General features: G+C 36.8%; 7 protein-coding genes and 1 non-coding gene across 14 annotated transcripts; 4 read left to right on the top strand and 4 right to left on the bottom strand.

Moving 5' to 3' along the window:
• The first annotated feature begins 655 nt into the window (after nt 1-655).
• On the top strand, nt 656-2,933 carry LOC149392214 (uncharacterized). Its single transcript, XM_089621381.1, has 5 exons — nt 656-861; nt 989-1,108; nt 1,193-1,279; nt 1,385-1,518; nt 2,485-2,933. Exons 1-5 carry the CDS (start codon nt 724-726, stop codon nt 2,591-2,593), a joined length of 588 nt encoding a protein of 195 aa, XP_089477507.1. The 5' UTR covers nt 656-723; the 3' UTR covers nt 2,594-2,933.
• Nucleotides 2,934-3,729: 796 nt separating this feature from the next.
• Nucleotides 3,730-5,402, top strand: LOC149392213 (xanthotoxin 5-hydroxylase CYP82C4-like). Its single transcript, XM_089620100.1, has 2 exons — nt 3,730-4,683; nt 4,773-5,402. The coding sequence occupies exons 1-2, from the start codon at nt 3,730-3,732 to the stop codon at nt 5,400-5,402; spliced, it is 1,584 nt and encodes a 527-aa protein (XP_089476226.1).
• Nucleotides 5,403-14,887: 9,485 nt separating this feature from the next.
• Nucleotides 14,888-18,273, bottom strand: ATS (Homeodomain-like superfamily protein). The gene is made up of 6 exons (XM_089618704.1): nt 17,322-18,273; nt 17,133-17,209; nt 16,743-16,779; nt 16,346-16,484; nt 15,411-15,498; nt 14,888-15,295 (listed from the first exon to the last, which is right to left on the bottom strand). The coding sequence occupies exons 1-6, from the start codon at nt 17,764-17,766 to the stop codon at nt 15,128-15,130; spliced, it is 954 nt and encodes a 317-aa protein (XP_089474830.1). The 5' UTR covers nt 17,767-18,273; the 3' UTR covers nt 14,888-15,127.
• A 13,631-nt stretch (nt 18,274-31,904) lies between these two features.
• On the top strand, nt 31,905-31,977 carry TRNAR-ACG (transfer RNA arginine (anticodon ACG)). The gene has a single exon. It is a non-coding gene; the product is annotated as a tRNA-Arg (tRNA).
• Nucleotides 31,978-35,456: 3,479 nt separating this feature from the next.
• Nucleotides 35,457-37,700, top strand: LOC149392210 (seven transmembrane domain protein). The gene is made up of 7 exons (XM_089620509.1): nt 35,457-35,717; nt 35,893-35,962; nt 36,046-36,105; nt 36,635-36,749; nt 36,856-36,971; nt 37,064-37,188; nt 37,338-37,700. The coding sequence occupies exons 1-7, from the start codon at nt 35,641-35,643 to the stop codon at nt 37,459-37,461; spliced, it is 687 nt and encodes a 228-aa protein (XP_089476635.1). The 5' UTR covers nt 35,457-35,640; the 3' UTR covers nt 37,462-37,700.
• A 99-nt stretch (nt 37,701-37,799) lies between these two features.
• Nucleotides 37,800-40,367, bottom strand: LOC149392209 (B3 domain-containing protein REM16-like). 2 transcript variants are annotated; one of them, XM_089620507.1, is made up of 5 exons: nt 40,291-40,367; nt 40,037-40,179; nt 39,212-39,794; nt 38,600-38,829; nt 37,800-38,495 (listed from the first exon to the last, which is right to left on the bottom strand). In XM_089620507.1, the coding sequence occupies exons 2-5, from the start codon at nt 40,145-40,147 to the stop codon at nt 38,100-38,102; spliced, it is 1,320 nt and encodes a 439-aa protein (XP_089476633.1). In that variant the 5' UTR covers nt 40,148-40,179; nt 40,291-40,367; the 3' UTR covers nt 37,800-38,099. The 2 variants fall into 2 exon arrangements, with proteins under 2 accessions (XP_089476633.1, XP_089476634.1); XM_089620508.1 differs by having other exon boundaries at nt 38,600-38,823; nt 40,037-40,367.
• Nucleotides 40,368-45,896: 5,529 nt separating this feature from the next.
• On the bottom strand, nt 45,897-49,763 carry LOC149392208 (B3 domain-containing protein Os01g0723500-like). Of its 5 annotated transcripts, none has more exons than XM_089620504.1 (6): nt 49,485-49,763; nt 48,434-48,920; nt 48,003-48,178; nt 47,407-47,887; nt 46,861-47,027; nt 45,897-46,715 (listed from the first exon to the last, which is right to left on the bottom strand). In XM_089620504.1, exons 1-6 carry the CDS (start codon nt 49,548-49,550, stop codon nt 46,386-46,388), a joined length of 1,707 nt encoding a protein of 568 aa, XP_089476630.1. In that variant the 5' UTR covers nt 49,551-49,763; the 3' UTR covers nt 45,897-46,385. The 5 variants fall into 5 exon arrangements, with proteins under 5 accessions (XP_089476630.1, XP_089476628.1, XP_089476631.1 ...); XM_089620502.1 differs by having other exon boundaries at nt 48,003-48,184; nt 49,485-49,762; XM_089620505.1 differs by having other exon boundaries at nt 47,587-47,887; nt 48,003-48,184; nt 49,485-49,761.
• Nucleotides 49,764-53,402: 3,639 nt separating this feature from the next.
• On the bottom strand, nt 53,403-57,538 carry LOC149392207 (uncharacterized). Of its 2 annotated transcripts, XM_089619422.1 has the most exons (3): nt 57,184-57,538; nt 56,895-56,997; nt 53,403-56,748 (listed from the first exon to the last, which is right to left on the bottom strand). In XM_089619422.1, the coding sequence occupies exon 3, from the start codon at nt 56,486-56,488 to the stop codon at nt 53,795-53,797; it is 2,694 nt and encodes an 897-aa protein (XP_089475548.1). In that variant the 5' UTR covers nt 56,489-56,748; nt 56,895-56,997; nt 57,184-57,538; the 3' UTR covers nt 53,403-53,794. The 2 variants fall into 2 exon arrangements, with proteins under 2 accessions (XP_089475548.1, XP_089475547.1); XM_089619421.1 differs by having other exon boundaries at nt 56,895-57,538.
• Nucleotides 57,539-62,094: the final 4,556 nt, after the last annotated feature.

Raw genomic sequence — 62,094 nt, 5'->3', positions numbered from 1 at the left:
ATATTTTCAATAATTGGATTGTTTTATCTAAAAAAAATAGAAAACATTATTTCTAGCGACTAATTGAAGTATGTGTTACTTTGTTCAAGTCTTCGGGTAAAATAACAGAAAACATTTCTACTAGTGGCTGCACAATACGTAGTTGGGATATATACAAAAATATTACACTAATGACTTCACGATAGAGACTAAGGAACACATTTTGTTAGGGCCAGTTTCTCCTTGATATTTCACGAAGTTAGTAACGTGCGCTCTTGCCTTCAAAAAAAAAAAAAAAAAAAGTAACGTGCGCTCTTTTCAAATTTAATTCTCCAAACACCTTTATAACTGTTGTTATTTTATAAATACCAATTTTGAAGTATATTTATTATTTACAATTTTGTTCGACTTATTGTTTACTATTTGCAATTTTATTTAACCTTTTTTTGTTTTGCAGTTTCATCTTCTTATCTTAGGGAAAAGGAAAAATCACTTGAAAACTGAAAAATCTTGTATTTTCCTTAAAAAAAAAAAAAAAGTATATACAGAAAGTTCTAAAATACAAGGTATTTTTGGAATAAAAATAGGTGTATGTGTAATTGGGTTTCATTTCCGATCCATTACAAGGTAATAAAAATAATTTTAATAACAAAAAAGACGGGGGTTTATGAGTAATTATAGAAACGTTAAGAAAACGCCCACTAAACCCTAAACGACATTCAAACAGAGTTCTCCGATTCAACAATGGCGAGACTCTTTTTCAATCGCTCTGCCCAGGAGCTGATTCGAAGGACTTTTCACGGCGGTGATGGATTGAACTCCAAGACCTCGCTGTTGGGCTCTTTCTCCAACACTGCTTATCGATCTTCCGGATCACCATTTGTATGTGTTCCCAAACCTATATACACTGCCTAGGTCGTTTTCTTTTGGTATATATTTTTAGTCGGCAATCCATAGTCTGTATTGTTCTTAATTTCAATTCCTTAGAATCTGCGTGTTTTCCCTTCAGACACCTCTTCCGAGAGTGGAAAATCCTTTCTCCGTGAGGACCTTTATAACGCCTTCTGAATCCGAAGCGCCTCGGGTCAAGTTCAAGAGGCTCGATAAAACTGCCCGGCACATAATGCAGGCAAATTCTCGCTTACTGGTTTCTGGATTGAGAAATGTTTTGATGTATTCGGTGTTGTTTGACTCTTCAAATTTGGATGGACAGATTCTAGATAAGGAGGCCGTGGAGGAAGTGAAAGCACAGAGACAAATGCCCGAAATAAAGCCTGGCTATATCGTCCAACTAAAAGTGGTATGTGCATTTCAAATAAGCATTACAAAGGAATGAAGCTTCTTCTAGTTCATGTTTTTTTTTTATAACAAATTTGTGTAACTGTCTTGCTGTGATTATGAATAGGAAGTACCGGAGAACAAGAGGCGTGTTTCAACATTGAAAGGCATTGTGATAGCGAGACGTAATGCGGGATTGAATTCGACTTTTAGAATTAGGAGGTTGGTCGCTGGGGTTGGGGTTGAATCCCTCTTTCCATTGTAAGTGCTTATACAATCTCCTTTTGTTCTTTTATAAACAAAGCACGCATCTTTTTTTTTTTGGGCATTATGTTTTGATTTGATTCTCAAAGTAGGAACGAGTTAGTAGTGTTTTGCACCTTTACTTTTGTTTTTGCGTTTATTGCCCCTTCTAGTAAAAGAAATAATCTTTTAGACTTTAACCAGTTAGTATGTGAAGACCAGGGCGAGACTCGAAAAGAAAGGTTAGAAGTGACTTAGAAGGGCTTAAGCCTACTCTTATCTATTGTAAATTGCGGTAAATAATTTCACTGCTTGTCTAGTTCTCCAAAAAGACGTAATCGAGGGATTCTTGCTTTTTACGTTCTTCAAGATTTTTCCCGATCAAAGACAATAGTAAGTAACCAATGTAGCTTGTTGTGGGCCTTGAGCCTAGATGTGTCACGGAACTGTGCTCTGTTCTCTCTGAAGGCCCTCTCTGTTGTAATAGAGTGACTTGATGTGCCTGGCCTTTATTCTAGACTTAGAATATACTTGTGAACCTCGAGAAGAATGAGCATGGAACTTTCTGACGGCTTTTAGACCAAGATCACTGGTTTACGAGGAGAATTGTTTGAGTGTTTGTCCTCAATGCATACATGGTAGTCGAAATGAAAGGAGATGACGAGTTAGTTCCGTGTGATTGTAAAAGGTCCTGCATAATTGTAGAGAATAGAAGTTCCGAAACTGTCAAAAAAAAATTAACGTTGCTTGTTAAATGGGCTAAAATTAGTGTTGATGGAGGGAGATTGAGTTTCTTGATAATGTAAATAGTGCTCTCAATCACTTTTAAAAGAATTTGTAGTAAAAAAAAAGAAAACGAATAAAGAGAGGACACAACATAATACATGACTAATCTTCAGTGATGAGATTTTTTGATGTTTGAGTACTTGTAGTAGGTGATTCCTATAGGTTGGGGTACATTATTTTTTGTGTTGAATTTGACAGATATTCTCCAAATATTAAGGAGATAAAGGTGCTTGACAAGAAGAAAGTGAGAAGAGCAAAGCTTTACTATCTGAGGGAGAAAATGAATGCTTTGAGGAAGCAAAAATAGCATCTTAATATTCTCGGTCAAGTGGTGGAACTCCTCGCATTGCTTTTGTCGTATGATTCTTATCATTTTCTTTTCTTGTCGATCTGAGATGTGTTCAGATAGGTGTGGGTGGTGCGAGAGTGTGGACTTTGTAGTTGCAAGCCTAACTGATTTTTCTGTTTATCTATCGAAAGACCATGGAATGTATTATGATTCACAGATAGGTCATATATAGTTCAGATTTTAGTTATATTTGGTCAGATAATCCTACAATAAGCCATTCATCAAGTGATGAGTAGAAGTAGACTTTGAATTTATTTTTATGTTCTATATCCTCAAATCTTTGCATAGACTTTCACCATGCTTATGAGTTGTCGTGTTGTTGATTTGAGGGAAGAATTGTAATCTCTGTCCCATTTTTGTTAGGAATACTGTGTATTTATATTATCATAATCAAATGATGGAATTTTTAGAAGAGAAACTTGAATGAGTAAACACCATATTATTGTTAGTTAAAGATTCGAACAGTCAATTGTTTGGCTCACATCGTTCAAATTTTATGCAGTCACTAGTAGAAACGTTTTCTGTTGTTTTACCCGAAGACTTGAACAATTCAAATGTCAAAGTATCACATACTTCAATTTTTAGTAAGACTCTTACTCTATACCGTGTAGTCACTAGTAGAAGTGTTTTCCTTTAATGAATACGATTATTTGGAATAAATATATTGACTGTTCAATTGACGTATAAATTCTTTCACTGAATTGTTAAATCATTGGCGGATAGTTCTTAACACTGCACTAGATATTTCCAGTTTATTGTACTTTAGACTTGCTGGAATAAAATAAAATAACAACACTACTAAAGTTGACTTACCAGAATAAAGAAAGCCAATGAAAAAGAGAAGCGCATAGCATGCAAATGAAGTATATATATGTACCACCAACCGTGGAATGAAACACAAGTCATGCATCTTGCCATCACATACATACACACACAAGCATGTTCTCCAATACTACATGCTCTTGATCTTTCAATAAATTGAGAATGACTTCGTTTATAACTGTATAAATACAGTCTCACATTCAAACTTGGAAGAAACACAATAAATACTCCTAGTCAACAAAATAATATATCCAGCTTGGTGGTTGACCGAGATGGAGATTTCTTCCATGGCAATAGCAATCTCGTTTCTCCTCGTCCTATACTATGCATTGGTGGTTGGAAAGAAGAAGAAGACTGGGAAGGGGATACAATGGGCACCGGAGCCGGCGGGGGCGTGGCCGGTGATAGGGCACCTCCACCTGGTGAGCGGCAAAGACCAGCTTCTGTATCGGACGCTGGGAAAGATGGCTGAGTCGTACGGAGCGGTGTTCAACATGCGGTTGGGTAGCCAGCGAGCCATCGTGGTCAACAGCTGGGAGGTGGCAAAGGAGTGCTTCACCATCAACGACATGGCCCTGGCGTCCCGACCCACCACCGTGGCAGCCAAGCTCATGGGCTACAACTACGCCGTCTTCGGGTTTGCCCCTTACACTCCCTTCTGGCGCGACATGCGCAAACTCGCCACCCTCGAGCTCCTCTCCAACCGCCGCCTCGACCTCCTCAAGCATGTCCGCATCTCCGAGATCGACGCCGGAATTCGTGACCTCCACCGCGCCTCCTCGGTCTCCGGCTCTGGCGCCGTCGTCAACCTCAGCAAGTGCCTCGAGGAGATGACCCTCAACATGGTCACCAGGCTCGTCGCCGGAAGGCGCTTCTTTGGCTCTGCCGAGCTCGACGACGACGTCACCAGACGAGGCAAGCTCGCCATCTCCGAGTTCTTCCGCCTCATCGGCATGTTCGTCGTCTCCGACGCCTTCCCCTTCCTCGGATGGCTCGACTGGCAGGGCCACGAGAAGGCCATGAAGAAGACCGCCAAGGAGCTCGACGGAATACTTGTCGCCTGGCTCGAGCAGCACCGCCGCACGAGATCTTTAGATTCTAATAATAAGCAGAGAAAAGACGACGACGACAAAGATTTCATCGACGTCATGTTGTCGCTTCAGGAGAAAGGAAGCCTTTCCAACTTTCAATACGACGAGGACACCAGCATCAAGTCCACATGCCTGGTACGTACGCTATATATACATATATTCATTCTTAAAGTATTATTCTAAAGTATTGTTCGTAGCATTAATAATGAATTCTACGCGCACAGGCTCTCATCTTGGGAGGAAGTGACACGATCGCAGGCACAATGACATGGGTGATCTCTTTGCTCTTAAACAACCCCGAGACGATGAAGAGGGTCCAAGAAGAGTTAGATGCCCAAGTAGGCAAAGATCGATTAGTGGAAGACTCAGATGTGAGAAACCTGGTGTACCTTCAAGCAGTGGTTAAAGAGACGCTCCGTCTCTATCCGGCGGGCCCGCTCCTTGGGCCCAGGGAGGCCCAAGAGGATTGCACTGTGGCCGGCTACCACGTGCCAGCTGGCACACGCCTGGTGGTCAACGTGTGGAAGATCCAACGGGACCCGAGGGTGTGGTCGGACGCGGAGGCATTCCAACCCGAGAGGTTCCTCAGCACGCACGCGCACGTAGAGGCGAGAGGGCAGTTCGAGCTCATGCCTTTTGGATTTGGACGACGCTCGTGCCCAGGCTCGTCCCTCGCTCTCCAGGTCCTGCACTTAGGCCTGGCCCGTCTCTTTCAGGCCTTCCACATCGCCAACCCATCCGATCGGCACATCGACATGACTAAGAGCCCTGGATTGACTCTTCCCAAAGCCACTCCTCTGCACCTTCGTCTCACCCCTCGCCTTTCCCCAAACCTTTACTCGGCCGCCGCCTGAATATGGTCAAATTATAATAATATTAATAACGTCTCGCTCCGCGTGCGCTAGGGACTCCATCGTCGTGAGCTTATGATGTTTGCGAGTTTCACAGTTTTACATTTTATATCTAAATTGATTGGAAAATATCAATTTGGATAACTCTGCTCCTTGTGCTCTCTACGGTCTTCTCCGTTAAGGAATGTTTAAATATTAATACTATTTGAATGAGCTCTTATGTTACATATGCAATTTCATGAGTTCATCGGAGTTTGAAATTTCATAGCATTGTCTTCAAAGTTCGATCAAATAGACTTATTCTTTATTATCGTTGTTGAAATTCTGTTTAGTCAGAGACAAGATGTCGCACACAATGTAAAGTCAATGTATGCATCAATCTGTTCTGATGCAAGAATTGATAAATGAAAGACGTTGCGAAAATATAAATGACACAAAGAATGGTAACTCAGTTCGGTGTAACGTCACCTATTCTAGGGAGGCTCTCAGCTCAGTGGAAATGAAATTCAGTATCTCAATATGTAGTCAATAGTACAATAATGGACTTATATGAACAACACCAATCTCAATGTCATTTTCCTGTTACTACCCGTGAATTCCAAATCAGGATCCCCTGAATTTGAGACCTCTCTCAATTCCACTCTTCAAACACTCTCTCGATGTTTGGATACCTTCGATATCAACGCTCGTGAAACCTTTAATCACGAAATCACAAAACTCAACAACTCTCTAACACTCAGATCTCTGGAATGTGAGGATCACACCACACGCATCAAACAAATAGCTTCTCAGTCCGCCAGTCGTGCACGTCTAAGAACCCTAAAAGTTTGATGAACACGTCAAGAATACTAAAGGTGAAGCGCTTGGTTTTTATAATAGTCAACAACTCTGAAAGTCAATCTAGGGTGTCCTTACCCATACACGCGTGAAGAACCAATCTAGAAAGTCTTCCACGAAACATTCTGGCGAAATAAGAAACTTTCCAGAAATACAGTTTTGCCACAGTGGTCAAGATGTCTCAACATATCCTAGAGCATGTTATCCGACATCTTACCAATCCCTTTAATGTTGGAGGGCTTGCCAAAAACACGAAACCCAAATCAAAGTCCAAGTAAATGAAAAACGGAAAACCTAATGCGGAAAGGGGAATCCGCGTCTGTGTGCAAAGCTCTTCGACACGCTCCTTTGTGTTGTTGCAACTATGATCCATCATCTGGCCGGTTGTCTCTATTAAAGTGGTATAATCTCACATTAATTATGTTTGTAAATGAAAATGTGGGTTATATATCGGTTGAATCTCTCCACTTAACATCAATTGGTTTTAATATTAAATTTAACATGGTATCAAGGCCTTGTTCATTTACACAATTTGAATTTAGCCCGACCCACGCGAAGCGTGAGAAGGATTGTTACTCGGTCTGGTCACGATACGCGTGGAATGGAGTCTTGAAGTTGGATAATCACACATTGGATGTGTGTGTGAATGGACATATGTTTATATATCGGTTGAATTTCTGCACTTGGCATCAATTGGTTTTAAGATGTAATTTAACAGACCCTACCCAAGAGCCAACAACTGTATGCTTCATTCAAAAGGTGGAAATCATGAATGGCCGGTTGATGGTTTTTCGACAACCATGGAAGAAGTAAATTCATGGTTGTCGGCCTATTTTGATCGTTTTTTCGAAGACTATTCTTTAATATTCTTTTGAGAAAATTTCAAATTAGCTTTGATTGGATTATTCCGACGAAGATGTTTCCAATTAGGTTTCAAAATCCATTTTGTGTTGTCGATATGGCTTGTTTTGTTTAGTGACTTAACATATTCATATTATTAGTGAATACATTTATATTATCTTAGACATTGTTTTGTTTTAAAAGTATCTTCATATTGGAATTATTATATAATATTAATTTATTTTATTTTATTTTTTTGTTGATGAGAAGTATATTTTTGACGTTGATGTCTCTTTTTTTTTTTTCCTTGAGCATGAATTATGTCTTTTTTTCTTTTCTTATTTTCTTGAGCATGAACATATTTGTACCCCCTTTTTTTTTAATAGATAGTTTAAAACAAAAAATATGTTCACATCTGTTTCAGTAACTAAAAACAAGTGGTATTCCCAAATTCAATCAAAACCCAAAAATCTACATTTTATTAGTGCGTGAAAGATAGATAATATTTTCTTACAAAAATACGCTCAACTCTTTCTTCCACTATTTTCATCTCTCTCTCTCTCTCTCTCTCTCTCTCTCTCTCTCTCTCTCTCTCATTGGTGTAGGGTTCATAGTAGGGGTGTAATCGGGTCAAGTTAGTCGGTTTTTTCTTGTGCTATCAACCGAACCGTTATAACTAATTTTTAATTTTAAAACTCAAACCAACCCGATTGAAACGTAAAACCAAACCAAACCAACCCAAAAATAATCGGGTTGGTTTGGGTTGGTTTTTTCGGACTATAATTCTCGACAAATGACTTTATAACTTGGATGAAAATCATGTCTGTATATTATATTTAATACGTTATATCAAATAAAATCAAAATTTTACTTGTAAGTTTAAATATTAAAATAAAAAATTACGCCATATTTCTAATTACTAAATCTTCATGTATTCGCAAATAATAAAGTATAATACTTAATATTTTTTATTATTATTAAAAATTGATATTTTTTAACAATAGTACATATAATATACTTGCAATCTTAGAAAAAAAATTAAATGATTAATACCATCGGGTTGGTTTGGTTCAACTCAATCTCACAACTATAAAATAACCAAACCAACCCGAAACAATTACGATTTGGGTTGGTTACAACCCAAACTTCATCGGATTTTAATAGGACGGTTTATAAAAGAGTGCGATTTGATTTTGATGATCGGGTTGTTCGGTTTAGCGGTTTTCATGAACACTCCTAGTTCATAGTTCGGCTTTGTTCATATTTTCCTCCCCCCTTCTCTTCAATTTTCGGAGGTGATTTTCGTATTTATTGATACTCTCTAAATTTTTTATTGAAACAGAAGTTTTTTTTTTAATTGTGCATATTTAATAGTCGGCAATAATATTGAATAAATTTATTATTTTTTCTTTTTGAATTGCGTATAATTAATATCTGTTAATTATTGTTAACAATTTTTTTTTTTTCTGAATTGGACTGCGCAGTTATACTTATTTCAGCAATGTGAATTCCAAGAAATGTAATATTCGAGAAGGGCTTTTACGTTTTCAATTTTTAGTCATGTATAGTATCGTATATATTGCATATTGCATTTAGTCATTGTTTGTGTATTTATGATTCATTATTTACGCTGAATAAATGGACTTTTGGGTTATATTTAGATGATAATAATCATTATGAACTACTATGAGCATGTTATATATATATATATATATATATATATATATATATATATATGTATACAATAAATCATTATAAAAAATGAGTGTTGCAAATTAGTATAAATCACTATAAAAAAAAAGCGTAAAAAACTAGTTATTCTAAAACATAGTTGTTATAAACTACTATTATTCATTTGAAACAACAACAAAAATTATTAACCATTATAAACAGATACGTGGAAAGACAAAAATATAAAAATTTAAGTCAAATATTAATTAAGTAAAAAAGAAACTTCCATTAATTTTTTTTTAAGTTTAAAATTGGTCAAATGGCATTATTACCCATTTTAGTTGGTTAATAATTTGAGCAGCGCATAATTTCTAATTATTAACCAAACTAATGGGTATTTAGTTATAGTGACTTAAAAGTAATTGATTCGAAAAATAAGTAAAGTTATTTAAAACTAAGCAAATATATATATAAAAAAAATATTACAAAAATATACGTAGTATTAGCAGGTTTCAATATAGTTTTATATTGCGATCACAATGGTAAGGTTCTTAAACAGTGTTAATATTTTTATTGATAAGTTAAAGCAAAATTAACAATGTAAATATTTTTCTATAATCTTCAAGATTAATTTAATACGAATATTAAGATAGATATAAAGGAGTAGAGAAAACAAACCGGAGTACTTCTTTTTATACCACAAAATACATGCTACTCCAATGATGAAGAATACGAAACTTTTCAAGGCAGTGCATGAAATTCATGAGTTGTCAGGCCTTCTGAGGTGTGCTGGTCTGCTTCAAAATTATAATAATAACTATACAGACATTCAGTACTAGCACGTATTTTTTGAACTCAAAGACAACGAGTAATCATAATAGTCCAGGGTCTGCAAGAATATCATAGCCACTCGTGTCCTTATTCAATTGAAATTACTTTGATGTCAACAATATCTCTTTCAAGATCGGGCACGGGATAATAACACACACACACACACCACTGCCTATATGAAAGTAAATTACGATTGATACAAAATTAGGGGCAACAAATATTATATGCACTTAGAGGAGGTTAACAGCCATGATTATAAGTGCGGGCGTTCGATAGTACAGAACTTCTCCTCCATCCGAATCGGAATTCTAGTCCTTATATAGATCTGTTCCATTCTGAAATAGTATCGAACTATCGGTCAAATCGGAATAGAACATTTTATTTTAATTATTTCCGGCACTATTCACTTAATAAAGATAAAATAAAAAAATTATAAGTTAAAATATGTTCTATTTTGGTTATAAAAAAAATTATGAATGGTATCGTAATGGTACCAAAAATTTCAGTTATGTGAACAGTCGCGGAATAAAATTTTTGGTTTCATGAATAGTCTGGTAATAGAATTTTCGGTTTTGTGAATGGTTCTGGAACGGACAAAATTTCCGGTTTGTTCCATTCCAATAACTCAGATTTAGACATACATGATAATAATTAAAACTTAGAAAAAGAAAAATTGTTTGTGTCGAATTCTGGCCATAAATATGCGAAAAAATTAGAAGATTAAGATCCTTTGTATGTCAAAACACTTAGGCATCTCAGTCAATATATAACACAAGTCCAAAGGAATAATAAAGTTGTTAGAGGTTTTGGAGATCAAAGATATGCTTTAGAAGGCAAAAGTGCTTCAATTTACTTGAACCAATCCTTTTAAAAGAGTTGGCGAGGCGGTCGTGATCGTTCTAATGGATTGAAGGGTACAATAACTAGGGGTGAAATCGGTTCGGTTTTGGACCAATTTGAAAACCGAAACCAAATTTTCGGTTTTGAAAATTTTGAACCAATGACCAACCGAATTGGTCCAAAACCGAAAATCGGTTAACCAGTTCTGTAAAATCGATAACCATTTTTATAACCTTTTTAAAACTGGTTAACCAGATCTGAAACCGGTTAACCAAAAAAATCGGTTAATCAATTTCAGAATTGGATGAACAGATTTTGAATTTCATTTTTTCTACCTGTTTTGCAGTTTAAATCTCTTCAAAATAGAAAAATTCGGTTATCCGGTTCAAATCGATTATCCGATTTTAAAACTGATTATCCGTTTTATAAAAAAAATCGGTTTGATAACCGATAACCGAATTTTTGGATACTCAAAACCGTAACTGATCCAGTTTCATAAACCGGATCGGTTAACCGAACCGAATTTTCGGTTTGATGATGTGGCACCGAATTTCTGTTCCGGATCCGTTCGATTATCGGTTTAACCAATTTTCGGTCAATTTTTGTACACCCCTAACAATAACCACGGAGTTAATGCACATGCGCCTAATCCTTGATTCCTTATTAACTAATAATGGGTTTTCAATGACAAGGTGTTTCCAATAATCAATGTCTTGTAGATCGACCTGGGACGACAAGAACATATTGACCCATTTAAACTTTTCATCAAGTCCTCAAAGTGGACAAGGACTCGTGTTTGAAATATCACGCGGTATACTGCAGTATCCCGCTTTGCGCACACATGCGGCAGTGGTATGAATAGATCCTACGGGATGCTTCAAAAACCGCACAACTACCGTAAAATCTTAAATTTATCACTAAAAATATATGTTAAATTGTAAATTTACCAAAAATACTAATATAATTTATTATTATATTATTTTACTCATAAATCTTTTTATATTCATCATACTTAGAATGTTTTTTTATTAATTAGTAATAAATAATATCATTAAATGATGACATACAAATATAATATATTAGATATATTATTTATTCATATTAATTTATTTGTTGTTCAAATACTCTGTGGGATATCCGGTTTCTGACGATATATCCTCATGAGAACAGTATACCATGCGACATTGATACCCCCAAAATAAGTCAAATACTAGGGTATACCGTGACACGGGACAGGATGTAATATGCGGTATTTCAAAGTTTAGACAAGAGCCTTGAGGCACTTGTTAAGTTGTGATGCGGTTCGTCCTACTGTTACCGTTACCATACTGGCACTTCAATTTTTTAGGTAAACCGCTTACCGGAGGGGAAATCGATGGGTATTCAGACAAAAAAAAAAAAAAAAAAAAAAAAAAAAAAAAAAAAAAAACGGTACCGGAAGGAAACCGCTTACTGTAGAGGAAACCGACAAAAATGTAGGAAATCGAGTGGTATTCAGACAAATATTTTGCAAAAATAAACATATTTTTCATAGTTCAAACTTCATAGTTCATACAACGAATACATTATATCAATTCATCATCACAAATCATAATATACATCATCAAATCATCATATTCAACTTAAGAACATCATTAAACATCGTAAGCATCATATTCATCTCAAGAACATCATAATCATCATCAAATCACCATCTACAACATAAAAAAAACTCATATTTGGATTAAAAATCAACATTTTAATTCGGATTAAACCTAAAAATACATAGAAAACCATATAAAACAACCAATAAACTCATATTCATTGCTCAAACCCTTGAAATCATGGATTAAAGTAAAAAATGATAAAAAAAAATAGAAATAAAAAATCCCAAAATTTGAGAAACCACCGAAACTTACCACCCAAAAATCAAGGAAAGTTGACAAAAAAAAGCTTGCGACGAACGAAAACCCCCGTAAAGCACCGGAAAGTACCAGAAACCACCGAAAAGCACAGGTAAATTGGAACGAAAATAGTAAATATCGAACCGGTACCGGTACTCTCCGGTAAGGCGGTTTCCGGTTGGTTTCCCCGAAAAATCAATCATTAGTTAAAAAAGAAGTGAGGTAAATATTTTGGTTAACGACAAGGGCACATAAGAAAAAGAAGTTATAAAACATGGACCAAACTATAAAATAAATTAATTATATAAAATAAATAATCATTTAAAAATAATATTTGAAAGGGGCTACACTATAGCCCTTCTTAAGCCTTAAGGGACTCCATCAGTGCAAAGAGTATATGCATCCATATCTCTTGTTCTTCTCCATTTTATTAATCTCAATTTTTAATTAAGTCTAACATTTTTTTAATGGCAATATTGTCTACTAAGAATTTCTTCAAAAAACCGAGTATTTTCAAAACTGTAAAAATCTGTACTACTTTTTATAATTGTTCATCTTCTTTTGATTTTTTCAACGTTTTCGTATATAAAATGAAAGTACGTAGGCAGAATTTATTCGCTACAGCTTTTTTAAACTTTCCGGTTCCGATTAATTTCTTTGTTTTCCTGTTTGATAGTGTAATTGCATTTTCGTACATAGAATACCAAGTCAAATATATGGTGCCGATTTTCCTCCTCCGATATCATTATATAACAGATCAAATATTTCCAGCCAAGAAATAAATAAAACAGATCAAATACAATATTGCGACGCGCAGTACATCAAGAAAAATTTCGCTTCAATAAAATGTTAGACTCCAGGATATTATGCGCAGTAAATCGCGCGTGGAGTAAAAATTTGAGTTTTTCCATAATAAGTCATAAAAAGTATTATTACAAAACGGATTATACAACTAAAGTGTCATTTGAAATATATATCTTACTGTCTAAAATCTATGTCGGATATTTTACACATTTCTATGTGTGTTCAAGATTTTGGCAACACATAAAAATTAGTTTCTCTAGGAGCCAAAGAAAAAGAGGTCCATTAAAACTTCACCACCAATTCAAACTTGTAGATACATGATACTGAAGAAAAACAGGTCCACCAAAATCTTCCCGAGACTTTCTAACTCTAAAAAATTGTTTTCCGCTCTTCCAAAAATACAAAAATTATTATCTGCCAGATATACACCCAGCCCATACACTATACAAGGAAAATAAATCACACGCTTTAGAAAGCAAGAACACATGTCGTTGTTTCACAAAAAATAACTCCAAATAAATTTTACATGTTCATCATGAAAGCGTTGTATGTTAAATTTTATGTTAAATTTTTGGTGGCATGATTTCAGTTTGATAAAACATTGTAAGTTGTTCAAAACTTTCTACAACAAGTTGTTTAAGACATTCGGATCTCTTAAGTCACACATGTCTTTTCCGTGTGAATCGAAATAAAGATATTCTGCTTTTAGTTTCGAGATTTTAGACAGATATATGATCAGATATTTTACTAGTTGACTTGATTCGCGAAAGATTATGTAGTAACTTGAATGAAACTCTCCTAAGATTTTTGTTGAGCTTAGCAAATTTTTTAGTCACACATGGTCAACTTATTCTTAAACTTGTCATTCTACTCTGGAGATCTTCGTCAACAGGTTCAAGAAAAAATTTCAGTTGATGTGCTTTATTTGTACAGATTGTTTAGTAATGTGTGTTTGCGTATTCACTTATCAAATCTTAGAGAGGGTGTGAAAAATATAGAAATTTCTATTAAAGGAGAACTTAGATTTCAATTCATCGAAGAATTGGAAGAGACTGCAAACTTGAGTCCTTTGCCACTGATTGATTGCTAGTCAATTTCTTTTCACTACCAGGCTTGTTCCTTCCTACAAAATAGGGGTTTTGTCACTGGATTGCGTTACTAATTCTCTGTGTTATTTATTATTTTCTACTTGTTGATTGCTTGCGTAAAGTATCTTGCATAATTAGTTGTTTAATAGTTCCAATCAATAACTGAAAAATCATCTCATTACACGTACACTGATAATGATTTCAATGTACATATATTTACAAATCTATGTCAAATTCGACTTGGAGTACTGGAGTAAAAGAAAACCTTCAATATGTGCGTTGATTTGGATCTAAAATATGTTCATAGTACAAAAGTCCCTATTGTTACACGTCTTTTGTCATGAGGTTCCATTCTCAAGCATTAGTTAGTTCACATTCGCTCCGTTCGATGTTAATTTAGTTCAATATATAATTCTTTTCTTTCACTCTCACACTATTACAAATTTCATTTTTTTGTACAAAAGGGTATCCGGTGCAACATGTCGCACATAAATGGACATTGAGTTCGACATGTCGTATAGCAAATCTTGATATGGGCCTATATTCGTTATAAACTTCATTTTCCAAACTCTGATTAACATACGGTTTTAGAAACTGGACTTTCTATAACAATTTTATGTTGCTCTAGAATCTATTTTTTATGATAATAAGAATTACTATTTCAATGAGATATTTGAATAACTCTTCAACCGATTACAAACAAAATGAGAGCAACTACTATTACGGAAACATGTAAATAGAACAAGAGGTATTTCATATATTTCGCTTTCTCTATAATACGACGTTAAATTTTTATTACAAAAAAAAATTAATAAAAAAAAAACAGCAAAACTTAAATCAAGGAATACAAATGCGTGTGCATTAACTTGATATATTTTACTTCTCAAACATCGATCTTGCCGACAATCAAACCGCTATATTGGATCTTCTCAATTCAACATTTTAGGAGAGAAAGTTCATTTTTGGATGAATCATGATGAGAGTAGTCCTTTTGCCAGCTCGGCCTTCCAAGGGTGAACTCTAAGTCGAGGCAAAGACTCGACGACGAAGACAAGGACAACAACGAGCTTGATTCCAGAAATCCTTCGTTTTCTTTTTCTATCTGCGAGATTAACCAACAGACATATTTATATATTAATGAATGAATGTATATATATATATATATATATATATATATATATAATATACACATAAGGAGTATGAATGAATGTATTTACCTTGGTACCATTTGCTTGAAATAATTTAGAAATTGTTGACCCATTTCTCCTTTCAATCGCGTCTAGTGACGATGTCCATAATAAACCTCTGCACAGAAACAGTTTCTTTATTTATTTAATAATTAGAAATCAAACTAAATCCAAAACCTAAATGAGAACAAATAAGAGAGAACGAAGGATAATAATAAATAAATAAATATTTTTGCTTGAGATCATTGCAGATATTGATCATAACGTGTTTAATAGTAACATACCAAATTACGGTATACATTTATGAATAACGCTGATTATTTATATCTCACCCATTACAAAATTAAATACTTTTGTAGTATCGTATTTAAATATCTCATAATAAGTTAATGCTGGATAAGCTACACGTAAGTCACATATACATTAAAGTCAACAAATCCAGCTAACAATTAACAAACCAAAATAAAACAAATCATTAAAAAATTAATAAAACGGCCATATGGCCAACACTATACCTTGCACATTTGCAAGCAAAAATTAAATACAGTACATCAGAGATTGGACCCGCATTGAGAGTTGGAGTAAAGCTATTTAGGAATACTTTTGAGCAGTGTTTACGTGTCTTTATATACTCAATATGGGAAACCATATAAAAAGGACAAGGATTGTTAGAGAAATTAATATTCATACCGTTCGGTATCTCTAACATATAAACCTCGCCATAATACTACACACTATAAACCTAAGCCTAGTCCAACTAATCATCAATACAGAAAAGTGAGAATTTAATACTTTTAATGTCGACACATAAATTTACTCTGTAGCTCTCCTCTCACGTCCAACTCCAGCATCAATTGTATAGTACATTTGGAAAATAAAAATAAAAACTATTACAATTCATTTTTTTCGTCAAATTTTTGGACGTTTAGTTAACTACTATTCATGTTGAAAAAAAATGCACTTACTCGTTGGATTTGGGTAATAATATTGGCTGGGATTGAGATTTCTCAGAAGAAAACACAACCCCATCTTCATGATCACGATCATCGTTGTCTATATTAATCCCCGGCCTTAGGTTCAAGCACTTATCCATTTGTCCTTGACCTGAGATGCATAAATTATTCATTTCAGAAACCCACAAAATAATTCACAGCATGGACTACTTAAGTCAGTCCAATCTCATTCATTTTTTTGTTTTAATTGGGAAAATCGCTACATGTACACAGTGCGAAATGATATTGTTTCTGTCCTATATTTAAGCAAAGAGAATAATGGGACGAGATAGTAAAAAAATGATTATATATATATATATATATATACACTAAATGAAACAATAGTACTTCGTAAGGAAAATCCAATTACCTGACGCTTTGTCAGTGCTCTTCACTGTTCTATACATCTGCGTAACAACCAAAACGAAGAAGAAGAACAAATATTATTCAGAAATAAATAAAGAACAATGAAAATAATAATAAGATGCCCTTTTTGTCCTTTCCTTTTGTTTTCCACCAGCATCACAAATTCACAAACGAATCGCAGCAATATTACAAATATAAAAATACGAAGAAACATCGTTGAAAGGAAACAGACGAGAGGAAAAATAACAAACAATGCCGGGTTTTATTCTCTCACAAAATATATTTCATCAACGTTCCAAAATCCAAAATAAATAAATAAAATTAACAAAACCATAAAAACAAAAGCCCATCAGAGAGCTAACAAGGATTGATCAATCGGCACAGTAAACCCCACCTGTAAGTGACTTTTCACGTGAGCTAGGGTTAGATCTTTCACATTCATCAGCTCCAACACTGATTTAGGCGTCGCTCCTGAATATATATAAACATGACGTCATCAATTAGCGACGCGAAATCAAAGCTGATATATCTCCACACACACACACGCAAAAAAAAAAAAAAAAAAAAAAAGATTTTTTAGTACTCTCATGGCCGCCGAGAAGCTGAACGGCGTGAATGAAATGAGCGTGGAGCGTGGTGGTCCATCTCATCCTCGGCGCTCTCACGCTTCTCCTGACCGTCGATCTCGCGCTTCGCTTGAAATCCCGGCCATACATCTGAGGTTGGTGGTGGTGAAGAGCGATCTGGTGTGGCCGATCTTTCACCTCGAACCCTAGGCTCAGGTTTGTCTTATGAGTAGTACTACTTCCGGCTTTGATCTCCAACAAGTGGTTGTTATTATAGAACCCGTTTTCGTGGCTCAAATCGCTTCCGGCGCTGCTACCGGAATCGGCGGTGGAGCTTCTCGAGAGGCCATAGTCAAGAACCGCTTCACCTAAAGGCGGGCTGATTTGCAAAGATAGGTCTGGAAAAGAGTATGGTGTGTTGTTTCTCGTCATCGCAGCGTTTTGGTTCATTGGGAAGTACATGACGATATATATGTGTTAGGTCTAATGGAAGGATAAAAAAGGAGTCAATATATAGAAGTTTGTGAAATGGATTCTCCCTCTCTCTCTCTCACTAACTTTCTCTCAGCTGTGTGTTCTGATTAGATCATAAGTGGCTTATGATTAATTGCATTGGTGCTGAGTAAAGGGTATTAATAATAGGCAATATATCTATGAATGGCTTCTATATTAGTAGATCCGTCTAGGGGTTGAATCGAAGGATTCAAAGAAAAAACAAACTAATTAAACAGATATGGTTGGAGGGTTGTATTTTTAATATAATTTTTATTTATTTATGTATAATCAAAGAGAGAAATGATAGTCAGAGGCAGCGTTGAGGAGAGTAACCGGAAAAAGGAGAGAGTGAGAGATTTTTCTTACTTTTGGGAAGAAGGTTTGAAAGAAAAGTAAGCGAAAAGGGAAAGTTAGTGTGTACTATATATATATATATATTTAAGAGGTTGCAGAGAACTCAGACCCCTTTTCAATTTCCACGCACACACACAGGAAATGACTAACGAGAGAGAGAGAGAGAGAGAGAGAGAGAGAGAGAGAGAGAGAGAGAGAGTTTTCCCTTATCTAAATGGTTAGAGTAAAAAAAAGGAGGGTTGTTAGTCAAGGGTATAATGGAGGTTTCTACAAGAGAAGGGAATGGTTGGAATTCGAGAAAACAAAAGTGGCACTGTTCCATGGAATAATATTGGAATTGGGATTGAGAGATTTTTGAGTCTCTCTCTATATATATATACATATATATATATATACACATATATTTTCCTCAAATCAAATTCCCATTTTGTTTACGCTGTGATGGATTGTGACAAATTTAAATTCTCCTACACAATTCTTTTATTTAGTTGTTATTCTGAATAACATTTAAGCTTTCAATCCTCTCTGAATAGGAATATTCTCATTTTATTTCAAGGATTGAGTGGCAGGCCAAAATATCCCTCTTCAAACCTGCCTTACTGGTCTCTTTCCTTGCAGACGTGGCACACCTCAGTTTCCATTATCAAAAAAACATATATTTTGAGCAATATTAATATTTATTTCCCATACACATACATCTTTATTTTCAAACCTAAAAAGATTCGAGAATTTTTAAAAATGAGTATATCAAAATTTTAAAATAAAATAAAATAAATAAATAATCAAAATGAGTATAAAACGAGGCATAAAAATCATATGAGAGGGATATAAACTCATACTTTGCGGTTTTAGAAATTGAGCACTACCTTGATCCTCAATTATTATTATAATTTCTTTGGTACCACCAAATCCAATACACATTGTATATAATATTCTTTTCACAAAGACTTTTTTTACCCGTGTCATCGGTAAAAACACATCAATTTCTAACCAAATACTCTATATCTAATAAATAAACAAGCTATGCGCTTTAATTAAACGCTAATTTGACTGCATCACATGTCTCAAAACGGTAAAATGTCGATTGCTTTTTTATATTCCTATCGAGATGAACCTATATAAATATGTAGCCTCTCATCTTATTTGAACACACGATGAAGAATTTATCTTAATATATAAATATAGTGCAGACAAAGCGCTCGATTGGGCATATTGCCAATTACAATTGAGCTGTACCGAATCAATTAAAATCTAAATTAGATACTTAATTGTATCTTATAATTTGTTAATGTATTGGTCTCGTGAGAAATATATGTGCGTGTGTGGAGGAAGTGTCAGTGTGGCTGGGGTGTCCGGCGACACCAGGGTCGTCGTTTCACATGCTTCCCTCTCTCCACATACATAAATATATATATATATATATATATATATATATATATATATATATATATATATAAATCTATATACATGTATATTTTTATTCATGAGGAGCGCTTATTATTTTTTTTCACTCTAGTCAACCCACCACTTAAGAGTTGTCTGGCAACTATCATTTGAAAGGAGATTATCACTACTAGAATATCCACCAATATGTAATGACTCTGCAATACAAACATACATACATACTTTTTATTTTATTTTTTGCCTTTACCATGTGCATATAGCACTACAACATTTGAAATTTCTTATTTACCTATTTTGAATATGATTTTATATTATTCATCTAGAGTAATATAATAGATTGTACCACTGAAAATGTTAACATTGTTATTTAGTTAATATTTTAAATAAAATCACCGAATCTGATGTGTCAAAGTTAAAATCTGTTATATTTTGGATATTTATATAGTGTTAATAGCTACTTTGTAAAATTAATAAAATATTAATTGTTTATCAAATTTATGTTTGTAGGTGACTAGTTAGTTAGAGAACTCATTCTTGTTTATCAGAGTATGCTCTAATACATGGTGTCTAAATTATTTTAATAGCTGGATTGAATATGTAGGATTTATAAGTCTCAGGAAACCATCAAGAATACAATTATTGATCAAATTTTGATCTAATTCAATCATCTAAGAATAATTTAAATGCTTAAATGGTATATTTAAAATTTCTATATTAAAACAGGTATTTTTGTTCTTTCCCTTTCTATTTTATTCCATTCTAAATGTTCCAATTACTTATTATAAATACCTATTATGTTATAATATTTTTAAAACCTATGAACTGAAGAAAGTTACATAGCAAATTGACTAATTCCTCTCCTGATTTTTGTGATGTCTAATTAAGACATAATAATATGAATATCATCGAAGGACACGACATGATAAAAGTTTTCTAAAATGTACATACTAATCACAATACAACTAGAAGCTGAAAAGTGAAGCTAGCCAGCTGATTGAAAAGATTTGTTAGTCAAGAGAAAAAGTTCTTAGTTAATCAAGCCATTTTATTAATGATACTTTTTGCTAGTTAAAAAATAAATAAACTGTTGATGAGATCGAAAAAGCATACCACGATTAAAATAGTATTTTCTACAAGGTGGAGTCAACCTGAAAATGACACAAAATATAGTATAACCGGCGCGTGAGAGCGCGTGGTTGGTCAATCACGCTAGTAAAACATGAGTGTAAATTTCAAAGGCTAATACAATGGCATTGTGTAATGTGAAATAGTAGGGTCGTCCCCAATATTCCCTCTCCGTGTCCAAATATTCTAAAACCCCTAATCCCTATCCGTGGAGCCCCACGCGCATCGTCACCACATTCCTCGTCCCTCTCACGTGACAGTATTTTTGGACGTGACTTGGTCTTATAAATTAATCCAATTCCGAACCCCATGCTCATAATATTTAAATCTACATTATTCAAACATTGTGATCACAGAAAGAAACAACAAGATGACTAGAATAATCATTTCATTAATTTCTTAATAGATTTCGAAGCCCCGGTCAGCGCCTGATGCGCTCTAGATTCTCCGGGAAATGAGAGCTTTTTGTATTCTTTCAAACATATTTGTTGGGATTTTTTTTTAATTTTATTTGATTCTTTAGGTGTTTGGATTATTGAATCCTAAGCTTGCAGAAGGGAAATATGCGGTCAACATGTCTCTCTATGGCTCACTTGTAATGGCGTCAAATGCTTTAGCTATATTCCATATTCCATGTGTTTGTCTTAATTATAACACCACTTCCTACTCCTCATTTATATATTGAAATAATATTTTAGTACTGCACTTTATAATATCATTTGTCAATTTGATATAAAGATAATGTATTTCTTGATCAAAGGATCTTTTATATTATTTTTATCATTCCTTAATTTCAAATGTTCACCTCCCCCCTGAGAATATTACATACATACCTTATTCGATCTAGTTGTTGTTTCTCCTCTTGATTATGATTATATGGCGAAAAAGGAAAAGACATAATATATTTATATAACTTATATCATTTCATTTGATTCCCCGGACGGTTCATTAATCAATAACAATAAATTTAAGACAGGTATATATATATATATATATATATATATATATATATATATATATATATATATATATATATCGCATAGTAATCGTTTTTTTAAGATTTTAAATAAATATCATTTAAAGTGAATGTATGTTATGAAAAATTTAACCTTGTTGAATCAAAATAGACACTAATTAAAATAAGTAGATATTACTCGGGAAAAAAAAAGCAGATCGATATCGATCTTAATTAATGAGCTCATAAATTTAATCAAACATTAACATGGGAAAAGTTAACAAAATAGGGTAACAAAAGAATACAACATTGATATTCAAAACTGTCAAAATTTTAATGTATTTCGTTGTTTTTGTATATAAACATATTTTAAAGCCTTTTAGTGCATTTCGGGTGGTTCGACTCAAGGCCGGACCAAGCGGCCGCGCCCGAGCCGGGTCTGTAGAAACTCGAAAGTCACGAGTTCCCTCCCCTAGCTCAAGAAAGTTCTTCGTTCGTCGTTGAGACCTGAGAGTAAAAAAGAAGAATAAAATAAGCTTAGAGGGACGCAGAGGTGGTGCCTCTAGCCCGCGCTCCCATGCTCAACATTAATCTGATTGCTATGAATGAGGTGTGGGCGTCGTTATTCGTAGAAAAGTTTGAGAGAATCGAGCTCGATCAGTGTGAAATAAGGTGCGGAGGGACCTCGGCAGCATTTCAACCCTCTGAAATCGAGTGATTGTGTTGAGATAGAATTGTGTACTTGGCCCCTCTGAGGAGGAGTATTTTTAGTGTCTGAGAGGCTGTGGAAAAGCCCATCGGCGCATGGCAAGGCGCACGCGGAAAGCCTTAGCGCACTCGCGCGTAAAGGCTTGCGCGCGCGCCTTACATAGGTAGGCGCGCGGAAGGATTTTGGAGGGCACGCTCTTCCTTGCGCGGCACGCACGGCCTGCTTTGTGCGTGGCTGCGGCGCGTGCAAGCGTGAGCTCGACTTTGACCCGTTTCGGATGGACTTTCGACTCTTGTAGGCCCGAATCAGGCTTTTTTGTGAGCCTCATTTGAGCTTTGACATGGAATTATTTGAAAGTCATAAAAAATTTAATAATTTCGAAAACGATCGATAACAAGAACATTATTTATAAAAAGTCAAGGTACAATTTTTTGTTTTTTTTACCAATAATTATTAAATTCTAAGAAAAAATCGTATGCATATATATTTTGTTTGTTTCTAACCAAATGAAAATAAATTATTCGTCCAGAAAAAAAAATGTGCAATACCCTATATGCTAGAATTTTTTTGCTTCTAAATGAATTTCATTGGGCATATTACAAAGTTAGTGGTTATTCTGAGATCGGTCGGGAAATAAGCTACATGCTTTTCTGTTCCTATACTATGAAGATCTTCCTTTGGTGCGAGGCCAAATATTGAGTCGTCTTGTGAGGAGGTCATGATTATGGCTCAGGCGTATGTGTGGAGTGACGTTTGGTGAGTGAAAACTTCCGACTCCATCCGCCCCAACTTGTGTTTTTTTTTTTTTTGAGAATTGCACGAAGCTTTCAATAAAAAACGGGTAGAATACCCATCGATACAGACGAATAACATCTTAGACACGACACAGACTTAGATCGGAATGAATCTAACACTAAGTACAGGTGTTCGCTCATATTGTGCGTACTTCCAACAGAAGGAAGAATAAAGAACACACTCAAAATCGAGCACACATTTGGCTCTTTTGATAAACCCATAATGGTTGATGGAAAGATCCAAATGACCGCGGTCCGATGATCATGAAGAAGATGACTCTTCAACCTGCATAGACACGAATCTAACAGGAGATCCACACTGGGATGGTGAAGGACGGCTATTCCGCCTCCAAGAAAACAAAGCAAACATAATACCAAAACCAAGTCTTAAACAACAGTAAAAAACAACCAGAAAACAAATGGAAACTTCGGTATCTCGTGCCGACTCGCTCAGAACCACCGACCCCAAAAGCATTCCCCGGTGGGTGAGCACGAGTCTGTCCCGCAACTCCGAGAGAGAACCCGACCGACCACCGCCTGAGACCGCGACCGCCCGAGCGCTCCTCGACGCGCGACCACTGAAGCCCACCCAGAACAGAGAACACGGCGCTTCCGAGTCTGAGACCGCGAACGGATCTGAGACACCACCGGATCTGAGTCACCACTGCGCGCGAACGGCGCTGGCGCAACGCCCTCTCCTCCCGGATCTGAGTCGTGACCGACCTGAGACCGCGACCGACCGCGACCACCGCCTGACCGATCTGACCCCGCGACCATCGCCTGAGACCGACATGAGACCGTGACCACCGCCTGAGACCGCGACCGACCTGAGACCGACCTGAGCCCGCGACCACCGCCTGCCGACGAAGCGGAGGAGAAGAGCAAACAGAGCTCGCCTTGGATCTTGGAAGCGCTCAACCTGGAGCTCGACGAAGCGGCCGACGAAGCGAAGTCGCACAAAACCGAAGAAGCACGTCACCGGAGAAAACCAGACTCGCGAAGAATCGCGACCTCGCCTTCCCCCCCGGGTCGGAGTCGAGAGACCGGCGTCCGAATCCCGAGGGGGGCGGCGGAGAAAAGGGCTTAGGGTTTTCTCGAGAGAGAAAGGTTCTGTAGAGAGAGAAAAGGGCTTTGTTGTATGCCCCAACTTGTGTTTAGCATCATTAAGTTTATACAACATAAATAAGCCAACTATTAGGCATATATATGTGAAATTTTACTTTTGACATTAATTTTGAATGGCTATTTTATTATAACACATTTTTTATAAATATATATATATATATATATATATATATTTGGTAGAATCCATTGTATTTTGTAATTTATAAACAAGGGCTAATAGTTTTTTTCACCATATAACATTGGTAATAAATCCATTTAATGAATTGATCAAACAAAATTAGGGCACCCCATATCTATTTATAGATCATTCAAATCCATGTTATAGGTGCTTTTGGGAGTTGTAATTTAGGGTTAATGCTTAAAACAGGCAAAAAAAATGGAAAATCCATTAATTTTAATTAAAAATTGCTAAGATGTAATAAATCATGGGGGTTTAGGTAGACCAAACAGCACTAATGGTGGAAGCCTATGTATCAGAATTACTTGTAACACATATATACACGTTCAGAAACATTTATACAAAAAATTTATATAAAAAATAAATAAATAAATAAACAAAAACGTAATTATAAACTATATTGTGCATCGATATCAACACATATAGTACGTGACTATTCATCAGAAGAATATTAGTTTCTTCGTGGTGATTCGCGAGATTAGCATACAGCCAGACGAGCATGTGTTGAGTTTGCTTTGAGATTTGAGCAATATCAACATCTCTCTCTCTCTCTCTCTCTCTCTCTCTCTCTCTCTCTCTCTCTCTCTCTCTCTCTCTCTATATATATATATATATATATATATATATATATATATCCTTTGAGTATCAGTGAAACGACAAATTAAAAAGAAAGGAAGGAATCACCGAAATCAACGCCGTTTAGGCTGACGAGCTAGCTCCACGACATTACATCATTTAGAATTAAGAAATAAAATATTATAAAGATTAATATTAAAATCACCCAAAAAAAAAATCACATAATTACATACGGATTCGAATTCAATTATTTTGTACGTCGCATACATTTATGTGCGTGTACTAATTTTTGGTGTGTTCGGTAAAAATGAATTTTCCCGATGGCTTTTTGAGTTACACAATGCAATATTATTTAAGTTTTATTTTTGGGTTAGTGTAATAAACTGTGTAACAATAAAAACTTATCTCAACCCAACAAAGAAGAGAAATCTGAGGGCTGGCAATTGGGCGATAAGTCATTCTCATCTCATATCCAATTATAAAGATAATGATGAGTTAATGATAGCAGCAGCAAAAGGCGGTCAAAACTCACTGCCTGATCTGCAGTTCCAATGTGTATTAGTTCAGTTTGAATCTGCTCTCTATGCATGAGAACTTTGTCATTTGTGAATTAATAATCCTTGTGTGCTAATCAATAAATTCAAAAACTGCCGTTTCTTTTTAATTGTTTTTTCTGCGCAGCACAATTTGGATCGACACAGTTCAGTTTGAAAGCAACTTTATACCTACTAAAACTGGTACGTCCAGAGATTTGCATATCCCTAAGCGGGTGAGAGGTCCGACATGGGTGAAAATGAACTGCGAGTCAATTTACCTTGGGAAAAAGGAAGGATTTACTGTGTAGGGACAGTGAATTGAATTCATCATTTATTTATTCATTTGATATTAGGTTAATTGAATTAAGACAAAATCTCAAGCTTTGAAAATTGGAACTCTAGATATATTATTTTAGAATATCTGATTTGATTTATGGGTGGTAGCTAGTATCTTTCTTTTCTGTAAACCTCATTCTCTCCTGTTATCCATGCAATTGCACTGTAGCATTGGTGATTGATTTGCCCATAATAGCATAACCAAAATAATAATAGTATGTATATAATATATATATATATATATATACAGTTTGCAAAAAAAAAATAGTATATATAAAATTTTGATTGAGGATTACTCATTGGATTATTTCAAACAGTTCCTTCTTAGCATATCTCTTTAAAATGATGGCAATAAGAAGAAATCTCGTTATCCCTAACCTCGAAAAACCGATTTTCTACAGACATTCGTTCAAGGCTGCTAACATTCCAATGCTTTTGCGATGATGTTCATCTCTCGCGAGCATCGTGTAGTACAACACGGTGTCCAAAGAATGATAGTATCTAAAGGTCCTTTCATGACAAAAATGAATGAGAACCGTCGAGCTCTTAATAAAAAGAGCATATGCTATTGAACATAACCGAGAATATCGAATAAGTTGATAGTCTCGTAAGACTAGGTAGTCAAAGAAAAATAGAACGTAGCCACGAGCCAATTTAAGCAGAAACATGAACTCATAAGTTTCTATTAAGTAATGATTAACCCATGAACCAAAAAATTCAACTACTGTAAAAAAAACGACAACACAGAAAAAATAAATGGACGCTCACAAGAAAATTTACTAGATATCACATTTATATATAATCACCAACTCTAAAACCAGGCCGATATGTTCTTCTTGTTGTAGATGTCTATTATGATATTAATAATGTTCAACAAACATGAATAGTGTCAAACTCATAAAACTTGTGTGATTCAATTGAAAGATTGGTAATTTAATCCTGAATTCTATTTTTTTTTTTCTAAATTTGCTTTAAATATTTATTTGAATATTATTGATTTTTATCAAATGGATGTGGAAATCAACAATGTTTTAGTCATAATATACGGGAAAAATGCACGTTTTTATTGCAAAATGTGGCGTGGAGTGGACGACAGTCAAAAGCAGTCGAACAAATTTGTACGACGGTTTATTATCACCTTCTGCAATATATCGACTCCGTTGGAGCTGGAATAATGAACGAAATTAATTAGTGACAACTGACAAACATTTATTGGGTGAGTTAAGATGTCACGTCTCATGTTAGGGTTTAAGTGGACCCGCATAACAGTGTTCCTGCCCTCTCAATTAGGAAATTTCAGAGAGCCAACCTAATCGCGTACCCAAATATGGTCCAATCTTATAGTTTATGACTATTGATTATTCAATGCTTGGCATTTAAATCCTTCCAAGCCTCTCCATATTACTGCTAATTAAACAAATAATTAAATTACTATTATTATCTTTCCAATGTAAAAGAAGAAAGTAGTACTTATTTTTATTTTATTTTTTCCCTGGAGAATTAGCAATAGTGGAAATTGTTTTTTTACAAATCAGTTTTTATTTTTATTCTAAACTGTTTGGGAAACTCTAAATATTCCCGTGACACTGTCTGTCTATCATTTTTCCATAGTTGCTCATCTGGACCACATTTAAAATAATATACACTTTTATGATTGCTCCAAATGCTTGCATATATTTCTCGTCATTTTCTTCTTTTGACATTATTTCCAACACTTGTAGGAAGAATTCTCACTCATTTATACTGCAAATTCTCCGGAATCTAGTAAAAAAAAATAGTAAAACAACCTTAAAGTGTCAATATAAAAATAAAAGTTCTATTTTAAATGTAAACAGTAAAAAAAATGTTTGTGCTCTTACACAACTTATTTCTCACAAAGGCATATATTGAAGAGAATATATATATATATATACATATATATATATATATATATATATATAGTTATTGGCAATAAAAATACTAAATGTTTTCTATTTGTTGCAGTTTAATACTCATTCTTTAAAAAAAATTGCGAAAAAAATATTCAATGTCTTCTATTTGTTGCAGTCTTTAAAAATTGCGAGAAAAATATTCAATGTTAAAATATATTTCCACCGTTATTACTTGTCTATTAAAATAGGTAGAAAGACACATATAAGCCCTCTAGATAAACAAAATACAAAAAATAAACATCATATTTTTATAATATTTAAAAATTAAAAAAATTGCTCATTCTCTATCATTGGCCTAAATTCTCTACCCCCTCTAACACATTTTCATTTATTTTAATATTAATTTTAATACTGAAAAGAGTTTGAATATTCTTTGTTTTTAAATAAATTACAAATATTTTAAACTAACAATAAATAAAGAGCTAGAAATACTTTATTTAATTTTTAAATTTAAAACTATATATTTTTTACAACACTAAAAGAATTAAAAATTTATAATAAATAAAATTCTATTAACATGAAGTTTGCCCAAAAAAATCGTATATATAAATATACATGCTCATGGTGAAAAAGGAGAGGAAATGAGAGAAAATAGAATTTTTATTTTTTATTTTTTAACATAATAAAAAAATTAAGTTTTTTTTTTTAATTTTGTTCAATTAAATGACTTACATGTGTCTTTCTATCTATTTTAACGGACAAGTAGTAACAGTGGAAGGATATTGTAACATTGAGTATTTTTCCCGCAACTTTTAAAGAATGAGTATTAAACTGCAACAAATCGAAAATATTGAGTATTTTTGCTGCAAATAACTTATATATATATATATATATATATATATATATATATATATATATATACACACATGTATGTGTTATGCCGTCATTTTCACAACATCAAAATGACACCTCGAGAGCAAAAAAAAACATATCAAGCCACATACAAGGCTCAAGCCCACGAACAAAGTGCTCAGGGTAAACCTCGTGTCAACTTTGAAAGAAACTTGCGAGCAAAAACTATTACAATCCAAGTTTCACTTTCAACCTGACGCTTGCCTTCAATCGAGTTTCGCCTTCAACCTGGCGCTTGCCTTCAACCCGAATTTCGCCTTCAACCAGAAACTTGTCTTCAATCTGATGATTGCCTTCAACTCGAGTTTCGCCTTCGAACTTACTCTTGCCTTCAACCCGAGTTTTGCCTTCAACCTTTCGTTTGCTTTCAACTCGAGTTTCGCCTTCAATCCGAGTCTTGCCTTCAACCCGAGTCTTGCCTTCAAATCGAGTTTCGTCTTCAAACTGACTCTTGCCTTCAACCCGAGTTTTTCCTTCAACCTGACGCTTGCCTACCACATGAGTTTCGCCTTCAACCTGACTCATGCCTTTAACTCAACTTTCGCATTCAACCCGAGTTTTTCATTCAAATCATTTTAGCCACCAAATGAGATTTGCCGCCAACCCATTTTAGCCACTAAACATCCATTTCCGCCAACCCATTTTGGCCACAACATAAGCTTTGCCTTCAACTCATTAAGCTCATTGAATGAGCCTTGCCGTCAACCTCATTTGGCCACAAAAGAAGCCTTGCTGTCAACCCATTTTGGCCACTAAACAAGTTTTTCCTCCAACTCATTTTGGCCCAATAAACAAGCTTTGCATCCAACTCATTTTGGCCACAAAATGAGCCATGCCGCCAACCTGATGTTGCCTCCAGCCTGATGGCACCACCAACCCGATGATGTTGCCAACTCAAGTGTGCCGCCAACCCACCAAACTCCCATATCATGATCATATATTGGTCCACGTGTCTCTAAGACACAAGTAAACCTCCTCATAAGCCTCAAGTGCATTATAAATATCTCTCTGAACTCACACTTAAGGTAAGTCTCTCTTGACTTGAAAAACCTTTGTCTCTCTCTCACTTAGAAAACTCTCACTAGAGAAATATTTCTTCTATTTACCCTCTAAAGACGAGATGAGACCCCCTCCCCCCAAATCCATTGCGACTAATATTGAGCGTCGGAGCGGCGTCAAGGAAAAACCCTATTTGCCTCTAGCTCATGTTTCTTGATTCTCATGTGAAGAACGCGAAGAACACGACGAACATGAAGAATGTTTTGTTGGGAAAAGTCACCTGAAACAATGCGGAATATTATTTTCCCTAACCTTTTTTTGCACACTTAAATCCAATACAGCAAACCAATCAAGCCAAACACAAAGTAAAATAAATCATCAACAACAATCAAGACAACCAATTTTAGCGTGAAAAATCCTCAAGATGAGAGTAAATAACCTTCTACTAACAATATAATGGGTACACCAATGTCATCTCTACCACATAGAGGTTCATCATCAACAACAATATCATCATCAACGTCAAGATGGCATAAAAGAGGAACAATCTCACCAAGGGGTGGAATACTCAAATCGTGTATCTAGAGAGTAAATCCGGAAGATCAAACACCACTAGGAACGATGAGCACGATGCAAGGAATCTCCACTCCAAATTCGAGCCAAAATGAACGCCGTTTGACTACCAAGCCTCTTGCAAATTACCCAAACCCTAACTTTCTTCTTCTTTGTCTTCTCTCTCTTTTCTCGCCTCTTTTTCTTTTGTTTGTCGATGGTCTGTCTAAAATCACTGACTTCCTTGAGCGATATATCACCAAATACGCACAAGCCCCAAAACGTGCATTTCACCTTATGCTTCCCTTTTATTTTCTTTTGATTCATATGGGCTTAAAGCCTTTATTTTGTCAAGCCCATGAATGTGCCTGAACCCAATACGTGAAAAACAAGAAAAACACGATCGAACTTTTGAAGAAGTGACGAGGAACCGAAAACCTCTTTTCGGCGAGACAAGGATGACGAGAATAGAAGACTTCACCACACACTACGTACGTGCAATCTTAGGGTCCGGCCCTAAATCGAATCACTGACGGTTTTAAGTGCCAACTCAAAAATGCGGTTAACAATATATATATATATATATAATAATTTTATAACCCAAACTATACATCTCAGCTCCAACCTTTGTACTTACTAAATAAGAGACAAATGCTATCATTATTATGGATTGATCTTGGAAATAGCTATTCTAGTGTTGGAAGGACTTATACTCCTAATGATAATATATTTCAAAAACTACTTATTTTATATATTGTACAAAAATTACCCTTGATATGGAGTTGCATAAAAAAATTGTTGAGGTTTCAAGCTTGGCTATATATTAGCAAAAATTAATTGGTTGATTATATCTCGGACTCGAAATTGTTCTGGAAGGTTTTTAAGATTTTGCACAACAAGATCTCCTACTATTGAAAGTTAAATTTTTCTCTTTGATTTACAGTTTATTTTAGCTTTAAAATATTTGAATTTGAAGTTATAAAATATCTATTTCTGACTAATTTATTTTATTTTAAAATTATTTCAGTGTTTTGATGTATTTAGCTTTCGAATAGGATTCATAAATAAGATTAATTGGAAAATTGCATATATATATATATATATATATATATATATATATATATATATATATATATATATATATATATATATATAGCTACAATGGCGGAGCCACATAGAGATCAAGGTGGGCCAATGTCCCATGAACTTTTGAAAATTACAAATTTTATCCTAAATTTTTTATATATTTTTAGCATAAATTTATATGATTTTTTCAAATTTACCCCGTTTTAATTTTTTTTTTCAAATTTGTCCCTCTGACTTCAATTCCTGACTCCGCCATTGTATAGCTAGATCGATTGGTTGTCATTATCCATGGTTGCACTAAAGTAGAAAGTGCAACTATTTTCAGGCGTTATATATAAGCTCGCAAGATAATTTTATCGTGATATTTTAGTAAGTAATAAGTAAAATAAGTGGGTTCGTTTGCAAAAGGAAATAGTGTAAGAACATATGATAATTGAATTTTATTAATTTGTAAGAATTTAGTAGTAATCTAGATTTTAGTTCAATTGAGCACTTTAAAAGATAGTCAATTGGTCAAATTCTTTAATATCCAAAAATTATCAAATTCGTTCTTTTAATGGTATAAAATACTATCTTGACTGTGTAGACATCAAGACTCCGTGGCCCAATGGATAAGGCGCTGGTCTACGAAACCAGAGACTCTGGGTTCGATCCCCAGCGGAGTCGTTTTTAATGCATTATTTATTTTAGGGAAAACGACGTGATCGCGCTCATTTAGTATTAATGCTTTATTTATTTTAGAAAACGACGTGATCGCGTTCATTTAGTATTTGCATTATATTGGCTTTATATATAACTATGAGACCAATCCTTTTTTTAACTTCAGATTATAGCACCTAAATCACGTTGTTATGTTCTAAATATTTTCTTTTTTCTTGGTATAATAATTACTGAAAGGCTACAGCTGATACTAGACAGACAATAATGCACCGTGTTAATCACATTGTAAAAAAAATAAAAAAATAAATAAAAAATAAATAAAAAATCTTAAGAAGTATTTTGAAATATTCTAAAAGATGTGACTTTATTATAAATTTTTTAAGATCTGCACTTAAGACCGCACTTGATTCGATCTAAAGATCGAACCCGAAGATCACACGTGAGTCAAATAGTAGCTGGTCCTTCAAACTTCATGTCCTAGCCTAGTTAAAAACAAGGATTAAAATACCGTAACCGCGTCACATCTCTAATTTTACTGGTAGCCCGCGTATGGGGTATATCGTAGTATCTTTAGCACACCTCAAGGATATATAGTACATATAAATATAAAAATTAAAATTGAAAAAAAAAAATTACAATTTTGCGATGTATGAGGTAAAAATACGGTACTTGAGAACTTAATTAGTCTAGAAGTTTATGATATCCGCAATATTTTGTGATATATATGCGGTATTTATAAAAATGTCAATGCACCGTGTCAATCACATTATAAAAAAAACTAATAAAATCTTAATAAGTGTTTTGAAATATTCTAAAAGATGTGACTTTATTATAAATTTCTTAAGATCTGCACTTAAGACCGCACTTGATTCGATCTAAAGATCGAACCTGATAATCACACGTGAGTCAAATAGTAGTAGGACCTTCAAACTTCATGTTCTAGCCTTAGGTTAAAAACAAAGATTAAAATACCGTAACCGTATCCGTGTATGGGGTATATCGCAGCTTTTTTTAGCACACCTCAAGGATATATAGTACATATAAATATAAAAAATAAATTGAAAAAAACAATTACAATTTTGCGATGTATGAGGTAAAAATACGGTACTTGAGGAGTTAATTAGTCTAGAAGTTTATGATATCTGCAATATTTTGTGATATATATGTGGTATTTATAAAAATATCAATGCACCGTGTTAATCACATTATAAAATAAATAAATAAAAACTAATAAAATCTTAAAGAAGTGTTTTGAAGTATTCTAAAATATGTGACTTTATTATAAATTTCTTAAGATCTGCATTTAAGTCCGCACTTGATTCGATCTAAAGATCAAACTCGATGATCCCACGTGAGTCAAATAGTAGTAGGACCTTCAAACTCATGTTCTAGCCTTAGGTTAAAAACAAAGATTAAAATACCGTAACAGCGTCACATCACTAATTTTACTGGTAGCCCGCGTATGGGTATATCGCAATTTTTTTAGCACACCTCAATGATATATAGTACATATAAATATAAAAATTAACATTGAAAAAAAAAATTACAATTTTGCGATGTATGAGGTAAAAATACGGTACTTGAGGAATTAATTAGTCTAGAAGTTTATGATATCTGCAATATTTTGTGATATATATATGCGGTATTTATAAAAATATAAAGGGATTTAACCCATCTCACAGGAGAATGAAACCTCACTCCTACACTTAGTGATGTTAACTGAGTCGGGCCGCTAGTGGGCTAACCGGCCTGACCCTCTTTTTTAGAGATTTTGGGCCGGCCTGGACTTTTTTAAAAATTTCTGGGCCAAATTGTGTCTGCTAGAGGGCATATGCCCTCAAGTTCGGCCCAGGCCCTAATTAGGTCCAGTTTGGGCCCAACTCTTTTAATAGTAAAAAAAAGTTTAAATGTTAAAAAGTTACATTTTTATGTATAAAAAATGTTTTTGACACATAAATTAAATTTTATTATTCATGATATACTTTTTTTTTACTTAAAGTTTTGTTATTTTGATTAAGAGTGTATTTTTTTAATTAGTCATATTCAGGTCCTCGGCTCCGAGGGTCGAGGGCTTGGTACTAGGTTGGGCTTAAAGTCATATTTCTTAGGCCCGACCTGCGACCTGGCCCTAAGATAAAAGAGTTTGGCACATACGTGGCGGGTTTTGCATGGTCATGGGGCCCTCCACTAGGAAGGTTGGTGTCGAGTGAGATCTTCCCGTTGGAGGTCCGATCGGCGGGTAAGAGCACGAACATGTCGATGAACATATTATTTACCTTCATCATGGCCCAAGTGTTCCTGGCTATGTTGTGCAACCTTAAGTTCGGGCACTTCATCTTCTTCGGCTTCTTCGTGGTTGTCATGATGACCTTCATCCACTCTTTCTTGCCAGAGACAATGGATCCCCATCGTCGAGATGAGCCACATCTGGAAGAAGCACTGGTTCTAGTCGGGTCGGCCCCTATTGCACCAAGGCTCAGTCTCGTACCGCATCATCTATTGCCGACCTCACGCACTGACGGCCTGCACCTGCCTCCTCATATTTTGCCCCCTTCCTTGGATCATCAAAGTTCAATGCTTTCATCAAGCACTTGTCTTTCTCTATAAATATCAAGCTTCACTCAAAACAAAACAAAAATGTTATGTTTGGTATTCCTCTCAAAAACAATTTTTTAGTTTTTGAGTTGAAAAAATTGAAAACAAAAATTGAAAACATGTTTGGTTTAAGTTTTTGGAAAAAAATTTCAAAAAATTTTGAAGTTTTTTGGAAAAAAAAAGTAAAGAAAACTGAAAACAAATAAAATGTGTTTTTGAAAAAAAAATTCTTCTCTTCTCTCCTCTTTCTCATCATCTTCTATTTTCATTCTTTCAAAAACAAAAATGAAAACTATACCAAACACTTTTTTCAGTTTTTTCACTTTCTCAAAAACAAAAATGAAAACTGTACGAAACAGTTTTTTGAAAATAACTACAAAACAGTTTTTCAGTACAACTACAAAAATTAGAAAACAGAAAACAAAAACTTTTTGAGTTAACTACCAAACACAACCTTAATTTTCTCAGATTAGATAAAACGTTTTCTCTCTCATCTCACTTATGTCACAAAATACAATACGATAAGACCCTCACCTTGCAACTAGCAAAAAAGAATGTTAGGAGTTTGAACGTGCGTCAAAAGAAATCTCTACACGCTTTTTGAGTTCGTTTTACTCTCTTATCTCATATGACGAAGAATTATAATCTTTTTCGACGAGAAAAAAATCATGAATTAGACTATTTCATCCCATTTAGTTCACGTGTAGTCATAAAATTTAATCTTAAATCAAACTACATGAATCACTATCGATCCAAAATATGACATTAACCTTTGATATTGTTTTTTTGAAAATATTGAATTCTCTTAAAAAAATGAACAATGTATTGTATTGTTTACCTGATGCTAATGGATATTTACGCTCGCAAAATTATTATTATTATTATTATTATTATTATTATTATTTTCCGTTTGCCGTGACTCGCCCATCTACTGTTTGGGCCGCTGAAAAATAAACGCAGTTCCCTCACAGAAATAAGAAATTCCCATTAAAATACAGTGGAAAAGAGTATCGATCAATAACCAGATCAGTCTTCTTCTTCTTCTGCATAGTTGTTTTCAGAGAAAGTAAGAGAATGACTGTTTTTCACTTCTTCAATTGCGCGATTCTCACATTCGGTCCTCACGCCGTCTATTATTCAGCTACGCCACTGTAAGCGATTCCTCTTTCAGATCTCCATCGCTGATCTATTCTGGATTTCAAATCCATGTTTCAAACCCTAATAACTCAATACCCAAAAATGTATTGAAGAGAGGGTTTTAAAGGGTCTTTTTTTTTTTTATCGATTTATGTGTGTTTTTATGAATCGAATTTGAGTATTTCGCAGATCCGAGTATGATACCCTTGGCACCTCTATCAAAGCTGCAATTGTTTATCTCGTAACAGCTTTGGTCAAGGTAGCTTTTCATTGATTTTGATTTTTCTTATACGGTAGTATTCGTATCGATTTTTATCGAATGCATATATTATGTTGTGTCAGCTTGTTTGCCTCGCAACTTTTCTCAAAGTATCGGAGACCGAAAGCTTTGATCCTTACCAGGTATAATTCCGTTAATCCATTGCAAATGTCTCTTCATAAGTATTTATTATTTTGTTTTTAGATCATTGTTATTCGAGGATTGACAGATATAGTTAGGTTAGCTAGCTGTCAAGACATAGAGTAGATTTGAGTTGTGTTCAAAATGACAGTGCTTGAGAAGATTGTTTCTTGCCAAAATGATTTGTATGTGCTGTGTTATATGGATCAGAGAAAAAGAATGTGAATAATAAGATAGAGTTTAATGAGTGTTTGATGGGATATATTTTGTTCACTTGCCACGATGAATTTGGTAGACTTAGACCTCAACGAGATAAGTTCACGAATCATACTGCGTTTCATACATGATAACATTTCACATGAAGCGGTTTTGTGTATTAATTATTAAAACCGTTGAAGCAAAGACTTTACTAAGGAATAGACTGCAGTATGAAATGTCATTGTAGAAAGAACATAATGTTTGAGACCATGGATAAAAGGTTGAAACTTGATCCTCTCTATGTTATTTTTATTTTTTTTATTTTTTTTGCAGGAATTATTGAAAGCCCTGATTGGTTTTGTAGACGTTGCTGGCCTTTACTTCGCACTGACTCAGTTGACACACAGGAACATCTCTCAGAATCATAAATTTCAGGCAGTGGGGCTTGGTGGGGAAATCATTAATCTTAATAAGAGTTCAATTGTCTTTGTCTTTGATTGCATTAGGAAATAAGAGTTCAATCTTAATAAAGTCCAATTGTTTCTTGGCGGTAGGATGGGCTTTTGCTGATTCCGTATTGCATAGATTGGCACCTCTTTGGGTGGGTGCTCGAGGATTGGAATTCACATGGGATTACATTTTACAAGGCCTCGAAGCAAATGCAAACCTGGTAAATTTATTTGCTTTTGCATTATTAAATTTGACCATTTGAACTTATGAATACGCTTTTGTTGACGTTGCTTTTTTTTTTTCTTTATTCAGGTGCTTTGCATTTCCCTCACTGCGTTGGGTTCTTTGATGTGGCTTCGGAAAAACAAACCCAAGACACTGATTCCTATCATCTACGCTTGTGCTGGGATTCTTGCAACCATGCCATCAATCACAAGGTTGGGTTTCATCTTCTTTCCCAATGATATTCACCATTAGTGTTCACTTCCCTTTTTTTTTCTTATTTGAACTATGATACTTTTAAAATAAATTGGATTCGTTTTTATTTCTCGCTAACTAGGATTTTTTTTTCTATTTCAAAATGTAGCTATCTGAGGAGAGGCCTGGGGTGGCATTTCCCGAAGGTGGTTGGGTTCGAGCTCTTCACGTCAATGGTGATGGCTTTTATCAGCTGGCAGCTCTTTTCTGCCTGCCAAAGGCCCTCTTCATGAGGACTCGTTTCATCGCTTAGCTCATTGATTTGATAAGGCTCAGATCGTCTCGAGACATTTTATTTTTGCCTCTGATGCGTTTAGATTTGAAGAATACCTCTAGAATGTCGTCTTGATTTGTTCAAGCTTAGAAGCAATTTTCTTTTTTTCTTTCTTTCCCGGATGTAACTTGATATGAAGTAGTTACACTAGAGAACTTGCCTGAAAATGTTCTACTTGCGATCTACTTCATTTTTACAGCCCACGGTATCAGATTTTTTCCGGCAATTAATTGCGGATCTGATTGGTGTCATTGCCTAGTTTTGTCATGGACTAAAATAAAAGAAAGAAATGACACCTTTTTGAATAATAATCCGTGTTTTTAATTCAATCATTCAGGTGTGTACTAATAATCGAGCCACATTGTAAATAAACAAATAAAAAAAATTAGATAAATTATACATCATTATGTGCAATACATTTAAGCCCACAATTCTAACTAAATAGGGAAGCGCTTTAAAACATTTCATGAAGGGCTACAAATCATGAGTTGTAAGAAAACCTGAAATAGCCACAAACGGCTCTGCCTAGGAAAGAAAAATCCAAGCTTCCTTATAAGAACTAAAAAGTTCACCCTTTTAGTTGTGTGGCACGGTCAACTACAAATCGAATATATTCCTCTCCTCTTCTTCTTCTTCTTCTTCTTCTTCCTCCTCATCTTCTTCTTCAACATCACCTTTGTTTTTACCTTTTCTTTTTCTCGGTGGCGCACGAGTGGCGAGTCGAGTGAGCGGAGCGATCTCGGGAACGACACGGAAGATCTTAACGTCGAAGCACAAGGAGTTGTTGACGGGGCAACCGAGCTCGAACAAGACCACGTCGGACTCTTCCAAGTTGTTGTCGACTGAGAAATGCTTCCACCCGGAAGAAATCCCCGCGCTGTTGCGCAGCCGGTTGTAGTTGAACCTCGTCCGCCACTCTTTCTCCTCAAACCTCAGAAACAGATCTTGATTCTCGAGGTTTATATATTTCGACACCCACTCCGTAGGGATTAACTGAGCCACAGCCACACGCGAAACGAATCATAATCACGATACATTACACAGCAAACGGTTGATCTCTGAAGAAGAAGAAAAAAAAAAAGGGAAAAGAAACTCACCACGAAGAATCTCTTGTACACATGAGAGGGTTTCAGGACGACAAGCAAGCCTTCACTGTCTGACTCTGACATCGCAGCCTGAGCCAACAGCAAGGCTTTGGCTTGTTCGTCCTCCGTTACGTTCCTTCTGTTTGAGGAATAAAAGTGCCCATATCCTTTTCTTCTTCGGGGCGTCTGTTTTGCACTGCCTGAATCGCCGGTTATTCTGCTAGCAGTGGGTGTGGCTGTGGCTGTGGGTGTATGTGAATCGTCACAAAACCAAATTGATCACATCAAATCATTCGTACGCAATCACGCCAGTGGCATTTTGGTCCAGAAACTAATTTTAGAGCAAAGCTTAAAACTTGTTTACAACCGTACAGTAAAAAACCTGAAATTATTTTAACTTTTATTTAGTATTTTTAAGGTCAAATTTAATTTAATTAGTTACTTTTATAAAATTCACAAGAAAAAAATGAAAACGGCTATAAACACTCCAAACTCATTTAGGGACTAAAATACCACTGGCATAATAGCTGCACTAAAAAGCCTATTTCATATCAGATCAAACCCATCGCTCTACCACTACTACAATCGCATTATCAAAATGAAAGAAAAAATCATAACACATACTCGGGCTGGACACAAGTTGGAGATCACTTGGAGTCGGAGGTGTTCTAGTGAAGGAGGCACTGCCTCTGCGTCTCCTTTTGGACCGAACCGGAGTCAGTTTTCTGTTCGAATCCAGGGCCACGATTTGCTCTCTCGAAAGTATTATAGTGCTGTCGCCGTCTCTGGATTTTTCCGGCGAAACGCAGCCGAGGTTCTCCGAAGAAGGGACGTTGTTGATCTCGTCGCAGATGGCCGCTCTCTTGATCTCGCTCTTGCTCTTGCTCTTGCTCTTGCTCAAGCTACTCTCGGGTTCTTGTTTCGATTTCTCGGCCTTCTTCACAAAATACGAGTACTCCTTCTCGCATAGACTTTTTCCGTCGAATATCAAGACCTCGAAAGCCGATTCGTTGTTGTATTTGAAGACCAAGAGGTCGTTCTCCGCCAGAGGATGATCGTTCACGAAATCTTGCCAGCCTTGTTTAAAGAACATCGATTCATCCATGGCCGTCACTCCTACCGTCCAGGTACTACCGCTAGGACCTTTAAGGGTCACAGAATCAGGCAATTTTTTTCTTAGATTGTCGGAAAACTTCTCAGGAATGGCCTGCAATAACACCACGAAATCTCAACACATGCAAAAGCAAAAACCCTAAATCATGCTAATAAAATCAAGATTGAACTTGAACTAGGGGTTAACCAGGATCTAATCAGTCAAACTAGCAAGTTCGTGTAGTTTTCTAGCAACTTATTGTTCTATGATGCACATTCAATACGAAAAATTCATTCTTTATCGAGAACATAAAAATTATTGCGGAAGAAAGTAGAAAGAAAGAAAGGGAAACTCACGAGCTGTTGATCAAAACCATGGGGAAGAAACTGAGAAAAGTGAACGTGTTGAAAATGTCCCCAATAAATATCTTTGGCCCATTTCGTGTTCTCCGATCCCTCGTCGCCCATTTCGACGAAACCCAGCACAGCACAGATCTCAACTGAAACCCCCAACCAAACACACCAACGATAGTTGACAGTTCTTTCACTTCCGAAATTGCGAGAAGTAAATTCGAACTGATGAAAATGAGAAGCTTAGGGTTCATACGTACACTGATATCTTGCGAATTCCGACTTTGTCGTTTGTTTCACAGTCCGGAAGTGACGAGCCCGAGAGAGAGAGAGAGAGAGAGAGAGAGTTAACTGAATTAACGCTAGTAATTTTTTTATTTTTTTTTAAGGCAGCTTGCCGTGGGATTGAACCCACGACCTCCGCACAGGATTTTATTTTTAACTGGGAAAATAACACATTTATACTCTGTGTTTTAGTGAAATATCGAGTTTAACCCTCGGTTTTCAAAAATGTCGAGTTCATACCCTCTGTTTAACTAAAATGACGAAATTATACCCTAAAATGAATAACAGCGTCACAAATCTCTCTTTCATTGATATTAACTCTTATATAAGAAAAACCAAATCAAATCTAAATCAGTGTCCTAACTTACAAATTCTCAATTTTGAAATAAAAATAGCCTTAAATTGAAATTAAATAATAAAACTCATACCTCCTAAGAAATGACTTCATTCCGCCGTGTTCGAATTGAAACTCTAAATCTTGGATTCTCTGTTCGAATTAGGGATGGCAATTTGACCCGTTACCCGCGTTCCGGCCCGTTACCCGATTTATTCGGGTCGGGTAATACCCGTTCTTTTTGGGTAAACGGGTAAACGGGTAATACCCGTTAAGGTTTTAACGGGTCCGGGTACGGGTAACGGAATAGCCATCCCGTACCCGGTTACCCGGGACCCGACCCGTTAACTTTTAAATATTTAAAAATATAATAAATCATATGTTTACATAATTAGATGATATATTTTAAACATTGTTTTTAAAAAATATAATAAATCATATGTTTACCTAAAGATGGTATATTATTTTTAAACTTTATATTGTTGATAGATTTTTATTTTATAAACGGGTAAGCGGGTCTACCCGACCCGCTACCCTTTTTTTAAACCGGGTAAACGGGTAACTGGTCCAACATTTTTAACCCGTTTACCCGGCGGGTATCCTCGTTACCCGGCGGGTATCCTCGTTACCCGGCCCGTCTCAAAATCCGGGTAAACGGGTCCGGGTAACTGGTAAAAAATTATAACGGGTACGGGTAACGGAATAGGTGTACCCGGCCTTACCCGTATCCGTTGCCATCCCTAGTTCGAATATGCGATTTTGATGACTATCAACTATCGATGTTTACCCATTTGCCTCTTTCTGTGTTCTTCACGATTAAGAGACTATTGTTTATTTTTTAGTTTTTAAATAAATTACGTATATGGCGCGAATGAATAAAGATGATTGGTGTTTATATATAAATATTATAGTCAACGCTAAACCTGGCTTACCGGGAGTTCCCGCGCCTCCCGTCCCGCCCCCGCCCGGACTCCCGTTAATTCGCCGAACGGGAGTCCCGTCCCGTTATATAACGGGACGGAGGCAGTAAATGTCTAACGGGATCCGCGGATCCCGTTAGGCAGTATAAAAAAAAAAAAAAATTAAAAAAAAGAATTTAATAAATAAAATGAAAGGATTAAAGTGAAAAGATTTGGAATAAGTGGGTAGAAATGAAAAATATGAATGTTGTTAAATAATTAAAAATGGGTAAAAAAAACAATAAAGAAGAATGTGAAATTAAAAATGGGCCTCCTAAAAAACCTCACCGACCCCTAAAAAGGTGCGACGGCGAGGAAAAAGAGCACCCTTTTCCTCGTTAAATGTTTGAAAATGTATCCCGGACAAGGGCCGGGATATCCCTTTGTTATACACGATACTTTAACCATTTATGTTTACGTTTGCAAAATCAACTTCAAAATCGTCTAGAATATCGAAGCACATGAATGTTTCTTGTGCTCGATTTCGATGTTGAATCCAATCTTTTCCGCACGTCAATGCTTCGACCATCTCCGGTTTCAGGCTGCATCTTCTATCGTCGATGATCCGGCCCGCGCTGCTAAAAGCCGCCTCAGAGGACACAGTTGAAACTGGGATGGTGAGGATGTCTTGTGCCATAGATGACAAGATCGGAAACCTCCTCGCATTCTGCCTCCACCAAACCAAGAGGTCGATGGCTTCGTCGTCCGACCTGACCCAATCGTTCCTATCGTACTCTTGGATCTCCGGATGGGACCGTGCGTCGGTTGCGCTTGACCTCGTCTGACTTGTCCCAGCTTCTTGTTGTTGAGGAGACGGGCTGTACGCGGGCGCGTTGACGAAGACATTCGTGTATTGGTGTCTTCTCGGATATTGCGTCTGTGATTGAGAAGGTTGCGCTCGGTATTGCGGTAGAAGTTTCGCCTCGTAAACCTTGAAAAGATCAAAAAAAGCTTGCACGATCCTCGGAAGATCAAGTGCAACGTAATCTTGGTCCACAAAATGGTTTCTTATGTATTTCAAAAAAAAATTTAAACCTCCAATTTTACATCGGACGTCTAGAATGGCTCCAAAACCGTATAGTAATGGAACCTTTCCAGCCCCCCAATATTTTAAAAACTTTGCTGTCATTGCTTGAATAGAATCTTGAAAAATAGTTTCGTTTTTATTTTTATCAAGATGCACAGCTATTGCGGTCATAGTATGAAGACCGAGAAAAGAAGTGGGAGTGTAAACAGCAGAAAGATAACAAGTTTCTTTATAAAAAATGTCGAGAAAAGAAACAAATGATTCAGCCATCCTAATATCCAAATCAGATATAGCGTTTTCGCCATGTACGCTGTTAATGTAAGAAACAATAACATCGACGTAACGCTCGGATAAGAAGTTGGTCAGCATAAGAAAGGTTGAATTCCACCTAATTTTGTTATCTAGGTGAAAGGTGCGTTCTTGAAGGCCGTTTAGTCTAAGCCGTCTCTTAAGCTCATCTACTCTAGAGGTTGAACTATTTATCCAACTTATGTAATTCCTAATCTTGTTTATCGAAGGGTCGTAACTAGCGGCTCCGGCTTGAACTATGAGGTTGATGATGTGGGTAGCACAACGTTGATGTATAAGGGTTTCGTCTGCGTTAATTTTTTGGGTCAACTCCCTAATCATGGCGTTGTTGCTAGTGACATTATCTAAGGTCACAGATATAACCCTATTGTTCAAACCCCACTCAGCTAAAACACTAACTATGATATCTAAGATGTTCTCACCAGTGTGCGAACCTTCTATCCTCCTAAACGCTATGATACGTTTGTTCAGGTTCCAATCGTCGTCTATGTTATGGACTACAACGCTCATAAAGTCCATCTTAGATTGACCGGTCCATATATCCGATGTTAAGGCTACGCTATATCTACCAGAGGATATTGAGTCTTTCATTTGTTCCTTTTCTCCTAAAAACCATTTTAGGATATCGGATCTCAAGGCTTTCCTAGACATTAGTTGTACGTTTGGAATAAAAGAACTAATGAATCTAACAAAGCCTTGAGATTCGATATGACTAAAAGATTGATCGGTTGATACAAAATATTCAACTAAATCACGTCTAAATCTTAAAGGATCGATGTTACTTACTTGGGTTGTAGAGGCTCCAGATTGTGTCCCCCCCTGGCAGTGTCTGTGATGACTCCACAATAGCGACGTCCCAACTCTAGTGTTATGAGCGCTAAAGATTTTGCCACAAACGTGACATTTTCCGGCTTTTTCACCGTTGGCAACCACCTCTTCAAAGAACGTCCAGACAACAGACCTCGCTCGACGTCGTGATGCTTGTGCTTGTTGAGGTTGTTGTTGTTGCGGTGGTTGTTGTTGTTGAGGTGGTTGTTGTTGTTGTTGTTCTTCTCGGGCACGTCGTCTTTGTCGGGTCTCCTCTTGTTGCTCACGTTGTCGAGGTCGTGGAACTTGAGTTCGAGGCTGAGGTGGTGGCGGTGGGACGTCTTCTTCTTCATCCTCCTCCTCCTCGTCATCATGTTGTTCATTTGGATCTTGGGTTTCGTCGTCGTCTTCTTCTTCATTTGGATTTTGGGATTGATGATAATGTTCCTCGAACACTTGAAACTCTTGAAAAGCGGCTTCGGATGGCGGTATTTGTGCTTGATATGCTTGCTCGGGATCCATTTGAGGATAATATGGCATTTGTGTGTTTGGAATTTCGGTGAATTCCGTATTGTGGAAAGTAGGAGCAACATAATTTGGATCGAAAGAGTATTGGGTGTTTGGGTCGGGGGCGTTTTGAGACAAATGCAACCAATTTTCTTCAAAACGGTGCATTCGTTCACCTCGGGAAGTTCTTCCCCTTCGACCTCCTCGGTTGTGGGATGATGATGCCATGAGAAAATGAAAGCTTTAGAGAGTAAAATTGAGAGAGTTTGAGAGAATTAGAGAGAGAGATTGAGAGAATTTGAGAGAATTTGAGAGAGTTTGAGAGAGTTTGAGTGAAAGGTGTGAAGAAAATGAATGAAATGGGGGGGTATTTATAGATTTTAGAAATAAGTGGGAAAAAAAAAAAAAAAATAAAAAAACCTCATTTTCGCCTCCAACGGCTAAAATCCAACGTTCATATTCGAACGGCTCTTTTTTTTCGGCCGTTGGATCTTTGATCCAACGGCCGAGATTTAAAAAAAAAAAAAAAAAAAAAAATAAAAGCAACGGTCGCTAACGGGATCCGCGGATCCCGTTAGCTACAGTAACGGGACGGGACTCCCGTCCGTTAGTCTTAACGGGACCTCCCGTCCCGTTACCTTCATTACCGGTAGCGGGGATTCCGTCCCGTCCCGCTACCGGTAAGCCACGTTTAGTCAACGCCAATGAAAAGTCAATAAAAAGAATATTTGTGACACTGTTGTCTATTTCAGGGTATAATTTCGTCATTTTAATTAAACAGATGGTATAATTTCGTCATTTTAGTTAAACAGAGGATATGAACTCGACATTTTTGAAAACCGATGGTTAAACTCGACATTTCACTAAAACACAGGGTATAAATGTGTTATTTTCATTTTTTAACTTAATCATTTACAGTTCGTCGTTTATTTTGTAGATAACATGATTTGCTTGTCGTTGGATGCTCTAATTGGTGGTGGCAATTGGATTTGGTGGATCATGCATATGCGTGACGCTTTTATTTTTAATGTGAAGCGATTAAAGAAGCTTATATTAATTTCATTTAAATTGATATTAATTAAGAAGCTAGCATATAATGATATTTTTTTTAATTAAAAAATTCCATAGGCTCGTATTTTTCTTTTAGTTTTGAGTGCCGGACGATTGGCTAGGACTTGGTGTCTTTGGACAACTTACACATGCTTACTTTAAGAGAGTTTTCCATGAAACTGTTTCTTTTTTACCCGATCCGAAGTGGCTTTCCCGGATTTTCGCAAAATTATAAAAAGAAAATATATATATATATATATATATATATATTTATTTAACCCGTCAAAATTACGGCAGAAACGATTAAATGTCTTTCATTTAACTATTCTTGGTTACAACCTCAAATTACAGTAGAAAAACCTCAAGAGCCCTCAATTTATGCGTGATAAGGAGGAATTGCTTCTAGAACTTCAGTAGAAGACTAGTTTAAACTTTAAATAACGATCCACTTATTAATCAAGTGGAGGACTTGTTTCTAGAACTTCAATAAAAGACTAGTTGAAATAACAATGCACTTAATCAGCTCAACTAATCCAGATAATTAAAGGCTCAGGCTGAAATCTACAAGCAGATGCGCTCTTTCATGGCTGTGTTCACGGACCAATAAACTCAATGGAAAAGGCGACCAAGTCCCAATAAAGCTGTTGAACGAACATAATTAAATCATCCTAATTGCACTCACTAGATGAACCGTTCTACAGCGTTTTTCCTTGAAAATTTGGGTTGACGTTCCCGTTTTCATCGATGATGATGATGAAGAGAATTGAGATACAAATTACAAAGAGACTACTAAATAGAATAATATATATATATATAAGTGCTACAGAGAGAGTCCGAGCAAGGCTCACCAGAAAATCTCCACGGGAAGTTTGATTCGCTTCCATCCACCGCCATCCAAGCACACAAGGAGTTCCGACGAGAAAAAAGCCATAAGCTAAGTGGACACAAAACTAAAAATCATACAGAAAAGTACATTGCAGATTTTTCGAGAAGAAAAGTTGTGCCAAAGCTCGCAAAAGCGCGTTCCGGGTCATATGGAAGCTACAGCTATCAGCTACTAGTTGTTGAAGACCTATATCACAAAGAGAGATGATTGCTGGTCGATGAAATAAGGGCAAGCTCGTTGGTCGTTGCTTCGGCACCTCGATAGTCAACACCTCGTTTTCCAGTGCCGGATATATGTACACGCATTTCGCACTGCCCAACCAGTTCAAATATGCAGATATCTCCCATGTTGATATCGTTTCCCCGAACAAAAGCCATCCAACCTCCACAAAAGGTATGAACAAGTCTCCCCTTTGAGTCTGGAACAGAGTTCACAGTCCAACACTCTCCCTTTAAATTGCGAAGCATGATCTCTGTTTTGAAGTTCGGGAGATGTGCAGTTGAAAACTGGTACGGAATTTTCTGAAAGAAAAAAAAAAGAAAGGCAAATAAGACATAAAGTTAAAATAAATAATAAAAAAAAAAACCAATTCGAAAACATATATTTTTTAGTTGATGTTGTTAAAATAAGCTATGTGAGATTCTTGACAAATCAAAAAAGGCTCACCAAAGTATAAGAGCCACTGATATTAAACTTCTTCATGATCTTCACGAAGTTGGGGAAACAAGAAGAAAAATTCCGGGCTGCTCGTTCCTCGTCTAGTGCTAACATCATTCTCAAACCACTTTTAACTTGAGAGTCAAGGTCATCTCCGCTTCTTGACCTCTGAACTGCTAACAGCATACAGTTCAGAAATCATTTTGTCACAACCAAACATATAAACATGTTCAAATTAACCATCTACTTTGGATATTAAAAAAATGTTTTTTTAGCTCTAGCCGTACAATGCAATCAGCTTTTCGTTTTATACAGTGGAAAAAGTCCAACTAGTATGGAATACCATCTGTCGCATGCTAACTATCTCTGTAAATTGATTGTGATCCATTGACACATCTGTTCCCATAAGGGACAACCCTTTGACCCTCCAAAATTATTATATATACAAGAAAAATAAAACAAAGCAATCGGGCATGTCTAAAATTACTATTAACTACAAGTAGACTCAATGTACTCTGGGGCTTTGTTCTTGAGCAAAAGAGATGGAACCCTTACCCAACTTTTTCTTGGCTGAAGCTTTTGTTAAAGCTTTTGATGTGCTACCATATTTTTTGGGGTCATTTGGGAACGCAGCCTCAAGAAGCTTCTTTGAAACTTTCTTATCGGATACATCTAACATTTTAATGCTTTTCGAATGAACCTTAGAAGATTTTGTCCTCACTTTCTTTGACGAACCTTTGAAACTTTTATGCTGTGCTACTTTTCCATTTTGAGTGTCTATCTCTTCTGTTCGAACCCCAACTATATGGTGCACACGAAATTCACATTGGCCCACGAGTTCAAATACGCAGATATCTCCACTTTTGATGTCATTATACCGCACAAAAGCCATCCATCCCCCACATAGCGTGTGACTAGTATTAACTCTTGTAGATGGTATGGAATTCACAGTCCAACATTCTCCATTCAGATTTTGAAGGACAATCTTTACTTTGCAGTTTGGAAGATGAGTCATTGAAAATTGGCATGGTATGTTCTGCAAAATAATTTTATACGACCCATGAGAATAATCAAATTCCATAAAAAAAAAAATAATAAAAACAAAAAACAAAAAACAAAAAAAACGCGAATAAAGAAAATAGAACGCGCACCAATGTATATGAACCGCCGACATTGAAACTTTTCATTATTTTCACAAAAAACGGATAAGTTGATGAAAACGATTGAGCCACTTCTTGCGCTGAAGACACTTGTACACAATTAACATTAAAACCGTCTCCTTTTCCATTCATGTTGTCAACGGTATTTGGTTTGAAAAGAATCATATCTGCAACTGCAATAAGATATTTATAAAATCAACAGACCATGTCAAATCTGAAACATGCAAAACACATTTGGCCCCAAGAGATGAATTTAGAGAACTCGGAAACTTGAGCTTCACAACTACAGGTACATACAGAGAATCTAACTCTCAATCCACAGCATTCGCAGCAGGTCATAACTTCAAGGAAACTCCTGAATTCTACTGTAAAATTGTAATCATAACTGCGAAAAAAGCCCAAAAGAAATTTGGCTCTATTACCTGGCTTTCCATTGCAATTTTCTGCTTGACCCGGTAGAACATAACTCTTAGGCAAAGGGGCAATTACACTATCACCACAGTGTCCACGTTCCGAATAGATCTGGGAAGGGCTTTCTCTCATTTTCTTCAAAACTCCTTCAACGATCCTATCTGAAGACGAGGCACCTCCTTGTCTGTCTCGTTTCTGACCCAAATTCGGAGCAGGGATGCCCAGATTGCACGCGGAATGAAACGCCGCTTCTTTCTCACACGCACTTTGATCAAAAACTTGGACGGTGAAATGCAAGTTCCCATTATATCGGAAAATTAAAAAGTCGCCGCACTCAATGTAATGATCGCTGACAAATCCAGGCCATCCACGATGGATGTACAGATCATCGTTATGGCGGACCAAGTCAACCAGCCATGTGTTCCCACTAGGACCCTCCAGCGAAACCGACCCTGAAGTCCTGCCCTCCATGTGCTTCACAAATTTTGTAGGAATTTTCTGCAAGAGAATGCAATGTATCACCCTCCAAAATCGCAATAGGTATTCCACCAAAGCACTGATAATCAATTTGTCACGCTTCCGTTTCGTGAAACAAATTTTAACAACATTGACCATCATAAAACTAACCCTCCAGACTAAAAGCTTCACTAAAATTTCCGGGCACAAAGCCTAAAACCCACTCTCTACTGAAACATCCACTCCCTGTTACTGTTTCCTAAATTTATCAGAGGCACCACAATACTCCTAAGAGCAAAGTAATACAAACAAATTCAGAATGTGCATGCCTTTATGCTTCTCTGGGCTTTGGCACTATTAAGTTCATAACTTTGATCTTCCATTCTAAGAATCTAGATAGTAAAAACCGCAAGCCCAAAAACACATTGTGATCGAATATAAAAACCCACATTTCGCAGCTAGAACTACACGCTAACAATTTCACCCTAACCCTAATTTCTTTAGATGGGCATGAAAGAGAAAAACAAAACGCAATAAATTGACTTAGAAAATAAAATTAGAACACCGGAATGGAAACGGAAAGGAGTAGAATGAAGTGGAAATTACCAGTCGTTCAGAGCTCAAATTAGCGGAATAAAAAGCGAAGAAGTGAGGTCTTCTCTCACTCGACATCTTTAGAATTTCTTCTCTTTCCCTCAGACCAACAGGGACTGATTTCTACCTGATTCAGTATTCAACCAAACGCCGAGTCGAACATTTTCCGGAGAAAACTGTTTTCGGCGCAGATTAGAAAAATTAAAATTCTACGAAGACGACGATCAAAATCAACCAGAAGAAAATAAAAAATAAACACTGAAATGGGCTTTTGTTTTTAATTTCTAATTTGGTATTTATTTTATTATTATTTCTTTGGAAATATTAAGAGGTGGTATTTAAGTGAGTAGCTGGTTTTTGAAACTACCTGTTATATCCTCGCTTGCCTATCATCTACGTTGAATCACGCTTGTTAAGCACGCTCTTCTGATATTACTCTTGCCACGCCATCAGTAATGAAAGACGCGCATACATCGCGAGTGAGATTTGGAGTCTATGTCTGACAAGGGCCACATAGTTTACTTTGGGATATGAGACGTTTCTTTTACATCAGTAAAATCTTAAAATTAACTTTCACAAAAACTACCTAGTATATAGCCCAAATTGGTAAATTGAGAAACAATGGGACCGTTTGGTTTAGTTTTCTAAACTCGTTTTCTATTTTTAAATTCTGTTTTCTGATTCTAATTTTTAAATTTAAAAAATAGATTTAGAATTACGTTTCAGAATATTTTAAATGTTGTTTGGTTATATTTTCCATTCAATTGTATAGAGATAAAATAGAAAACAAATTTTCATTGTTTTATGTTTTCTAAACAAATTTCAAAGAAAACAGAAACATGATTCTAAATCTGTTTTCTAAATTCATAACCAAACAGTTTTTCTAAAACTGTTTTTTAGAATTTAGAATCAGAAAACAGAAAACGGGAACAGAAAACATAACCAAACGGCTCCAATATTTTGGAGTTTTAGATTGATAAATTTTAATAACTTGGATGGTTGCATATGCAATATAATAATATAGCCCAAAAAATATTTCTTTTTAGTGGTATTATTAGTAATTATTAAACAAAAAATATGCTAAGTGTTAAAAAAGAAAATAACACCACATTACTAGTGATAAATTGCATAGGGTGTCGAAGGACAAATCCAAGAGGCCATTCATTTCATCTTCTTTGTGCAAAAGTCACAGATGGCATTTATAATGATGTGAGAGGGTGAAATACCATGAATGATAGGGCCATAATGCGTTTGTTGGAACAAAAATGTGTAATTTGATGATATGGGGCTAAATCAGTCATGATCCTAGTGGTTACTTGATGTGAGAATTGTAGTTGGGCTGAACTCAGCCCAATTTTCGTCAGCCCAGATAGCTTTAGTTGAAGTGTTTAGCCCACCAATAATTATTGAAAGTTGGTTTCTGTCAGTCCATTAGCATCTAAATGGTAACATATTAGCTTTGCCCGTTTGAAAATTTGTTGTGAAAATTATATTTAGTAGCGAGCTTTTGTCTTGTTTTTTCAAAAACGACAGGTGAACGCTTTACATTACAAAAACAGCATATTTTAAATGTGAATAGTTGTTTTTGTCCTTACTTCAATTATTTCCCAGTTGCTCTTAAATTTTGCTCCGACCATAATTTCTTTTGTCGTGCTGGTTGTCATTGTTCAGTAAACTAAAGATATATAATTTTATCAGTAGCATATATATATATATATATATATATATATATATATATATATATATATATATATATATATTGCATATTGATAATGTGATATTTTAAATTGTTAGCGTTTGAGAGGACCGTCGGAGCCACGGAGACAGCGAAGATGACCTCCCACAGGCGCTCGAGCTTTGATGCGGCGGCGCGGAGATTGTCGCGCTTTCACATCTTGTAGATCTGATTTGCATACAATATACTGATACCACTCGTCGAATCTGTCGGGGCGTTGGAATCGATTGGCGAGGACGGATAGGAGTGTCGGAGCCACGACGAGGACGAAGATGGTCTCCCACGGGAATTCGAGCTCCGACGTGACGGCACGGAGCTCGGCGCGTTTTTGCATTTCGTAGATTTGGTTTGTATACTGAGTGCGTTGAATAAAAGCATTTTGATCATAAAAGAGTAAAATCCTTCATTTTCGTAAGATTTTAAAAAGCCCACCGTTTTCGTAAATTAGCAACCAAAATCCATTGTTTCTATACTTTCCCCCAAAAATAATTAGATTAACAAAAAAAAAAAGCTAAATTTTTTAAGGGTTTATTAGGAAAATAGTCAACTTAAACGTTTGATTTTGCTAAATAGCCAACGTTTGGTAAATATTAGGTAAATAGTCAATTTCGTATATTTACAAACGTAAATATTAAGTAAATAGTCACTGTCGTATGTTAAGTCACGTCATCATTTATGGTTATTTACCTAAGATTTATCAAACGTTGGCTATTTAGCAATATCAAACGTTTAAATTAGCTATTTTCTTTATTTTTTTATTTTTTAAACCTATAAAATAATGACGGTCAATTTTTATCTGGTTATTTTCTTATTATTTACGGTTTTATTTAATTTTTTTGAGGATTTAAATAATGGGTATCAGTTTAAGAGTCAGTATTTTGTAAGAATAAGAAAAATAAAAATAAAATGGATCTCTGCTGAAATTCTCATCTTTTTCGGCTTGCTAAGATGTATGAAATAAACAGTGCTTCTTCTTCCTATGTGCGATATGCATCTAATTATTTATCTTTGTCAACTAAAGTCTAAAACTGTGGTACCTAAGATAGCCTAGTGGTAATTCCACACCACCTCCTGTGTGGAGGTAGTGGGGTTCAATCCCCTACCTTAATAAAAAAAAAAAAAAAAAAAAAAAAAAAAAAAAAAACTAAAGTCTAAAACTATGTTCCTCGTGAGTAAAAAAAAATTACAATTATGTTCCTCACGCGACTTTAGAAATAAATAAATAAAATTGAACCGCACTGTGTGATATGATTAACCACCTTCTATTATGATCTAATTTTAATTGACCTCCAAATTCAAATCTGCGTTATCTTAATTTTTTGCGGTTGTTTGTACTTTATTAAAAACCATGCATTTGGCAACACGTAAAAAAGCAACGCAGAGGGAATTGACAAGACAAATCATTTCATTGAATCGTATGATTAATACCTAACTTGAGTAGTCCCCGACATAATTAATCAATTTCTATTCTACTTATAAATATAATGGCTTTGAATTAAAGGAGGCGAACTCAGAATTTATTGGTGGTCAATACCAACTTTTGTCCAAATCCAAATTGGTCAACTTCAACATATAGCCACTCAGTTTATTTGGTTACGCAATAATAATAATAATAATAATATAGGCTGTAGCTCTATATTGGTGTATAGCATCATCTTTCACTTGAAAGTGAAAGTGTCGGTACTCATACCACGTCTGTCGCTAATCCATATTCTTTCTTTATAATAATTATTATATATCCAATAAAGCTCAAAAGCAAGAGAGCGATGACGTTATATATGTTTGTGTATATATATTTATAATTTATCTACTTGTCTCTGCCCATGTATAGCAGACAAGTCAAACGAATACAATAAAGGGCTCTAATCAAACAAGTTTTCAACGAGATCGATATTTCTCATTGCGCATATATATATATATCCTTGGACTCGACAAGAACAAGAAAAGCGAATAGAGCGAAACGAGAAAATGGAGGGATTCTATGTTCTATTCTATATTTCTATTACATTTTTTTGTTGGTACGTGGACAAAATAATAAACCATAAATAAATACATAAAACAAAGGTATGGGTGGTGGTCCAAAGCTTACGACATTGATCTTTCAAATTGAAAGGAAAAAATATAACACTGTCTGTATATATATAAATAAACAAAGTGAGAGGTCAAACCCCACCAGTAAGTGAGTCCACATGGTCTTTAACAACAAACGATTTTCAAATATGAAACCATCTTCAATTTTCAACCACCTCTATTCTTTCATGGGACCAATTTCCACACATGCCAACCTAACAAATCTTCTCGAAGAAAAAAAAAAAAAAAAAAAACCTTCGTCACATAATTATAACTTATAAGACACTCTTGAGTTTCTTCTTTAGGAGTAGTCTCGGTTTCATATAATTTCCTAAACTAATAATATGGATCTTTTTTAACTATCATCATCGTCAACGCAAACTCTACAAGACAAGGAAGTGATACCAAAAAAAAAAAAAAAAACAACATTCAAAAGAAACAAGAATAAACAAATAAATCCATATATCCTCACAAGAATATAAGCTAAGCTAAGCCAAAAAAAAAAAAAATATTCTCATCAGCTTTCTAAGTCCTCTTCGACCGCGGACAATCCGTCACCGTCGCCGTGGTCTTCCACAAAAGCCGGATCAAGAAACTTGGCAACGAAAGCCCACATTTTGTACACGTCATCGAAATTGGTGAGGAAGCCGAGCGATGCGGTGACGACCTCGACCCTGAAGAACGCGCCTTTCCCGTCTTTACCCATGGCTTTGCAGAGAGAAGCGTCTCTGAGATCGCACAGCGCTCCGGCCACGACGGCCTTCTGCCTCGGATCCTCGACGACCCTGACGTGGCTCAGAATCCCGACCCCGAGGGAAATCCCGTTCTTGTCCGCGAGCCGGCGCACAGTCTCCGGGTGGACCAGCGCGCCCCGACCTCTCACGTTGAAGGCCACGGCGGCCCCGCGCTCGTACTTGATCTTGGGCCCGTATATCTGGACCAGACCCGGGCCCGGGCCCGCTTCCTCGGGCAGCCGGAGCTGGAGCAGCGAGGTGACGAGCCAGTTGACGAGGTAGCGGAGACGGAGCGTGGTCTTGTTCAGGCCCAGCATATCGGTGTGGTCCAGATGCCGGCAGATTATCTCCGGCTCTCTCCGGCCACCCAGCTCCGACCCTTCCCCGTACTCTCCGTCCTCGTCGCTCAGAACCGAGTCGTAGTCCTCGAGGTTGCTCGTCTCTCCGGCGAAGCCCTCTTCGGCGGCCACGGTGAACCTGCTCGTCTCTCGTCTTCCGAGCAAACGGAACTCTCCCTCGGTCTCCCTCCTTATCGCCGCGCTGCTCTCTCCGCCGCGGATCTCCGACGTTATTTTCCGATCGGAATGGGACGCCGGAGTCGACCGCCCGGCGATCTCGCGCTCTTCCTCTTCCTCTTCTTCTTCTTCCTCGATCTCGGGAATCCGCTTCGCTCGCTCGCCGTCGTGGGACACCGAAAGCAGCACGGCCTCGTCGAAAGATATCGCCGGGCTGTGTTTGTGGTCGTACAGCGGATTCTTCGACACCTTCGTCGGCTGCGGAGACAGGTGGTTGACTTTCTTCCTCCCGGAGAACCACGACGACGACGTCGGTTTCGGGAGGTGGCCGGAATTCTCGGACCCGAAGGGGCTGTGGCCGAGGTCGATCCAGAACGAGTTGTCGGAGGACTCGTCCTCGCTGAAGACCGGGCTCTTCATGATCTCGCCGACGGAGATGTTGTCGTCGGCCTCCTCGAAGATCGTGCTGGCTCCGTCCCTGTCGGACCCGTTATCCGGCTCCGCGATCTCCGTCTCGAACACGTCCCTCACTTGGTTCGAAGTGAAAACCCCCGAGAAAGCCGGCATCTGATGCTGAGAAGAAGAAGAACCCGAGCCCTTCTGCGTCTCGACCACCGCCGCCGCCGCCGAAGAAGATTCTTCTTCGTGATCATCAAATTCGTCGTCTTCGATCCCGGCAGCGAGGGCGTCGAGGCCGTCCACGGAGTCGCTCAGGTACTGAGGGAAGACCGGGACGATCCTGACCATCCCGGACCCGGTTCGACCCCCTTGGCTCTGCAGAGACCCCATCACGGACTTCTTTATGAGGAGGACCCCGAATCCGGTGGGGTCGGAGCCGAAGACCCTGTAGAAAGACGTGATGACGAAATCGGGGCGGAAGAGAGAGAGGCCGAGCGAGTCCATGTCCTTGGGGCCGAGCGAGCCGGCGTCGAGCAAGACGTGCCAGTTGTTCTGCTGAGCCAGAGCCATCCACTGGTACGAGTACTTGGCTCCGGTCACCCTCGACTGGACCGGGAAAACGAACAGCCCGGTCGCCGAGTCCTTCTTCTTCCTCTTCTTGCTCGCGATCTGCTTCCTCAGCTCGCGGGAGCAGAGCTTGAGAGTGGGCCACCGGAACCAGGCGCTCTGGACCTTGGCTCCTCGCTCCTTGGCGCTCTGGGCCATCCAGTTCACCGACTGGCTCTCGTGGTCGAACATGGTCAGCAACTTCTTGTTGGTGCGGAACGGGTACGAGTCAGCGAGGAGCTTGAAAGCCGATCCGCGGCTCACCGTGAAGACCAGGCCGTACTCGCTCTCGGGGATGTTCAGGTACTCCATGATCCTCGACTTGACGTCGTGCTCCGCGGTGCCTCTCTCGGCGCCGCCGTAGAGAGCGTGGTTGCTCAGGTTCGCCGTGATCTCCGAGAGCGTGAACGCCGAGGACTCCCAGCTCCGCTGCATCTGGAGGCTCGAGAAGAGCCCGAACCCGCAGTAGTCGAGGCACACCCTCGCGAAGGCCTCCGAGAGGTGGTCGTACTCGTCGGAACGGAGGTAGTCGATCTTCTCCGACGACTGGAACTTCGGGTACATGGTCAGGAACTTCGAGAACGCCGAGAGGAGGTCCGGGATGGAATCTTCCGACGAGAATATTCTGTCGGCCGCGAGGGCCGTGGCGCGGAGGAACTCCTTCTGCGCGTGGAGCCTCGCGAGCGATCTCGACCGTCCGATGTTGTTGCTGTTACTGTTACTGTTGTTGTTGTTGTTCGGGGCCGTCTCGGAAGAATCGATGTCCTGCGATTTCGCGAGCGAACCGTCCTCCGAGGCCTCCTCGAGAGCCTCTCTCAGCCGATTCTCTTGGAGTTGCCGGAGAATCGAAGACGGCTTTTTCTTCGCTCCTCCGTCGGAGCTGCCTCTTCTCTTTATCTTCTTCTCCAGAATTAGGGCAGCGCAGTGAGATATGGGCTTCCATAGTGAGAGATGCATTGAATATTTTCTCTCCTTTTTTTTCTCTCTTTCTTTCAAATTTCCCAATCAGCGGAGAGAAGCAAAAGGCAATAAAAGTAGAAAGAGTCTCTCAGCGGCCTCGGTTTCAATTTTTCAAACCCTTCAAATGGAAGAAAAGCAAAAGTTGGGTTCTTTCTTTCAAAATTTCCAAGTTCTGAGTGAGAGCTTTATTAGATTCACTCGCACAGTCCAACTTTAGCTTGTAATAAGCCACGCCGATGAAGATATAACTTTGCTACCTAAAATATTCAAAAATCATAAAAACATAAAAATTTGAATAAACAAGATTCTTCTCATTAAGACTTCTGGGCATTTTGGGTTGGATCAAGAAGACTTTGGAGTCTTAAAGAGGGGAAAAAAAAAGGACATGTAATTAGGGACGTACCTTTAAATGCGATCAGAGAAAAACCCCAACTTTAACTTCCTCCAATAGCTTCTCTTCTTCCATAAATTAGCTTCAGAACCGTAGCTCCAATTTAACACCGGGACTTTTGGGAAAACCCATTTTTAATAAAAAAAAAAAGTTAAAAACAAAAATGACTCAACAAAGAAACGCTCTTCAACCCCACCAAAAATACATCAAAATAGATAAACAAAGTCTCTTTTCTTTTTTTCCTTACGGCGAAATAAAGTAAAGCAGAGAATTTGATTCGGAGTCAAGAATTCGACATTACCCAAAGACGCATCAAACAAGCCCAGTTCGGGAATCAAAATGAAGAACACAGAGCAGTTCCACTAAATCCCTAGAAGGAAAAAAAAAATCCAACCACACTCACAAGTTTTCGAAGGTTTCTCTCTGGGCAAGTAGTGATGATAACAGTTTTGGGGTATTGTAAATAACTAAATATAAGGCCAAATATAAAATGCGTTCGTTGGGTTGGGTTGGGTTGGGTTTCAGTCTCTCAAAACCCAATCTAGAGAGCTATTCGTGGCATTAACTGTAGACACTCGATACAGACATGTTTGCATTAAATGCTCTCTGCTGTTTCTCTCACCTTCTCTCTTCTTCCACCATTATTACACCACCTCTCTCTCTCTCCTCTCTTTATTACTCGTTTGGCTCTTTTTTTCATTTTTTTGCCTTCGTTTCCGAATTTGCCCCTTTCGAAAGAAACGCTCTCAAATATCAAATTTGAAGAACTCAAATCTCGGGGTACTTTAGTCTTTCCAACGTTTTTTTTTTAAAAAAAATTGACGCAGAATGTTGGGAACTTTGGCTGCTTTGACTTAACGTACCAATATATTCTTCTCTTTTCTAAAAGCCCATTCCATGATTTAAATTACTAATCTCTATGTTTATAGTGGTTTATAAAGTAAATGGGTGATTATTTTGATTATTTAAACAAATAATTGACTGCTTAAGTCACGGAATATGTAGCAATTTATTTTTTGTCAACGTTTTGTTAATAATCCGTAAATAGCCTAGTTGCTTACGTGGATGCACATTTATGAAGGTTTTTTTTACAGATTTGCCCTTGTATACTCGGATTAGTAACTTATTATTTTAGGCAGTTTTTTGTTTAAAATTTGAAAATGAATTTGGCAAGTATTTGAATTTTTGGACGTGCGGATATGGAGAAATTTAAGCGTTGACTTAACTAATTTATTTCGTTTAGGCAGTTTTTTTTTTTTTTTTGAATCAAACCGATTAGGAAAATAGTTAACCTGGTTTTTTGAATTTTGGACGTGTGGATTTGGAAAATATTCTTCATTTATTGATATTATTTTGTTTTCCATATATTTATAATTTTAGAACGTCCAAAAATTTCCAGAATTTTTTCCAGTTTATTTACACGAACATACTGTAAATATGCTTCTTATTTACAATGAATATACTGTAAATATGTTTTGTATTTACAATGAATATACTGTAAATATGCTTATTATTTACACGAATATACTGTAAATATTTTTCTATGAGCAACAACCAAAAAAAAAAACTGTTCTTCGCGGTGTCGCAGATCAGGACCTTGGACGCAGATCGCGGAGAGGAGGACGAAGTGACGCTTTGACGGCGGTGGTGACGTGGTGGTGGTCGTGATTATTAGTGGTGGCGGCGGCCTGAAGGAGGTGTTGCCTCTCGCGGAGCTTAGAGGTGGGAGAACCATTTCACACGCACGCACGGCCAGAACCATTTATGGCTGTGAAATCAACTTTCCGGTGCTCTCTGCGTCGTTTCCCGGTTTCTCCTCTCGGTTCGGCATCCTCGGCGGCTCGTGGCTGTCCTCATTTTCTCGGCTGGAACACGCGCGGGTGGTGCTCGGTCTCGGCCATTGATGGCGCGCAAGTAATGAAAAAGAAGATAGGAGAAGGAGATGAATGAGACGATTTTGTGGTGCGTGATGTTTAAATTCGTTTGTTAATGCATTTATGGAGTTTTAAATGCTCCCTTGACTTATGCAAGGTAGTTATGGTCGAATTTTTTTTTCCATTTAAATTATTACGCTGAAAATAATGGGCGAGAATAACAAAGGGCAATCCCGTCCAAATTTGACTGTTAATAAATGACACTCGCTATTTACAGCATATTAACGAAAGGTGGGCTAAAAAAAATTGCTTATTTTCGGGAGGCCATTTAACTTAATTACCCTTATTTAAATTATCTTGATATAATTCGCCAAATTTTTTTTAAGATATTTGTGTATTTTGCTGTGAGTGAAGATTGAACACCTCCACTTCAAAGGTGGTGTATAATTATCAACTATACTATACGAGAAATCACTGTATTTTGTCAATTAATTTCGTCAAAAATTTATTAAATTAAATTTTGTTATATATTATAGTAATTGGAATAAAATGGTGACTATATATATATTTATTTATATACAGTTTTCAAGATATGGATATGCTTTTATATGAACGAAGTAATGTCTATAGCTACCATTTATTAAATTTGAATTTCAAATCATACGTCAAGGCAGCAATATAAATAGTTATAAGCTCTCTAAATAGCAATATTAATAATTATAAGCTCTAACATTATTATACCTCATTGTTACAGCAACCTCAACGCTGTCCCTCGACATCTTTGGGCTCGGCATTGTCTTCCCAAAAACGTCTCTTGGCAATGCAATCGCGTTATCTTGCCTTAGTTCGTAGTTTGGCTGATGATGGTTCACGGTATGTGCAATCTCCACACATGGCATGCATGTATCGCCTTCGACTCATGAACGCTCGGTTGTTGCATCTCTTGTGATACCACATTTGCGTGCACTCGACAATCCCCGGCAATCACGCATTTGATGATACTTGTTATTCTACATGCTTGGACTAAGAAGTAAATCAGTATTATACCATATTATTGTAAATAAATAAAAATATAGCATTTTCGTAATGCTTGCCTCAAATTCGGGCAATTATGCACTAAAATAGTGTAATCTTATAAATTCACAATTTTTTTTTCATCAAATCTATATTCTATAAACATATAGTTTATATTTAATGTAATATTAGAGAATTTGCAGACATAATTGGAATTTTTTATTTTCGTAGTGCAGTTATTGTCTTTTAAATAATTGTTTGATTTAGTTTAATCAGGGCCGTCTTAACGTACTTTGAGGCCTAAAGCGAAATTTATATAATAAAAAAATTGGCTGCTTAAGCCACGGAATGTGTAGCAATTTAAAATTGGCCAACCTTTCGTTAATATGCTGTAAATAGTCATATTGCTTACGTGGCAGCTTATTAATTAAATTAGGTTTACACTTTTGCCCTTATTTAACTCGCAGAAACCGAATAGGGAAGTTTTCAAATTTGAAATTTCCTGCAGATTTTGAAAATTAATAGCCCATTTATTGTTATGTTTTTGGAAGTTTCTAGCGTTGACTTTAGGTAATTAGTATCTATTTTCGTGGTTAAACTCTGTAAATATATTCTTCATTTATTGATATTATTTTTTCTTCCATATATTCATAATTTCCAGAATTTTCGTACTCAAAATATTTCCAGAATTTTTTTTCAGTTCAAATATATTGTAAATATACTGTAAATAAGCTTCTTATTTACAATGAATATACTGTAAATATGCTTTGTATTTACAATGAATATACTGTAAATATGCTTCTTATTTACACGAATATACTGTAAATATGTTTTCTATGAACAGCAACAAAAAAAAAAACTGTTCTTCTTATTTAATCATATGTCTGTCTCTTCCTACGCGGACCTCGGAGGTCACCGGCAGCGATGGTGACTTGACCGCCATCAAAATGGCGGCGTGAATCTCCAAAATCGGCTTGATGCTCAAACATGACCGTCCTCCAATTGTCGATTATCCTTTCGGCGCCAGAGAAGAAGATCGTCACTGCTTAGATCGCACGGCCTCAACGAGATCGCGGCAAAGATCGGATAGTCGATGGACTCGGGCTGGAGACTTCTTCAAGGCTCCACGCCTTGGATCTCCTCCGGCCGGCGGGCCTCCAAGTCGCCACGCTCCTCCGCCGCCGTGCCCTAGGTCGCCGCGAAATCTCGACCTAGAACCTAGGTCACGCCCTAGGTTGTCGCGCGCCTCATCCTCGCTCGCTCGCGGCTTGGATCTTGGATCGGCTCGTGGTCGCTCAACAACGCTCGTGGACGCTCGGATCTGCGCTTCCCAGCCATCGCCGGTCGCGATCTCCTTCGCGCGCGCTCTCCAACGGTCCGACGCGACTCGATCTCCGCCATCGTCGGTCGCGGCTTCCCTCGCGTGCGTCGCCAGCCACTCCAGCTTGACCCGGTCGAGGATCTCCTTTTCAGGCGCGACTCGAGCACCAGCCTCCATCTGCGATGGACTCGTCTTCGAGGTCTGCAGAAATCGCTCCAACAGATTCGTGAGAGGATATTATCGTTTGGGGTTCTTCTTCTTTTTTTTTTTTATGGAAATTAATGTGGGCGGTTGTGTGTGAACGCATCTACACGGTTTTAATTACTTCCTAGATTTTCGCGAGCATTAATAACGAAATATTTGAGCTGATTAATAACGAAACTGGGCGGGAAAAAGAAAAGGGTAGTCTAGTCAAATTTTGGCTGTTAATAAATCATCCGGGCTATTTACAACTTATTTACAGAACGTTGGCTAAAAATAAATTGGCTATTTTCAGGAGGCTACTTAGCTTAATTACCCTTATATAATTGACCTTTGTTCAACGTTTTTTTAAAATAAATAAGTCAAAAAAATTACGTATATAATACTTAGGGAATGATTTGTCGTAATAATAACTTTCTAGATTATATCACTATTATTTTTAACAAACCAAGAGACATGACAATAGTATAAAATAAAAATAAAAAAACAAGACACAAAACTAGTTTAATTATTGAGAGAAAAATAAAATAAAGAGATAGCTAAAAAATTGTTGACTGCATTGTTGAAGCATATCTAAGCAGAAAATAATAATATAAAAGTTTTTCTTGCTATTTCTCAAATTTTATATATGATTTAGATCTATATCCTAATATCCAACACTCTATGTACGTAAATCATCTTTATTTTTTATGTATTATAGCCTTGCTGTCTTTAGGCTTTTTTTTTTTTTTTTTTTGTATGGGTGATTTCTGTTTATATCTAGTATTAAAGACGATTTTTAAAATTTATGGGCTTTTTTAAA

The sequence above is a fragment of the Urtica dioica genome, chromosome 7, assembly GCF_054948205.1.
Source record: "Urtica dioica subsp. dioica isolate 48M chromosome 7, U.dioica_male_clone48M_v1_H2, whole genome shotgun sequence".
Taxonomy (NCBI): Eukaryota; Viridiplantae; Streptophyta; class Magnoliopsida; order Rosales; family Urticaceae; genus Urtica; species Urtica dioica.
This window is presented reverse-complemented; position numbering and strand designations above follow the sequence as displayed.

What these genes read in the sequence shown, in the direction of transcription:
- LOC149392209 (XM_089620507.1), bottom strand. Translation starts at nt 40,147, where the DNA reads ATGGGCGACGAGGGATCGGAGAACACGAAATGGGCCAAAGATATTTAT. An exon ending in ATGGTTTTGATCAACAGCTC is followed by an intron (nt 39,795 to 40,036) that starts GTGAGTTTCCCT and finishes GTGTTATTGCAG; the next exon opens with GCCATTCCTGAGAAGTTTTC. An exon ending in TGTACAAGAGATTCTTCGTG is followed by an intron (nt 38,496 to 38,599) that starts GTGAGTTTCTTT and finishes GCTGTGGCTCAG; the next exon opens with TTAATCCCTACGGAGTGGGT.
- LOC149392208 (XM_089620502.1), bottom strand. Translation starts at nt 49,550, where the DNA reads ATGTCGAGTGAGAGAAGACCTCACTTCTTCGCTTTTTATTCCGCTAAT. An exon ending in ATTTGAGCTCTGAACGACTG is followed by an intron (nt 48,921 to 49,484) that starts GTAATTTCCACT and finishes ATTCTCTTGCAG; the next exon opens with AAAATTCCTACAAAATTTGT. An exon ending in TTCAGCCAAGAAAAAGTTGG is followed by an intron (nt 47,028 to 47,406) that starts GTAAGGGTTCCA and finishes GTATGCTGTTAG; the next exon opens with CAGTTCAGAGGTCAAGAAGC.
- LOC149392210 (XM_089620509.1), top strand. Translation starts at nt 35,641, where the DNA reads ATGACTGTTTTTCACTTCTTCAATTGCGCGATTCTCACATTCGGTCCT. An exon ending in AAAGCTTTGATCCTTACCAG is followed by an intron (nt 36,106 to 36,634) that starts GTATAATTCCGT and finishes TTTTTTTTGCAG; the next exon opens with GAATTATTGAAAGCCCTGAT. An exon ending in ATTTCAGGCAGTGGGGCTTG is followed by an intron (nt 36,750 to 36,855) that starts GTGGGGAAATCA and finishes TCTTGGCGGTAG; the next exon opens with GATGGGCTTTTGCTGATTCC.
- LOC149392214 (XM_089621381.1), top strand. Translation starts at nt 724, where the DNA reads ATGGCGAGACTCTTTTTCAATCGCTCTGCCCAGGAGCTGATTCGAAGG. An exon ending in ATATCGTCCAACTAAAAGTG is followed by an intron (nt 1,280 to 1,384) that starts GTATGTGCATTT and finishes GATTATGAATAG; the next exon opens with GAAGTACCGGAGAACAAGAG. An exon ending in GTTGAATCCCTCTTTCCATT is followed by an intron (nt 1,519 to 2,484) that starts GTAAGTGCTTAT and finishes TGAATTTGACAG; the next exon opens with ATATTCTCCAAATATTAAGG.
- ATS (XM_089618704.1), bottom strand. Translation starts at nt 17,766, where the DNA reads ATGTACTTCCCAATGAACCAAAACGCTGCGATGACGAGAAACAACACA. An exon ending in GCTTCTCGGCGGCCATGAGA is followed by an intron (nt 17,210 to 17,321) that starts GTACTAAAAAAT and finishes ATATATATTCAG; the next exon opens with GAGCGACGCCTAAATCAGTG. An exon ending in TTATTACCCAAATCCAACGA is followed by an intron (nt 15,499 to 16,345) that starts GTAAGTGCATTT and finishes GTTTCTGTGCAG; the next exon opens with AGGTTTATTATGGACATCGT.
- LOC149392207 (XM_089619421.1), bottom strand. Translation starts at nt 56,488, where the DNA reads ATGCATCTCTCACTATGGAAGCCCATATCTCACTGCGCTGCCCTAATT.
- LOC149392213 (XM_089620100.1), top strand. Translation starts at nt 3,730, where the DNA reads ATGGAGATTTCTTCCATGGCAATAGCAATCTCGTTTCTCCTCGTCCTA. An exon ending in GCATCAAGTCCACATGCCTG is followed by an intron (nt 4,684 to 4,772) that starts GTACGTACGCTA and finishes CTACGCGCACAG; the next exon opens with GCTCTCATCTTGGGAGGAAG.